The following is a 72,089-nucleotide window of genomic DNA, read 5'->3' as shown; positions in this document are numbered from 1 at the left end:
AAGAATCAACGGCTGTGCCTCTCAATGAGGAAAAAAGTGTTGGTCTCTATGATCCAAGTGCAATATTTTCTTGATCTGACTATGGGACTTACGGGTTTGGTCAGATCAGTTCAGCTAGTTAAGGCTCTTGATGACTACGTTAGAGTAAAAATACCGTGGAGGAATCGCCCGTATTTTCCGAGCGAGGGAAGTTTTTTTGGGTTCGATTTTGGAAGAACCGAGGGATTAGTCTCTTGTCTAGATATACGTGGGCGAGGCCCCGCGAGTGAGGGACCCTGCCCCGCGTAAGAAAGTGCTACTTCTGCTGCTAGCACCCCAGAATTAGTTGTGCGGTGGGGATAGGCATCTTTCACTTTGGGACATTGGTTAGCCGCATGTAAGGCTAGTCAAGTTGGGGGAGGTGGAGGGCATCTTAGATGAGGTCCATGCTCAAGTGCACTCTCTGCGTCTTCCCCTCATCCTTGAGCACCTCACTTGTGTGTAGGTTGTCATCATAGATTTTGGTAAAATAAAGGCAGTTATAAAGCTCTGTCTCCATGGCTCCATTGTCAGTAGACCTCCTAGCCCCAGCTACTCTAGTCGTGTTACCACTGCTGGGTCAGCAGCACAACGGCCCTGTAGCATGGCCCTGTGAAATAAAGTAGTTTATCCTCTATTTTATGGTTGTTCTTCATCAGGAAGTGCACGGTATGCCATTGACCTGCTTCATCAGCGGCTCCAATGTGAAAGCTGAGTGGGGTGGCAATCGTATTCCTTGAAGCGTCCCCCCGCTAGGCACTTCTTCCTGAGTGTAGGTTGGTGGAGTACTTCCATGGATGAATTTGAGGTGTCTGCCATGGGTGAGAGAGGATGGAATAAAGGGAAAGATTTAATGAAAAAATTTGCAAGAGTTTTGTTACACTGAAAGTTGAAAGTGAGGAAATGAGGGGGTGAGGCCCATATATATAGCTTTCCAGAAGGACACGACTATGGCAACTTGAATGGTGCAGGCGTGGCAGTTGGAATTGATCATGGAGCGGCCATGGAAACTTGAGCAAAAGTTGGAACGGCCATGGCGCATTTGGTCATGGCATCTTGAATGTTGAATAGGATGACCGTGGTAAATTTGCAGTTCTAAATGGCAAATCATGGCAAAAGGGAATTGTTAAGATATTGAGATCAACTACTACTACGGCGGACATTAATGACCTGCCTAGGTGATAGCTTCTGCATCTATAACACTGGCATGGTTGGTGAGATTATGGGTGATATGCGGCCAGTGGGATGGCAGCCTGTGTGACAGCCATTTTGGATTACTAGAGACTAGCATAGTTAAAGCGCCAGCTCATTTAGTCGGGTTCACATTATGGACCGATCCTTGTATGTTGTAGTAGTTGAGTACTAACCCATATAGTGTGTACTCTTATCTTTATGTTATGTTGGTGAGTAGAGAAGAAGAAGATAGAAGAAAATTCAGCTATCCATCTCTCTCTTGTGTCTTGCTCTCTCTTGTGTATGTGTGTGTTTGCTTGCTAGGGTTTGAAGCTCTCCCTCTCCCCTTCATTCTCTTTATGGTATCAGAGCCTCGTTTGTGTGAGAACTAAGGAGGCAAGCAAGAGGCAAGAACAAGCAAGGAAGGAAGCGGTACCACACGGATTAAGAGCACCATCATCTCTTTTCCCTTCTTGGTTTAGATACAACACCCCCTCAGTAGCTCTGGGAGCTACACATCTCCGATTGAGGAGCTGTCTTCGCAGGAGAGGAGCTACAAGGTAGGTATATTGTCCTATTAGACAGTTTTTTTAGCAAGATTCGTGTTTTCGAGCGCGTTATGAGCCTTGTTTTGTCACTGTAGTGTATTTTTGACAGTTTTCTAAAGTTCTGGTAGAGAACTGTTTCTGCTCGAAATCTGGTTATTGCAGTGTAGTAGTGCATTTTGGAAGTGCAGACAGGGTTTACACATGTATTGTTGATACTGGGTGTATGTACATGTACTCTGGTCACATTTGGTGACACACAGGCTGTGCTAAAGTACCGTTGGTTACAACAGTTATTACAGGAGATACTACTGTATTACAGGTTGCATACAGAAGTTTGTTTGCAGGTTATTTGAATGCTGGTCAAACGAAAATATTAGATTGTTAGTGAGAAGCTGGATAAGAATAACTTCCATGCTTGGAAGTTCAGAATGACCAATTTCCTAATGGGTAAAGGATTTTGGGAATATGTAGAAGGAGACAATGATTGAGGAGCCTCCAGAGTTATATGAGGAGAATGCCACTCCTGCTCATATAAAGGCATTCAAGGATTGGAATCAGGGTGCAAGAAAAGTCATGTATTGCCTTTCAATTAGTGTAACACACACTATGATAGGACACATACAGGATGTAAACACTCCAGCAAACTGCATGGAAGAATTTCCTAACACAAAGGCAAGGAAGTTGTAGTTAAAGCAAGAGTTGCATACTGTGGAAAAGAAAATCATGTCCATTAATGAATATGCCTTAAAGATCAAGGGCATTGTTGAATCCCTTGGGTCTATCAATGTATGAGTGGAGGATGATGATTTGGTGAGTGTTTGTCTGAATGGGCTTGGCAAAGAGTACAAGCCATGCAAGACCTCCATTGCAATTAGGGAGAATATTCCCAACTTTTGGGACTTGATATCTATGCTGATCATAGCAAAAAAGGCTTCAGGTGAGGATTCTTCTTCACAAAGCAAGAACACATTGGAACAAGCCTTCTACTCTAATTCAGGTAGAGGCAGAGGTAGAGGCCGTGGTCGAGGCCAAGGTGGTGGCCGACAAGGAAATCAGAATTCTAGACAACAACAATCTAATGATTCATAGCAGCAATCATACACAGGTGGAAGAGGCCAAGGTGGCTTGTAAAGAAATCAAAATGCAAATAGCATAGAGTGCTATTACTGTGGAAAACCAGGACATATGGCAAAGGACTACTATAAAGCAGAATGACATTAAAAGTGGGAAGTGGCAGCAGCAAGGCAACTATGCAACATATAGCAAACATGGAGGTGATGAGACAGAAGTGAGAAGCTGTCTATGATGCAGCACATTGTAAGATTCCTCCCTAGCCTCTCAAAATGTCCAGCATCTTCCCCTGTAATCAATCCCTCTTCAGAAATATAAAAGACTTGTTTCTAACTGTTTTAATCTAGAGAGAGAAAATATTCTAGAGAGAGAATATTCAAATTTTTAATATTTCTGGATAGAAAATTATCTCATCTTATTAAAATAAGTTCCCCTGAAATAGAAATTCAAAAAGAACTTTCCAATGTGCAATTGGAATCAATTGGAAATGGGTATAAAGGACCTTAGCCTAAGGGTCTAGATTTTCAGAAATTTTTGGATTATGGTCCAATTAAGGTTCCTATGGGCCAATAGCATCAATCCATGTGTAGGGAGGAGATAAATCCAATTTGTAAAAGAAGATACCCAAAAATGAGTAAATGCTCACATAAGATGAAGAGTTGAAAATGTACAAGGTTTATTAGTAAAAAACTATGAGCAATATTAAAAATATGAGATGTTTTGGGTATCCAAAAATGAGTAAATGCTCACATAAGATGAAGAGTTGAAAATGTACAAGGTTTATTAGTAAAAAAACTATGAGCAATATTAAAATGATTCCATTATGACACATATGTAAGGAAGGGGAGTTCTTTAAAGGAGGTGCATATTTCACATAAGATGAAGAGTTGAAAATGTACAAGGTTTATTAGTAAAAAACTATGAGCAATATTAAAATGATTCCATTATGACACATATGTAAGGAAGGGGAGTTCTTTAAAGGAGGTGCATATTTCACATAAGATGAAGAGTTGAAAATGTACAAGGTTTATTAGTAAAAAACTATGAGCAATATTAAAATGATTCCATTATGACACATATGTAAGGAAGGGGAGTTCTTTAAAGGAGGTGCATATTTCACATGCTTGAATGAGTTTTAAACTCATAAAAATTGAGATATTTCATCTCTCCTCTCTCCTAATTCAAGTCTAGTTCCAAAAAGTTAGCTTAACTGACCTAAAAATGGTCAAAAATTGACCAAACTGATTTGGAAAATTCTAGAATCAGTTTGTTTGGTTAGGAGCTCAATTTTTCCTATAAATAGAAGCCTCCCCCTTGTTGAAAAATATATAGTGTTTATGCATCGTTACTCTACTCTACCTAAGCCAAGAAGCCTCCCCCTTGTTGAAAAATATATAGTGTTTATGCATCGTTACTCTACTCCACCTAAGCCAAGAACTATGAATTCATTTAATAATTCACTAGTTTTTGGAGCTTCCCTCTTTCTTCAATCCCCATTAGTGGCTCCATCAACATACTTAACCAATTGATTGGTTGGGGGCCTCTACCGTGAACAAAGAATCAAGTAATTTGTAAGGTAAATGGTGAATATGTGGGTTGATCTTACTGATCTTCCACGGAGATTCCATTCTATTATATGAATATATTGCCGGTTACTATGAGCTAGGAACTATGGAAAAGGCCCCTGAGAGAACAGGTGGTGAGCGTTCTGGTTGCCAATGATGCCATAAGTACACCGATGAAAGAATGACTGGAAATAAGGATTCAACCAGAGACTTTGAGGATTGTCATCAGTGACATAATGATTTTATTAAAGGATTGTTTTAAGGCTAGTTGATGCTAAGAAAAAGGCAATTTCATATTGGGTGTGTAAGTGGTGTGACTAGTTTTATATTTGTATGAACTTCCGGCTAGGGGGCCTTGGAACTCTTTTCCTTGGTACCCGGGACAAAACCTAACCAAATTCTTAATTGGATCCCATCACTACAGTGGTTGGGCGGTTGGCTAACCCATGGGACTGGATGGGGTTAGGCTGGACTGATGGATCCGTAAATCGAGATTTAATTTCTATTATTACGATAGATGAAGTAAATCTCGGATAGAAATTGTTCTATGGATAGGAATCAACGGCTGTGCCTCTTGATGGGGAAAAAAGCGTTGATCCCAATGATCCAAGTGCAAGTTTCTTCCTTGATTTGACCAAGTACCGTTAAAGGTGCAGTCAGATCAGTTGATCCGTAATGATCTTGACTACGTTAGAGTAAAGAGTTATCCTGGTGGAATCGCCCATGCTTTCCGGGTAAAGGAAGTTTTTCCGGTTTCAAACCGATGGATTAGTCTCTTGTCCGGATATCCGTGGGCGAGGCCCCGAGTGTGAGACCCCTACCCACGCATGATGTGCTACTTCCGCTACTAGTACCGCGAATCCGTTGTGCGGTGGAGACCGGGATCTTACACACATGCTTAGTTCCATAACAGGGGATGTGTCAGGATCTCAAGATATATGGTATGTGGATTCTGGCACCTCTAACCATATGACAAGTCATGCTGAGTGGTTTAGAGAGATGTAGAAAATGGAAAAACCAGATTATGTAGAAACAAGTGATGATATTGTGCATCCCATTGTGCATGTTGGTAAAGTGCCATTGTCTATGCAGGATGGCAAAATGAAGTACTTGGCTGATGTACTTCATGTTCTGAATATTACAAAGAACCTGGTTTTTGTTGGACAGATAGTTGAGCAGGGTCTGCAAGTGAGGTTTAATCCTCAAGGATGTTTTCTGAAGAACTTTAAAAATAAGTGTCGCTTGGTTGCAAAGGGTAGCAGAAATGGTAGGATGTGTACTTTGGATGTGAACATGCCTGAGATAAAGGCAACCATGTTTGCGCATGGAACAGGTGTCATTGTATATTGACATATGGCACAAGTGCATTGCTCATGTGAATGTATAGTGAACTGAAGTCTATATAGGCCCAAAATATTGTTGCAGGTTTGCCAAAGTTTAAGGCTGACGGTATGCATAAAGGTATGTGAAGCATGCCAACTTGGTAAGCAAGCCAAACATGCTTTCCCCCATGAAAAGCATGTTAGTGCAAGGCCATTGGATGTCATACATTGTAAGATTCCTCCCTCCAGCTTTTGTGATGTAAAGGTGTAAGAACCTTCCCTTCTATTTCTCTAATTATCCCTTAATTTAGAATACAAGAAAACATTGTTTTTCCTTGTTTTGACCTAGAGAGAGAAAATGTTCTAGATAGACATAATACGAAATTGAGATATTTTTGGATATAAATTTTCTCCTAATATCTAAGATGAATTCCCCTAAAACGGAAGTTCAAAAAGAATTTTCCAATGTGCATTAGAAATTAATTGAATCTGTGTATTGGAGACCTTAGCCTAACAGTCCACATTTTCAGAAATTTTTGATTAAGGTCCAAATAAGGTTCCAAAGGGCCAATAGGATTAATCCAAGTGTTGGGATGACAAAAATACAAAGAATAAAAGAAAATCCCCAAAAATGAGTAAATGCTCACATAAGATGAAGAGTTGGCCAAGACAATTCTCCATCCTCTCTAGGAGATTACCCTTCCCAACTTGGTGGCCAAAGATTGCTTTGTGGGCTTCACATTTTTCTTTAAAGAATCAAGCCAAAATAAAAGGTAAGCCTTAATCTAATGGTTTTTCTATCTTTCTCAATGGTTATCTCCTTCTCAACCCCTCTAATGCTTGGGGAAGCTTTCAATTATATGGTTTTTTCTTGAAATCAAGCTTCCTAATGATTCATAATGTTTAAATGGTTTAATATTGATCTTTATGCTTAATTATAGTATTTTTATTAGTAAAACTCTCTTTTTGGAAAGATTAATCATCTTTATGGTTAGATCCTTATTAGAAGGATGGTTCTAATGATAAACTCGTTATCTTAAATAAAACTCTAGGCTTGACAAGATAGAGAAAAAGATTAGATTTTTTTATGATTTTAATCTAGTTAAAAATTATGCTTAATTTCTTTAAGCTTGTTCATGATTAAGAAAAATCATATTAATTCATTTTAAGTTCAAAGAGGGTTATGATAACATTTTTGGAAATGAGGAATGAATATTTAAGAATAATCAAGAGATTTAATCATAATTATGCTTATAATTATGATTATAATTATGTTATGTATGCATAAAAAAATTTAGTTTAAAAGAGGAGTTCTTATCATATTTTAATAATGAATATTCATTTAAAGTTAGAAAATTAAACATTCTCAGAAGTTGCAAAGCGAAGCTATGGCAAGATTTTTTAGAAAAAAGATCAATCTTATTTTTATGCATGAATTTAATAAAGCAAAAAGAGAAATTCCCATCATCTTCTAGATATAGATATTTTTATGCTAAAAGAATGATTTTTGTCATATTTATGGAAAATACTTTCATAGTATTTATGCATAATTGTTTAAATAGAGATAAGAGAAATTTTTGTTATATTTATCTTTATATATGTACATGCATAAATAAATTTTATGCTAAAAGTGGAGTTTTGAGCACTATTCAATAGTCAGAAAAATAAAGAAGGTTATGCACAAATATTATAGAATCATTCAATTTATGAGAATTATGGAAATAATGCATTCAGATAAATGGATTAGTGTTTATACTAAAAGAGTAAATATGGGTATAATTGATTTTTGTAAATCCCATGAATCTTTTATTCAAAAAGAAGAATATTGAGCATATTTTATCTTGAGAAATTTACGAATGAATGTGAATGGATGTAGGAATGATGCGAATGAATGTGAATGTATGCGAATGAATGTGAATGGATGTAGGAATGATGTGAATGGATGTAGGAATGATGTGAATGAATGTGAGTGAATATAGGAATGATGCGAATGAATGTGAATGGATGTGAATGAATGTGAATGGATGTAGGAATGATTTGAATGGATGTGAGTGGATATAGGAATGATGCGAATGAATGTGAATGGATGTAGGAATGATGTGAATGGATGTGAGTGGATGTAGAAATGATGCGAATAAATGTGAATGGATGCGAATGAATGTAAATGGATGTAGGAATGATGTGAATGGATGTGAATAGATATAGGAATGATAGGAATGAATGTGAATGGATAGAGGAATGTTGTGATGTGAATGATGTGAATGGATGTGAATAGATATAGGAATGATAGGAATGAATGTGAATGGATAGAGGAATGTTGTGAATGGATGTAGGATGATGTGAATGGATGTAGGAATGATGTGAATGGGTGTAGGAATGATGTGAATGGATGTAGGAATGATGTGAATTGATTGAATGGATGTAGGACGATGTGAATTGATGTAGGAATGATGTGAATGGATGTGAAAGGATATAGGAATGATATGAATGGATGTGAATGGAAGTAGCATAATGAGAATGGATGTGAATGGAAGTAGCATAATGAGAATGGATGCGAATGGATGTGGAATGATGCGATGTGAATTGATGTAGAAGAATGTGGAATGATGAGAAATGACATGGAATGATGTGGAAAGATGGGAGTTTGTTGGAAACTGTAATTGAGACCTATTTTTAAAGATTGTTTTATGTCAAGAATGCTGGGGCAGCTATTTGACTATCTTGTCGAAGGTCGTGAGTGAGGCCCCAAGTGAAAAGGTTACAACAGCTGACGGAGAGTCAATGAAGGACGTCTCGCATGGCAAGGTCGGCTGAGGTCTTGACTAGCCTCGGTTTGATTAAAATGGTGAGCTTCCGATACGGTGGATGAGGGACCAATGAAGCGACCTATGAGTGAAGCGCTAGGCGACCTGCGAAGGAGCCTAGAGGGTGCTAACCATACAGTGCTTGGGCTCTGGGTCGCCTAGGATACCCACACGTGCGTCAGGGAAGAAAATGAGTTGGAGCTATTTTCTGAACAGGGGCATGGATCTGGTTTATTGGCCTTGCTAGTCTTCAACGGATGAGTTCATGGCTCTTTTACATGGATCTTGTTGGTTGATCTTCTGATCCCCTGAGAGTCCATATGGTTTTTATGTGATTAAACTCCTAGGTACTATGGGCTAGGAACTATTGAAAAGGCCCCTGATGAGTGAGCAGGTGGTATGAGTGTTCTGTTTGCCGATAATGCCATAGGTACGATGAGGAAGGAATGACTGATATTGGATCTTAGGGTTGGAAAGTGGAAAAGTTGGAAATTGGATTTGGAAATGGAATACTGAGGATTAGGAAGGAAACACTGTGGTTTTATTGCAAATCTATTTTGGAAATAGTTGAATCTGAGAAAAGGCAATTTCATATTGGGTGTGTAAGTGGTTTGTCTATTTAATTTTTGTATGAGAGCCAGCTAGGGGTCCTGGGAACTCTTTTCCCTAGTATGCGGGACAAAACATAACCAAATTTTCATAATGGATCCTATCAATATAGTGGTTGGTGGCTAAACCATGGGACTATTAGGTTGAACTGATGGATTCCTATAATTAAAATTCAATTATGTTCAAGTTATGATAGTTGAAGTAAATCACGGATAATCCTTATTCTATGGAAAAGAATCAACAGCTGTGTCTCTTGACGAGGAAAAAAGCGTTGGTCTTTATGATCCAAGTGTAAGTTTCCCCTTGATCCGGCCATGTGATCCGCGAGTTCGGTCAGAATACAAAGGATAGTTAAGGCTGTTGACTACGTTAGAAGATTTTTTCCTGGAGGAATCGCCTATGCTTTCTAGGCGAGGGAAGTTTTTTCCAGGTTTTGTTTTGGAAGAGCCGCCGGATTAGTCTCTTGTCCGGACATTCGTGGGCGAGACCCTGAGTGGGAAACTCTGCCTTATGTGCAAGGTTGCTACTTCTGCTACCCCCAGCACTCTAGAGTTCTCGATGTGCAAAGGGGGCAAGGATCTCACAGCTGGTATCAAAGCGAATTGACTAAAGTTGATAAAACAAGAAGCAAGAAATGTCAAAAATTTATGAGTTACTAGTAAAAGATTGTAATTGCATGTTAAAACTCATATGAATAGATATTCAGAATGAAAATTCATAAATTGGGAATTGTGTTTTTTAATGGAAGTACCACATTTGTGTGGAATCCGTGACTTGCTTGAGGCCTAGATATGATGACATTTACTTTATAACACCAAGGACCGTGAGTGACCACCTGTATATACCATGGGTATAACTGCAGCTCTTTATTACTGACGATATATATGAGTGCATCTAAGAACTTGAAGTTATAAGAAAAAATGCTATCCTAGATGATGATTTCGAATGCTGGTTGATTTGATTTTAGAATTCTGGTTGAGAATTAATGAATTGATTTGGATTTTGATTGAAGGATGATGATTTTTGAATTCAGGATAATGAGCTGAATAAGTCATGGTGATGATGAATGGAGAGAATTCCAGTAATGATGTTGGTAGCTGGGAAGACGATCAAGTCTTTCAGCAGAGCAGATCACTATGAGATTAGTGGATTGTATTGACAGATTGTTCGCACCTTTACCTTTGGCCCAGTAGACCCAATTGGTTAAATGACAAAGTAAGAACTTGTATAACTGAAATTCCCATGGGAAATGTTTAGATGATAATTGGAAATTACTGGTCTGATGGACCATTTTTGTGTTAAGGATATGAATAAACTATTTTCTGCTGATGAGTTTTGTATGTTTCTTCTTGTGGAAGGGATCTTTATCCTAGGATTCTGAGAGGGTTGACCAAACTTTAAGGAACCCCAGAATCAGTTGGATCTAAAGTTTAACTCCTTTTAGATTTGAAGTGATCTTTTCACCTGAGCGTTTTGGTTAAGTTGGAAAAAGGGACTTAACAGGGAATTTTCGTATTGATAGGATCATGGATCGAGGTCGTCGTGGTAGGAATGTTAACCCCAAACTCGATGAGGAAGAGCTCCACCCAGATGTTCGCAAATCTCTTCATAGATCAAAGGTGAAGGGGAGCACTTGGGAGAAACAATAGAAAAGTGGATCGAAGCTATAGAGAAGAACTTCAATGTCACAAGGTAGAACGAAAAGAGTAAGGTGGCTCTTGCTAGGCTGAAGATCATAGAAACAGCCAGGGTAATGTGGAGGAACCACTTTGAGACAAACCGTTTGGATCGGAACACCTAAACATGGAATGCTCGCAAAGCTTACCTCGGGAAGAGATTTTGTCCTCCTTGGTTTCCTAGAAACTGAGATGAATAAATTCTTGGAACTAACCCAGGGAAGCCGAACCACAGAGGAATATCACTAGGCATTTATTCTCCTCCTCAAATACTCGCCACTGCTGGATGAAGAATAGTTGATGGCTAGGTTCATTCGGGGAATGAACGAACCCTTGGATACCCTCGTGAAGAATGCTAAGCCAGTTTCTATGGCTGAAGTAGTGTGGATGGCAAAGGATTTCGTGAAGTCCTTTGCTGTCAAGGTCCCGTCAAAGCCAACACCATCATCTTTCAAAACTTTCCTAGCTCTCTGAAAGGTGATTCCAACTTTCTACCTCCTAAGATACAACAAGGGCAAACTCAGGATACGGGAGGTTCTAGAATGGAAAAAAGGTCTTTTTCTCGGAACACAATCCCCTGGAATTCAACTTCACAAGTTCAACCCTTGAACAAAGAAGTTAAATGCTTTAACTACCAAGGATATGGTCATCGTAGTATGGATTGCTGAACTCCTTTTGTATCAAGGTTTTCAGGACAAGGAAGTCAAGGACTAAGATTCTAGATGCTAGCTCCTTCCTTCCAGAGTAATCAAGGTCCTTCCCGTCAAAATCAGGGAAACCCCAGAGGAAGATTCCCTAACCAACCCTCAACTTCAATGCAAATTAATGCAAGACATCAGCCTCAGAATAAGGGGAGTCAAAGGGAGATATTCCCAAATCGGCCATGTACTTCCAAGGCAGTAACACTGGAAGTAATAGAAGAAGAAAGAGAACTAAGAGATTATCCTCCAACTGCGAGATATTCCCAAATCGGCCATGTACTTCCAAGGCAGTAACACTAGAAGTAATAGAAGAAGAAAGAGAACTAAGAGATTATCCTCCACCAACTGCGAGATGAGGACATCTCACGTTTTTTAAGTGGGGTAGGATGTAAGATTCCTCCCTCCAGCTTTTGTGATGTAAATGTGTAAGAACCTCCCCTTCAGTTTTTGTAATCATCCCCTAATTCAGAATACAAGAAAACATTGTTTTCCCTTGTTTTGACCTAGAGAGAGAAAATATTCTAGAGAGAGATAATATAAATTTGGCCAATAGGAGTAATCTGAGTGTTGGGATCACAAAAATACAAAGAATAAAAGAAAATCCCCAAAAATGAGTAAATGCTCACATAAGATGAAGAGTTGACCAAGTACTGGGTTTATTAGTTAAAAATTAAGGTTTATTAGTAAAAAAAATCAAAATTTTGACCCTCAGTAAGGAGGGAAAGGGTTCATGAAGGAGGCGCATTTATTTCACCATTACCTTACATTTTTAATTCAAAAAAATGAGCTATTTTTATCTCTCCTCTCTCCTCTCTCCTCCTGCAAACTGGATCAAAAAGTGAGCTAAATTGGTCCAAAACTTGTCCAAAATGGATCAAACTGAAGCTGGAAGCCTCTAGATCCCACTTGGACTTGGTTAATGGCCTCCCTCACCTATAAATAGACCCTCATTCCTTTGTATTTTCATCTTTGAGTAATTACATGTCAATATTATCTTCATTTTAGTGTAATTCTATTATCCCTCTATTTTGCCTCTACTTTTGGAAGCTTTGGAGCTTCACAATTCTCCATCCTCTCTTGGAGATTACCCTCCCCAACTTGGTGGCCAAAGCTTGCTTTGTGGGCTTCACTTATTTCTTTAAAGAATCAAGCCAAAATCGAAGGTAAGCCTTAATCCAATGGTTTTTCTATCTTTCTCAATGGTTATCTCCTTCCCAATCCCTCTAATGCTTGGGAAGCTTTCAATTAAATCGTTTTTTCTTGAAATCAAGCTTCCTAATTATTCATAATGTTTAAATGGTTTAATACTAATCTTTATGCTTAATTATAGTGTTTTTATTAGTAAAACTCTCTTTTTGAAAATATTAATCATCTTTATCGTTAGATCCGTTAGATCCTTTGTGAGATCCCCGTCCCCACCGCGCAACAATATCAGGGGTACTAGCAGTGGAAGTAGCACTTCTTGCGCGGAGCATGGTTCCACACTCGGGGCCTCGCCCATAGATATCCGGACAAGAGACTAATCCATCGGTTTTTCCAAAACCAAACCCGGAAAAACTTCTTTTGCCCGGAAAGCACGGGCGATTCCACCAAGATAACTTTTCCCTGACATAGTCAAAAGCCTTAACTAACTGAGCTCATCTGACCAAACCCGTAAGTTCCATAGTCAGACCAAGGGACAAATTGCACTTGGATCATAGAGACCAATGCTTTTTTCCTACCCAATATGAAATTGCCTTTTTCTCAGCATCAGCTATCTTTAAAACAATCCTTTAATGAAACCATTGTGTCACTGATCACAATCCTCAAAATCTCTGGTTGAATCCTTATTTCCAATCATTCCTTCATGGAAGTATCTATGGCATCATTGGCAACTAGAACTCTCACCACCTGTCCACGCAGGGGTCTTTTCAATAGTTCCTAGCCCATAGTACCCGGTAATATAATCACTTATAAAAATCATTGGCAACTAGAACTCTCACCACCTGTCCACGCAGGGGTCTTTTCAATAGTTCCTAGCCCATAGTACCCGGTAATATAATCACTTATAAAAATCAAGATGGAATCTCCATTGAAGATCAGCAAGATCAACCAACAGATCCATATAAAAGAGCCATGGACTCATCCGTTGAGGACCAGCAAGGTCAATCAACCAGATCCATATCCGGTTTCAGAAAACAACTCTTACTCCTTGTTCCAATTTCTTCCACGATGCACGTGTGGGTATCTTTGGCGACCCAGAGCCCGAGCACCGTATGGTCAGCACCCTCTAGGATCCTTCGGTCGTTCGCAGGTCACCTAGCGCTTCACTCATAGGTCGCTTCCTTGGTCCCTCATCCACCGTATCGAAAGCTCACCATTTAAATCGACCTCGGCTGACCTTGCTACGCGAGACGTCCTCCATTGACTCTCCGTCAACAGTTGCAACTTTATCAGTTAGGTCTCCACGACCTTAATCACAAGGCAGTCAAAATGCTTCCCCAGCATTCTTGACATAAAACAGTCATTTACAAACAGTTTACAAATTCAGTTTCTATAAATTATGAACTCGCATCTTTCCACATTATCCCTCATCAATCCACATTACTTATTCCACATTCCATTCATATGTGTACTCATTCTTATCCAATCACATCATTTTCCATCTCATCACATCACATATCATTTATTTCTCAATTCACATGCCATCACAACTCATCCATTCACTAATATCGACGTCACATCATTTCACACACATTCGCATTCATTATTCCACATACACATCCACATTTTGTATGGCTGACCATTTTTCAATTTTTAACTTTCTAAAATCAACTAGAATTTCACCAAGAGTATTTAATTCATTCTAATGTAAACAATTTCTACTAATTTAAGAGAAACATTATGAAAAACTTGATTTTATCCATTAATCATTCATCTAGGATAAAGAATGGTTGGATTTACTAAAGAAGAGAGGGAATGCCTTTTTCAATGGCATAACATCATTTCCATTTTAGAGAAGACAAAAATCATAAAAATCATTAAAATTAAGCATAAATGGAAGTTTATGTATTTCCTTACTACCATTCATCAATTAACTTCAATAGCATTAAAAAGTCATTCCAATTAAGCTTCTCAAGCTTGAGAGGGGTTGAGAAGAGAGAAACATTGAGAAATTATGAAAAAAGATCAAAATTCATACTTTACCTAACAAATTGCTTGATTCTTTGATCACGGTAGAGGCTCCTAACCAATCAATTGGTTTGGTGTGTTGATGGAGCCACCAATGGAGATTGAAGAAGGAGGGAAGCTCCAATTTCTTCAATTTGGAGAGAATTTTAGAGAATAGTAAAAATTATCATTATTTCAGCATAATTCTGGCATAGTATAATTCTCCTATATTTTTACAAAGGACTCAGGTTCTATTTATAGGAGAGGGAGGCTCTAACCAAGACCAATTGATTTCTAGAATTTTCCAGATTCAGTTTGGTTGAATTTGGACTAGATTTGGACCTAGTTTGGTTCTTTTTTTATTCGGTTTCGATTCGGTTTGATCCAAGAGAGAGGAGAGATAAAAATATCACATTATTTTTTAGTTTAAAACTCATTCAAGCATGTGAAGTAGGCGCCTTCTTGAAGGGACTCCCCTTCCTTACACATGTGTCAAAATGGAATCATTATACCCAAAATATCTCATTTTTTAATTAATACTCATAGTTTTTTACTAATAACCCTTATACATAGTCAACTCTTCATCTTATGTGAGCATTTACTCATTTTTGGGTATTTTCTTTTAAAAATTGGATTTATCTCCTCCCCACACATGGATTGCTCTTATTGGCCCATAGGAACCTTAATTTAAAATTTCAAAAAAATCTTGACCCTCAGGAACAGATTATACTTGATTTCTAATGTACCTTCTGAAAATCTTTTTGAACTTCTGTTTCGGGGGAACTTATTTTAATAAGAAGAGATATTTTTCCATCTAAAAATATTTAAAAACTGAGTTACCACTCTTTAGAAGATTTTCTCTCTAGAAGTTAAAAATTGAAAAATGGTCAGCCATACAAAGGAGGTTATGGCGAAATTTTCTAAAATTATGTAAAAATCAGTTTTACTTTTTTATTCTAAAAGTGTAATTCCTAATAAATTGGATTTATGCATGGATAGATGCATAAAGAATTTAAATTAATCCCAAAAGTGTTATTTTCATCAATTTTTATTTTAGGCAGAGAAAGATGCATAAAGAGTTTTATTTTTAATTCAAAAGAGTGATTTTCATCATAAATAATTTTATGCATAAATTAGATGCATAAAAGAAATTCTTTTATATTAAAAGAGTGATTTTTATCATAAATGATTTGTATGCATAAACATATGCATAAAAGATATATTTTTTATATTAAAAGTGTGATTTTCATCATAAATGATTTTATGCATAAATTAGATGCATAAAAGAAATTCTTTTATATTAAAAGAGTGATTTTCATCATAAATGATTTGTATGCATAAACATATGCATAAAAGATATTTTTTTATTAAAAGTGTGATTTTCATCATAAATGATTTTATGCATAAATTAGATGCATAAAAGAAACTCTTTTATATTAAAAGAGTGATTTTCATCATAAATGATTTTATGCATAAACATATGCATAAATGATTTGTATGCATAAACATATGCATGAAAGATATTTTTTTATATTAAAAGTGTGATTTTCATCATAAATGATTTTATGTAAAAATTAGATGCATAAAAGAAATTCTTTTATAGTAAAAGAGTGATTTTTATGCATAAATGATTTGTATGCATAAACATATGCATGAAAGATATTTTTTTATATTAAAAGTGTGATTTTCATCATAAATGATTTTATGTAAAAATTAGATGCATAAAAGAAATTCTTTTATAGTAAAAGAGTGATTTTCATCATAAATGATTTGTATGCATAAACATATGCATAAAAGATATTTTTTTATATTAAAAGTGTGATTTTCATCATAAATGATTTTATGCATAAATTAGATGCATAAAAGAAATTCTTTTATATTAAAAGAGTGATTTTCATCATAAATGATTTGTATGCGTAAACATATGCATAAAAGATATATTTTTTAATATTAAAAGTGTGATTTTCATCATAAATGATTTTATGCATAAATTAGATACATAAGAGAAATTCTTTTATTCTAAAAGTGTAATTCCTACTAAATTGGATTTATGCATGGAAAGATTTATTTTAACCCAAAAGTGTTATTCTCATCAATTTTGATTTTATGCATAGAAAGATGCATAAAGAAATCTATTTTTAGTTCAAAAGAGTTATTTTCATCAATTTTGATTTTATGCATGAGAAGATGCATAAAAGATTGAATTTTAATTCAAAAGTGTCATTCTCATTTAAAATGAATTTATGCATAGGAAGATGCATAAAAGATTGATTTTTATTTCGAAAGTGTTATTCTCCTTAAAATGGAATTTATGCAGCATAAATAGATGCATAAAGAAATCTTATATCAAAAATAAGAATTCTCTTGTATTCTTATAAGCTCATGCTTGCTTAGGTTTACCTCTATGCGAGTTCTATGCATACATGCTTAATGCATCTAGATTTATGCATGCTTAATGCATCTAGATTTATGCATGCTTCTTGCATACATGCTTAATGCATCTAGCTCTATGCAGGCTCTTGCATCTAGCTCTATGCATTCGGCTCTTGCATACATGCTCAATGCATCTAGCTCTATACATAAGCCTATGCTTAAGGCTTATGCATAAGTCCTATGCTTAAGGCTTATGCATAAGCTTAAGCATTATGCTCAAGCTCTATGCATAATGCTTAAACTTAGTCAAAGAGATTGAACCTTATGCATAGAGCTTCAAGCTTATGGAAAAAGAGATTAAAGCTTCAAGCTTATGCAAATAGTTCATTCTTTTTTGATGTGGAGTGCTATATGAATGGAATGTGGAATAAGTAATGTGGATTGATGAGGGATAATGTGGAAAGATGTGAGTTCATTATAGAAATTATATTTGTAAATTGTTTGTAAATGACTGTTTTATGTCAAGAATGCTAAGGAAGCATTTTGACCGCCTTGTGAATAAGGTTGTGGAGACCTAACTGATAAAGTTGTAACTGTTGTGACGGAGAGTCAATGGAGGACGTCTCGCGTAGCAAGGTCGGCCATTCATACATCTGCACATCCACATTTACATTCATACATCCACATTTACATTCATACATCCACATCTACATTCATCCGCACATCCACATTTACATTCATACATCTACACTTCCATTTCCACATCCACACATCCACATTTACATTCATACATCCACATCTACATTCATACATCTACACTTCCATTTCCACATCCACACATCCACATTCACATTCATACATCCACATCCACATTCATACATCCACATCCACATCCACATTCACATTCATACATCCATTTCCACATCCGCATTCATACATCCACATCCACATCCACATCCATACATCCACATCCACATCCACACATCCACATCTATATATCCACATTCACATCTACATCCATACATCCATTTCCACATCCACTTTCACATCTACATCCATACATCCATTTCCACATCCACATTCACATCCATACATTCACATCCACACATCCACATTCACATCTACAAGTATACATCTATTTCCACATCCACATTCATACATTTACACTTCCATTTCCACATCCACACATCCACATTTACATTCATACATCCACATCTACATTCATACATCTACACTTCCATTTTCACATCCACACATCCACATTCACATTCATACATCCATTTCCACATCCGCATTCATACATCCATTTCCACATCCGCATCCATACATCCACATCCACATCCACATCCATACATCCACATCCACACATCCACATCCATACATCCACATGCACATCTACATCCATACATCCATTTTCACATCCATACTCACATCCATATATCCACATCCACACATCCACATCCATACATCCACATTCACATCCATACATCCATACATCCACATTCACATCCACATCCATACATCCACATTCACATCCACATCCATACATCCACATCCATACATCCACATTCACATCTACATCCATACATCCATTTTCACATCCACACTTCCATTTCCACATCCACACATCCACATTTACATTCATACATCCACATCTACATTCATACATCTGCACTTCCATTTCCACATCCACACATCCACATTCACATTCATACGTCCACATCCACATCCACATTCACATTCATACATCCATTTTCACATCCGCATTCATACATCCACATCCACATCCACATCCACATTCATACATCCATTTCCACATCCGCATTCATACATCCACATCCACATCCATACATCCACATCCACACATCCACATCCATACATCCACATTCACATCCACATCCATACATCCACATTCACATCTACATCCATACATCCATTTCCACATCCACACATCCACATTCACATTCATACATCCACATCCACATTCACATTCATACATCCATTTCCACATCCGCATTTTTACATCCACATCCACATCCACATCCATACATATCACATACATATACATCTTTCCTTTCCCGTACATCCTTCACATATCTATTTATAGAATACAAGAGAATTCTTATTTTTGATATAAGATTTCTTTACGCATCTATTTATGCATGAATTCCATTTTAAGGAGAATAACACTTTCGAAATAAAAATCAATCTTTTATGCATCTTCCTATGCATAAATTCATTTTAAATGAGAATGACACTTTTGAATTGAAATTCAATCTTTTATGCATCTTCTCATGCACAAAATCAAAATTGATGAAAATAACTCTTTTGAACTAAAAATAGATTTCTTTATGCATCTTTCTATGCATAAAATCAAAATTGATGAGAATAACACTTTTGGGTTAAAATAAATCTTTCCATGCATAAATCCAATTTAGTAGGAATTACACTTTTAGAATAAAAGAATTTCTCTTATGCATCTAATTTATGCATAAAATCATTTATGATGAAAATCACACTTTTAATCTAAAAATATATATCTTTTATGCATATGTTTATGCATACAAATCATTTATGATGAAAATCACTCTTTTAATATAAAAGAATTTTTTTATGCATCTAATTTTTGCATAAAATATTTTATGATGAAAATCACACTTTTACTATAAAAAAATATCTTTTATGCATACAAATCATTTATGATAAAAATCACTCTTTTACTATAAAAGAATTTGTTTTATGCATAATTTTTGTATAAAATCATTTATGATAAAAATCACACTTTTAATATATAAAATATATGTTTTATGCATATGTTTATGCATACAAATCATTTATGATGAAAATCACTCTTTTAATATAAAAGAATTTCTTTTATGCATCTAATTTATGCATAAAATTATTTATGATAAAAATCACACTTTTAATATTAAAAAATATCTTTTATGTATATGTTTATGCATACAAATCATTTATGATGAAAATCACTCTTTTAATATAAAAGAATTTCTTTTATGCATAAAATTATTTATGATAAAAATCACACTTTTAATATAAAAAATATATCTTTTATGCTTATGTTTATGCATACAAATCATTTATGATGAAAATCACTCTTTTAATATAAAAGAATTTCTTTTATGCATCTAATTTATGCATAAAATCATTTATGATAAAAATCACTCTTTTGAATTAAAAATAAAATTCTTTATGTATCTTTCTATGCATAAAATAAAAATTGATGAAAATAACACTTTTTGGATTAATTTTAATTCTTTATGCATCTATCCATGCATAAATCCAATTTAGTAGGAATTACACTTTCAGAATAAAAAAGTAAAACTTATTTTTACATAATTTTAGAAAATTTTGCCATAACCTCCTTTGTATGGCTGACCATTTTTCAATTTTTAACTTTCTAAAATCAACTAGAATTTTACCAAGAGTATTTAATTCATTCTAATGTAAATAATTTCTACTAATTTAAGAGAAACATTATAAAAAACTTGATTTTATCCATTAATCATTCATCTAGGATAAATAATGGTTGGATTTACTAAAGAAGAGAGGGGAATGCCTTTTTCAATGAGGCATAACATCATTTCCATTTTAGAGAAGACAAAAATCATAAAAATCATTAAAATTAAGCATAAATGGAAATTTATGTATTTCCTTACTATCATTCATCAATTAACTTCAATAGCATTAAAAAGTCATTCCAAGTAAGCTACTCAAGCTTGAGAGGGGTTGAGAAGAGAGAAACATTGAGAAATTATGAAAAAAGATCAAAATTCACACTTTACCTTACAAATTGCTTGATTCTTTGATCACGGTAGAGGCCCCCAACCAATCAATTGGTTTGGTGTGTTGATGGAGCCACTAATGGATATTGAAGAAGGAGGGAAGCTCCAATTTCTTCAATTTGGAGATAATTTTAGAGAATAGTAAAAATTATCATTATTTCAGCACAATTCTAGCATAGTATAATTCTCCTGTATTTGGAGCCATGGATCTAGCTAAGGATGAGAGAGTTGATAATGAGCTATAAAATCTTATTTCTTTTTTATTTGACAAGCAATACTTGGTTTTTGTTATAGTTTTCTTGTTTGGGACCATTGATGCAAGCTTTGACAATTATCATAATTTTTTGTAAATATTGCTACATATATTCTTGTATTGGGATCATTAGTGCAATATTTGGCACACAAATATTATCATATTAATTTCTTATAAATATTGTTATATATCTTTATATTTGTTTGAAAACTAACAGGACTTTGAGGACTAAAAACACTTGAACTTTTTTCAAAAATCACACCAAACAAAAAATTCAAAATATGTTTTCGACGCTTTTTTTGATGCTAGTATTTCAATGCAAACATAAACGGTTATTTTGATTGTGATTTCAATGCGTATTTCAATGATGCTAGTACTGTCAAAAGTGACCGTTCGAAGGCTAAAGATCTTGTAGTAGTGTGGATACCACATACCACTATGTATATATTGATATATATGCAAGAAATAGAGTACACGAACATAAGGAATAGATACCATATATCCAAATTTGATTCATTGTTTTTATAATTAAGGTAGGAAAAATAGAAAAAAATTATAAATTTAGCGAAAACAATGAGAATATCAAACGTGGAAGAAAACATGACAAAATATTCCACACACTTTTAATGCAGAGATACCCAATGCAATAAAATCATTATTTTCAAATGCAAAGTTATGATAGTGAGATGTACAAAGATGACAAAAGGATGGATTTACAAATGTAGGGAGGATCTTTTGTGACTAAAATGGGTAGAAGTAACAAAATAGGGGGGGGGGGGGGAAAGCAAATGAATGTGTATTAAATATAGAAAAATTATGTAAAGTTGAAACAGTGTGTATTTTGTAACAAAATTTGGATAGTGGTATTCATTTAGAGAAAAAACATACTTCTTTATCTTTAAAAAAAATATTGTAAACTTTGTTAGAGAAATTTTAGAATTTAATTTTTAAGTTTCATAAAAAGTAGACTTAATGATGGTATTAAAATCACGTATTTCAAGTTCATAAATATACCATACAAATAATGTATTGTCACATTTCAATTAGTAGAAATTTAATATACCATACAAATAATGTATTGCCATGTTTTGCTACATGTAGGGTGTACTGTCTGGCAGACTGGGGGCCTTCAGTAGCCCCAGAACCCTTGCACTAGGGGGTTTCTACGGGCCACTTGGACCTCCTGCCTATCGAGGGGATCGGAACCCCCTCGGTCAAGCACGTGATTTAGGTTGTCAAGTTTGGATATTTGGTGTCCACTTTACAAGCTACCTGGACCCCGTCTCCCCATTTTGGATATAGGTATCCATTTTGGATACCTCGTATCCACTTTACAAGTTTCATGGACCCCCACTTCCCATTTTGGATACTTGTTATTCAAAATGGATACTAGATATCCATTGTACCACAAAACTAACATGAATACAAGAACTTGACATGCCTAGGAGGAGATACCACAAAACTAACATGAATACAAGAACTTTACATGCCTAGCAAGAGATACCACAAAACCAAAATGAATACTTTGCATCTATTTTGAATGCAAGTATCTAATTCAGATGCTTTTATATCTAAGTTATAAACCAAGTTTCTAAATTGGATGCTAAGTATCTAAATTTGGATACCTAATATCATTTTTGATGCGTGGTAACTGGTTTGCATGCTTCCTATCTACATTGGATACTAAGTATCCGATTTGGATATTAAGTATCCAAATTTGGATACTTAGAATAACTTTTAGATGCTAAGTATCTAGCTTGGATGCTTTCTATCTAAGTTGGATATACTAAGTTTTTGATTTGGATGCTAAGGATCTAAGTCTGGATACTTAGAATCTCTTTTAGATGCAAAGTATCCAGCTTTGGATGCTTTCTATCTAATTTGGATATACTAAGTTTCTAATTTGGATGCTAAGTATCTAATTTAAATTATTAACATCTATTTTGGATGCCAAGTAATCAATTTGGATGCTTCCTATCTAGGTTAGATATCTGAATTGGATAATACTAAGATGCTAAGTCTAATTTTGGATACTTGGTAAATCTAGCTTGGATGCCAAGTATCGATTTAAGATGCTTCTTATCTAAGTTAAATATCCAAGCTAGATAATAAGTACCCACCAATTTGGATGCTAAATATCTAATTTTGGATACTTGGTATCTAGTTTGGATGCCAGGTATTGATTTAAGATGCTTCTTATATGAGATAAATATCTAAGTTAGATAATAAGCACCCACCAATTTGGATGCTCAATATGTAATTTTGGATACTTGATATCTATTTTTAATGCTAAGTATCCAATTTTGGATACTTGGTATATCTAGTTTGGATGCTAAGTATAGATTTAAGATGCTGCTTATCTAAGTTAGATAATAAGTACCCCATCGAATTGGATGCTAAATATGTAATTTTGGATACTTGATATCAATTTTAAATGCTAATGCTTCCAATGTAAGTGAAATATCTAAGATGGATACTTAGTATCTATTTTTAATGCTAAGTATCCAATTTGGATGCTTCCTATCTAAGTGAAGTATCTAAGTTGGATACTAAGTATCTAGTCTTATATACTTGGTATCTATTTTGAATGCTAAGTATTCAATTTAGATGTTTCCTTTTAAAATTTGGACACTACGTAAGAACTAACTTTGGATACTTGGTATCTATTTTGGATGTGAAGTATCCACTTGGGACGTTTCCTACCTAAATTGGATATCTAATTTGGATATACTAAGTAATAAAATTGGATATCTAATTTGGATACTTAGTAATCGAATTGGATTCAAAGTATATAATAGTGGATACTTGGTATCTATTTTGGATGCAAAGTATCTAATAATATTGGATACTTGGTATCTATTTCGGATGCCAATTTGAAATCTTCCTATATCTAAGTAAGATACCAAGTATCAATTTGAAATCTTCCTATCTAAGTAAGACACCAAGTATCTGATTTGGATGCTTGATATTTTTGAATACCAAGAATCTAATTTGGATGCTTGATATCCATTTTGGGTGCATGGCATGACGATTACATACCAAATATTTATCTACTACCTAATAAATAACATAGGAAAATGGATACTAAGTATCCATTTTCAATTCCAAGTACGTATTTAATTTACACTAGAGACATCTTTTATCAATATTACTATTTATGATAGATCACATACAAAATGTTAATCTACCTTTTCCTTTGCTTTGTGTGTACCTACATCTATCCTCAACTTGCCTAATGATGGACTAACATTGTATCCTCTGTTAGAGGACTCTCCATATCCACTAAGCACCTATGATTACTGCTCTACATGATGTGCATAAGCATCATTACTTCTTACATCTATATCTTTTATTGCCTTCACTAGTGATACCAACTACTCATCTCATCAAAGACAACATCTTTACTTACTTTCATCTCACAAATGGTAGGGTTATACCATCTATAACATTTCTGCTCCAAAGCATAACCAATGAACATGCATTTCTCTACCTTTGGATCTAACTTTATTCTCATTTCGTTGGGAACATGCACATATGCATGTAATGAAGCAACAACTTTAGATTAGGTCTAGGACCATGGTCATGGGCTCAAGTATAAAAGGGGACTCATGGACCACCATTGTATCTTTTGACATATTTTGATCATACGATGACTTTTGAATGCACATTGGAGCCTTGAGCTACCATACTTTGGCCTATGGAAGGTTATTTCCATCCTTTGGTTAAAGACTAAATCACTTAGGCATTATGTAAGATTCTTGATAATTGCATGTTAATCTACGTAATGATTTATCCCAAATCTCAGCTTATGGTCACTCCATTTCAATTGCTATCAAAGCTCCTGTTTTGATCCATGTTTCCATTGATTTTTTCACATTTTTGGTTAAGACTATGGTTCTTGGACCAAATATGATCACACAGGACCAAATCTTTTTAAAGCTGTGGACCAAATTTGAACTAATTGGGAGTGATTGGTGGTTAATTTTCTTTTAATCACATTTTTACTTTCTCTTTCCATGGCTAGGGTTCATAACATAGTAGGTGTTTGCAAACACAACCTTGGGGCTTTGGTCGAGGACATTTTTTCTCAATCTTTCCATGGCTAGGGTTCATAACATAGTAGGTGTTTGCAAACACAACCTTGGGGCTTTTGTCGAGGACATTCTTAGAAACCCATAGAGCACCATTTTGAGGTGTGGATTTTTTGATTTCCCCCCCCTTCCCATAAGATCAAGAAACCCTAGAAACCCCATTCCCAAGCTTCTAAATTGATCAAGAGTTATCATGCACACTGTCTACTAACCCTAGGGCACACTTGGGAGGAGCATCACATGTGTTTGCATCTCTTCCAAATCTCCCAAGAAGCTTGCAATGATTTCTAGTATGTAGGGGTTTTGTTTTACTTCAACCACTTGATATGGTACAAGATTTTTTGGCTTTTCTAGCTTAAAAATGATCTTAGGAGGCCAAATGGGACATTCTTAGTGCATTTCTTGAAGATCTTGGAGATTTTGGAGCTCTCTTGAAGTGGCCAAGACCAAAGAATAGTGCTTCACAAATCTACACAAAGAAAGGCCAAATCTCCATCAACTACAAGTAGTGGTGATGCCTTGCCATAACTCGATCCCTTGGTTGTTTTCTTGTGCAAGATTAAATGGAATTTAGAGATTTCTTTGAGAAACCCTAACTTCTCAGAAATTGACCATTCCCTCTTGTCATTGGGAACTCATGGAAGCATTATTAATGCCATAATTCTTGCATAGGATTTCATTTTGGACATTTGGCCAAGATTTGGCTTATTTTTGCATCATTGGATGGAATTTCAATCTTATGGATCGCCAATTGCATAACTGATGATGTGTTGAATGACAATACATGCTAAGGATGCACCATTGATTGGATTGCATATTAAAGCCATTTACATGCTTATGGAAATAGGTCATGGACATCTACATGCCATTGTGGTTTCATTGAGTTGAGAGAGAATTTGTCAAAGATTATACACTCATTTGATGCCTTGGAATGCTATTGGCCTTATATGCATGAAGAAATTAATGGTAATATGCTAATATTTGGCATGAGTTATGGTTTTGATGTTTAGAAGCTACTATGGACAATGGAAGAAAGCATGAATCCATGCTAAGTTGGTTAATGATATAAAATTGTGGCATGAGTTCATGCTAAACTCATTGTATGCATCTCTACTTCTACAATTGATATTCATCTACACCAACACTACACGTTACTTTTCCTAGTATACTAGTGATGTGTGAGGGTAACTTGCATATGATGTAGAGATGCATACAATGAGTTTAGCATGAGTTCATGCTAAACTCATTGTATGCATCTCTACTTCTACAATTGATATTCATCTACACCAACACTACACGTTACTTTTCCTAGTATACTAGTGATGTGTGAGGGTAACTTGCATATGATGGAGAGGCCAAGGGGAGCATGTCTTGAACTGACTGTGCCGTGAGTGCCTTGGTAAAGCGGTACGGGAGAGAATTAGGTACATTGGCTTGAATGTTGAGATATTGAGCTCAACTAATGCTACGGTGAACACTGATGACTTTCCTGGGTGATATATTCCACATGTATGCCACTGACATGGTTAGTGAGACTATTGTTGATATGCCGCCAAGAGTGGATGACAAGTTGTGTGACAGCCACTTTGGAGTACTAGAGTGTTAAGTGGAAAGTGTGCACCTCTCGGGTGTTTCACGTGGCAATGGAAGCCACAGAGAAGGCAACCAAGCCCCAAGTCATCAGTCCCACTCTAGCTCTCAGGGAGGATGAAGAAGAGGTTTGAGAATAGATGGGATTAAAGGGTAGGAACCTAATCTAGTAGCAATAGTAATGACAAAGGAAGTGATAAAGGAATAATGCACATAAAAGAAAAGTAAATGACAAAGGAACTGATAAAAGGAACAATGAACATAAAGCAAACTCAACTTAACTCAATTCACTTGCTCTCACCCCTTACAACTACAACAAACAACTCCCACACATCAAGTGATGAGGGTTGGCGCTACAACCCACTCATGGAAAAGTACCTTAACCATCAAGTGATGATAAGGGTTGGCACTATAACCCTTATCAAGTGATGATAAGGGTTGGCACTATAACCCACTCATGGAAAAGTACCTTAACCATAAACAAGGAATCCCTAGAATAAGAAGCAAGGCATGCCACTCCAAATAGTACACACACACCAACCTCTTGGTGGCTTTCCATACAAGGAGGTTAACTTGCTCTCACCCATTCCAAGTACACCAAACAACTCACACACATCAAGTGATGATAAGGGTCAAGACTACAACCCACTCATGGCAAAGTACCTTAACCATAAACAAGGAACCCCTAGAATAATAAGCAAGGCATGCCACTCCAAATAGTGCACACACACCAACCTCTTTTTAGTGGCTTTCCATACAAGGAGGAGCCTCAACCAAGACATGACTAGCCAGAATCTCAATAACGTGTCTCTCTTCACACACAAGAGCACTCTAACTAGCATGCCTTCTAGAAAGTAATAAAGTCGAAGAAGGCCCAACTATGTACACATCCAAGACACTCAAAGAGTACACAAGAGTGGATTCCAACTAGGGAATGCCTTGCCTCTCACCCTATGCTTCTTTATATAGGAAAATGAGGCTCATAACTTTGCCACATGATGGCAAGCATAGAGTGATCCCACATATTACAACTAATAGGGTGTGGGCATACCCATCACCCCCCTCAAACTATTCAAAATATGTACACAAAGTAATACAAATTGTGTGCAATGTCTACACACAATGTGGGCTATCCAAGGGGAAAATAGTGCAATGTGGGATATCCAAGGGAAAAAACCTCATGGGAAAAAGTGCCCTTGCATGAATACAAGAAGCTAAATGTGAGGTGAGGGATAAGAGAGAGAGATAAGTATAGGGGTTAACATAGAGCTATGGCATATTTATAGTGCAGCTCCTCATATAGTCGGGTTCACACTATAGATTGACCATTTGTATATTGTTGTAGAAGAATACTTTCCCTTTATGTATGTATCTTATCTTTTAGTTATATGGTTGTAGATAAAAGAAGAAGATAGAAGAAAATTCATCTATCCATATCTCTCTTGTGTCTTGCACTCTCTTGTGTGTGTGTGTGTGTGTGTGTGTGTGTGTGTGTGTGTGTGTGTGTGTGTGTGTGTGTGTTTTCTTGCAAGGAACTCACCTCTCCCCTATATTCTCTTTATAGTATCGGAGCTTTGGTTTGTGTGAGAGTTAAGGAGAAAGTAAGAGGTAAGAATAATCAAGCAAGGAAGCGGTACATGGGGAAGCGCATCATCATCTCTTTCCCTTTTTGGTTTAGGTACAACACTCGTCGGGAAGCTCTAGTAGAGAACTATCTCTCATCAAAATCTAGTTATTGTAGTCCAACAGTGCATTTAATGAGTGCAAACAGTGTTTGTACATATATTGTTGATATTGGGTATATGTACATGTACTCTGGTTAGATCTGGTGTGGCATACAGGTTGTGCTGAAGTATCACAGTAGTTACAGAAGATACGGTTGTGTTACAGGTTACATATAAAAATTGTATGTTTGTAGGTTTTTAATTGTTACAGGAAAAATTTTTGACATACTCAATTCAATTGTCACTGAGAAGCTGGGGACAAGAACAACTTCCATGCATGGAAGTTCAGAATGACCAATTTCCTAATGGGTAAAGAATTTTGGGATTATGTCAAAGAAGACAATGAGGAGCCTTCAGAGTTGTCTGAAGATAATGCCACTCCAACAGATATAAAGGCATTCAAGGACTCTAGAATCAAGGTTCAAGGAAAGTCATGTATTGGCTTTCGATCAGTGTCATAGACATAATGATAGGACACATATAGGATGCCAACACTGCAACAGTTACTTGTGTGGTACGCAATACTTTGTACTTTAATTTTATGTCTAGATTCGCATTTCGGTCTCCGTTTGGTCATTGCTAGGTATCTTCAAGAAGCTCTGGTAGAGAAATGTCTCTAGTTAAAAACTGGTATATGTACATGTACTCTGGCTAGATCTAGTGACATACAAGTTGTGCTGAAGTACCGCAACAATCACAAAAGATACTGCCATGTTACAGGTTACATACAAAAATTATCTGTTTGCAGGTTTCTAATTGTTGTAGGAAAAATATATGATATACTCAATTAGATTGTCAGTGAGAAGCTGGACAAGAAAAACTTCCATGCATGGAAGCTCAAAATGACCAATTTATTGATGGGTTAAGGATTTTAGGACTATAATGAAGGAGACAATGAGGAGCCTCTAGAGTTGTCCAAAGAGAATGCCACTCTAACGGATATAAAGGCATTCAAGGACTAGAATCAGGGTGCAAGGAAAGTCATGTGTTGGCTTTCAATCAGTGTCACATACACAATTATAGGGCACACATAGGATGCCAACACTCTAGCAGTTACATGGCAGAATTTGGTGTAGATGCTCCAAACCAATACAAAGGTAAAGACAAACCATTACAAAGGTAAAGAAACTGCAGCTAAAACAAGAGCTACATACTATAGAAAAGAAAATTATGTCTATCAATGAATATGCTTTAAAAATCAAGGAAATTGTTGAATCCCTTGGGTCTATCAATGTATCGATGAAAGATGATGATTGGGTGAGTGTCTGTTTCAATGGGCTTGGCAAAGAGTACAAGCCATTCAAGACCTCCATTGTAGTCAGGGAGAATATTCCTAGATTTTGGGAGTTAGTGTCTATGCTGATCATAAAAGAAAAGTCTCGTGGTGAGGTCTCTTCTTCACAAAGTAAGAACACTTCAAAACAAGGCTTCTACTCTAATTCAAGTAGAGGTAGAGGTAGAGGTCATGGTCAAGGCCAAGGTGGTGGCCGACAAGGAAACAAGAATTCTGGACATCAATAGTCTAATGATTCACAGAGCAGCAGCAATCATATACAAGTGGAAGAGGCTAGTCTAGAGGTAGGGGGAGCCAAATAGGCTGAGGTGATTGGTAAAGAAATTAGAGTGCAAATAGCATAGAGTGCTATTATTGTGGAAATAGCATAGAGTGCTATTATTGTGGAAATAGCATAGAGTGCTATTATTGTGGAAAACCAGAGCACATAGCAAAGGCATGTTATAAAAATTAAAATGACATTAAAAGTGGAATATTGCAGCAAGGCAACTATGCATCATCTAGTAAACAGGGTGGCGATGATAGAAGTAAGCAGTTGTTTGTGACGGAGAACATGCTCAGTTACATAATAGGAGATGTGTCAAGATCTCAAGATATATGGTATGTGGTTTCTAGCATATCTAACCACATGACTAGTTATGGTGAGTGGTTTAGAGACATGTAAAAAATGGCAAAACTAGGTTATGTAGAAATAGGTGATGATACTGCGCATCCCATTGCGCATGTTGGTAGGTGCCATTGTCTAGCAAGATGGAAAAATGAAGTACTTGGCAGATGTACTTCACGTTCCTAATATTATAAAGAACCTGGTTTCTGTTGGGAGGACAGATGGCTGAGAGCAGGGTCTACAACAAGTGAGGTTTAATCCTCAAGGATGTTTTGTGGAAGAATTCAAAAATTAGTGTCTCTTTGTTGCAAAGGGTAACAATATGGCAGGATATTTACTTTAGATGTGAACATGCCTGAGGTAGATTGGAAGACGTTTGAAGAAGAGCTTAAAGGTTTGCAAAGACTGGAGTAATGGTGGATGCGAATTTCAACTTTAGAATTAGTGTCGCAAGTCATCGAGGGGCTATTTGTCGTTTTTTTATATAATTAAGATGGTTTTGTATCAAACCTATTATAAAATGATGGTTCCTTGTGAATGACCACTTGTGTTATGTCTTGTCGATTTAATTTATATTTTTATATAAATTTGGGGTTATTTATTAGTCACTTATGTTATAGTATGAAATGCCCAATGTTTAATTTTGAGGTCTATAAATATAGGACCTCTCTCATTTTCTAACACTTTATTTTGAAGTTCCTCTCTCTCTCACCACTCATCTCTCCATTTCTAGCATTCGTCACTCCCTTCTAGCATGGACCCAAACATGGTGTGAGGTGAAAAAAAGAAAAAAGACCATGCCTCTATAGCCCTTCACCTCCCAAACTTTGAAAATACTAACACCACGGCCACCGGGGCTGGAACACTTCTCACTGTTCACCACCTACCCACACCATAAGGACAGCTCAAAACCACGATATATAATTGATCATCCAGCAAAACATACACAGTACCATCCACATTTCAAACAAACTCAACAATTTCACCAAAAACCAAGACTCTAGCTTGGATTTATATGCCAAGGGAATTCACCCTTGCGTCTTACAACCAAGCCTCTATCTCCCGGTCTCTGCTTCTCTTCAGAGGGCGCCCCACCAGCAACCCTCAACTTTCTTTGTAGCCCGGCTACTCTTTGTCCAGCTTCTGTCTGCCAAGTGTCGTAGGCGAGCCCCACCTGTCTCCAGCACACACATCAGCACCTCTACTGCAGCTAACACACAACACCCAAGGCTCTCTCTCTGGTCAGCATCCACTCTCTGCCTGCAGTCGCCACCCACACAAACCACGGCCAGTTCTCTCTTCAGAGGGCGCCCCACCAGCAACCCTCCCTCACTTCCAACTTTCCTCTTCAGCTATTCCCCGTCAGCTCTGCACATCCAGCTTCTCTCCACGGCAATCTCTGGTCTTCGCCCTGACCCATCCACCAGTGCGCCTGCAGCAGCTGCTTTATCCACTTCAAAGGCGGCCTCCAGTTGATGCCAGCCCCTTCTCTTCACTCTCCTTGATCACTCCAGAGCCCCCATGGTCGGCGCCTATAGCCAGCCTCTCTCAACGACGCTGACGACTAGCCCTTCTGCGCACCCAGAGGCCTGCAGCTTCTCTTCCTTTGCGTCTGCTTGCAGAACCACCAGAGCCACCTCTCACAACGAGGCAGCAACCCTTTTTACACAACCCCACTCGCTTCTTCTTCGCCAACCTTCCAGACATCTCCTTTCACGTGCTGGCGAAGGCGTTGGCTGCAACACAAGCCTCCACGTAGTATTCTACAAGCTGGCCATTGTTGTATCATTATTTTATTTTCCTCTAAAGCCTCAATAACGGCCACACTCTCCTAAATTTACCTTGCTTCATCTGAACATGCGGCGCCCACATGACTTTCCTTCCAGTGCAAGAGCTGCCCACATTCCTCCATCAGTCACATCATAATTACCAAACATGACCATTCCCCATGCTCTGCCAATCATCATCACATGCATGCTAAAAATAGAGTGCCATCTCTGTGTCCAGAATCAGCCCCAGATTGACCAACCATGATCACATTCGGGGTTCCCGCAATACTTTCACATGCAGGCATCACCAAGAGCTCGTAAAAAAAAACATAAAACCACCCACTCTGTACGTTTGCCAGGGCATTCAGGGCAAAGTTTATTTGCAAACCATGCATCCCATATGTACACAGACCTTAACACTGGCTACTCTGGATAAAGCCAGACGGTTGAGTTGGAGTTCTCTTGGGATTTCCCTGATTTGGGCGAGATGGACCTTGATTTTACTGATAGGAAGGGGTTGGTCTTTGCACTCTTGGTCCCTGACTTCCTTGTCCCCTTGACATGGCAATAGTTGGGCCATCTTTCAGCTGGTGACCAAAACCCTGGCATCCAAAACACCGGTTCTCGCTTCTGAGCTCATCCCTCTCAATCCTTGAAAGAGGTGGGGCTAAGTGTTCTGTGGGAAGGTTCTTCCTTCACTTTTGAATCTTCTAGTATCCTGATTTTCATTTGGGCCTTGTTGCCTCTTTGGGGGCGAAAAATTTGAAATACTTCTCGGGGTTTCGAATCTTTTAAAATTAGAGGGTGGAGGCTTTGGCGGGACCTTCACAACAAAGGCTTTGGCAAAGTCCTTTGCCACTCTTACTCTTTCGGCCATTGAGACAAGTTTGGCATTCTTTACTAAGGTGTCCAATGGCCCGTTCATTCCTCGAATGAACCTGGCCAGCTACTCTTCATCCAACTGAGGGGAATATTTGAGGAGAAGGGCAAAAGCTTGATGGTACTCTTCAATTGTCTGGCTATCCTACTTTAGTTCCAAGAACTCATTCATTTTAGTTTCAAGGAAGCCCGGAGGACAAAACCTCTTTCTGAGGTATGCTTTAAGATCGGTCCAGGTCTGGGTATTCTGGTCGAGACGGTTAGTTTTGCAGTGATTCCTCCAAGCGACCCTAGCCGTTTCCACAATCTTTAACCTGACGAGAGCCATCTTGCTTCTCTCATCGTAGCCAGTTACATTAAAGTATTCCTCCATTGCCTCAATCCACTTTTCCACTACTTCACCTAACTGCTCTCCTTCACCCTTGGAAGGGGCAGGTTGAGATCTGTGGCAGGGCTTTTGGAACATCCGGATCTAACTCTTCGTCTCATCGGTTAGAGGATCCGATTTCCTTCTTGCACGGGCCGCGTGCCTCATGATTCTGACAAAACGAGATTTTTGTCAACTTAACTTTAACAACAGTTTTATGATTATTTAATTTTTACGATTTATTCTTTAAACAGATAAGTATTTCATTATACTTCATGAAACAAGATTAACCATATTCACAATCATGAAAACAATTTGGAATTTTTTTAGAAAACATCTTTTATTATCAAAAGTTTTTGATATATACATAGAGCATCACGGCTCCCCAAAATCACTGTCTCAATCGTATACGCATAAAGAAGCAAAATTGCAAAGGAGACATGCCATGGTACACACGACTCATTACAGAAAGAGGTGATGTAATTCTATCTCTAGGGATAAAGCGGCTAAGAAGCTTAAAAACTTGGCATGAATATCTGAAGTTCCTGGGTGAATGATCAAAGAGTTGTACATGCTGAACAAGTCCTAGCCTTATCAGAATCATGGCTAAGGAAATATTTTGCCTGAGCCTCTGACGCTGACTGGTACTGACATTAATACATTGTCCTCAACAGAACCACATATACCGACGTTACTTAAGAGGATCAGGAAAGTAAAGACTCTCAAAATGATGTGCGAGTCTCACTCTGCTCACTCAGAGTTGATGAGGTGCTCAAATGCAAAGGCTATCATATCCTGACTTTGGGAGAGTTCAAGAATGCCAGATAGATTCAGGGTATCCATCTAAAAATTCCAATTCAATTTATGAGTTTTTAATTTTTGAAGTTTCTTCAACATAATATTAACAAGCAAAAACATTATTTCCCAGATTTACTTTAAAATTTTTAAGCAATTTCTGCTGCTGTTACGTAACAGCGCTTTGATACCGATTGTGAGATCCCACTGCCCCTTCTGCGCATCGGATTTTTGGATGGTAGCAACGAAAGTAACTTCCTCTTGTGCGGGGGAGGGTTTTTCACTCGGGGCCTCGCCCTCGAATGTCCAAGCACGAGACTAAGCTAGTGGTCATTCCGAAAACCAAAAGTGAGAAAATTTCCCACGCCCGAAAAATGGGGGCGATTCCACCATTTATATTTTCTTAACGAATTTTTCTAATGAGGTCAAGATACTGAACTAACCTTTATCCGAATAAACCAAATAGAAGGGAAATTATTACAGACTTAACTTGAAGGGATCAATGTTTTTTTCCTGATTGAATCAGGGACAACCGTTGATCTATTCATTTGAAGAGTCTTTAGGCTTTTAATTAACTACTCGAGTTCTAAGTGTAATCCTATTAATCAATTTTATTATTAAAACTCTACTGATTCCAGCCTATCCAGCCCATGGGTTAGCCACTGCCCAACCACTGGAATAGTAGAACCAGACAAGTACTCACCCACCCATAATTAAAAGCCTTTCTTAACTTTTGCTTTAGAATACAGATACTCACACACTCCTCTTTAAACTTTAATTTAAAAAACAATCCATTGACAAACAATTACTGGGTTACAGATGTCAGAACTCAAAATTTCCATGCAATCCTTGATTCTCATAAAACAGTATCACTCTAGACTCTTCGTTGAGACCAGCGGGTCAACACAATAAGATCCAGTAACAGATTACAATAATTTTCCCGTCATCATTCATATATACATCTTCCACGACATACGCCTGGGTGTCCTAAGCACCGCGAGCCCATGAATTGCCAGGTCAGAACCCTCCAGGATCCTCCTTAGGTGTCATGGCACTTCACTTTGGGAACGCTTCGTCGGCCCTTGCCCATCATACCAGAAGCACACCATTTTACACCATACCCAGGCTGGTCAAGACTTGGGCAGGTTTTTACCGCGTGAGCCGTCCTTTGAACACTCCCCGTCGCCAGCTGTTGTTGGAACGGAACTTCCCTTAGAAAAACACATATACCAAATGCTCCCTCCAGCATTCTGGCGTAAGACAATCCTTTAAGAAAACAAGGTTTCTATGCAAGTTTTCAGTTTTGAATTTCTTTTTTGAATACAATGGGTATTTCTTAAATCTGTATCCCAATACTTCTAGATCACGGGTTTGGATTCCCAAGTAGAATTCCTTGAATTCTGTAATCTTGATCCTCAGTCCATTCTTGATTGACGAAGGAGTTATATCTGGGTCATAGTCTGATTCAGGGGATTGAGTCTGAAAAGGTTCTCCCTGAACTATCTTTATTGAAGGGTAATATTTCAATTACTACTTTACTGAATTTCATTCATTGAGTATTTGCTTAACTGAATTCAAAACTAATTACGAATTCCTATGAGGGATAAATTAATCATTTAACTAAAATTCCGACTTTGATAGGTTTTTGAATTTTCTCATTACCATCCTAGAGAATATGAAACGGTAGAATTTTCTTTCACACAGTATTTACTTATTCATTTACCAATATTCATGGGATTTAAAAAAAGGATTAAAGAGAACTCTTGTTTTGATATAAAAATTGTGTATGCATCTATTTATGCATAAAATCCAACTTATAAAGAAATAACACTTTTATATAAAAGAAAAATCCTTTTATGCATCTATTTATGCATAAAAATCAATATTAGTGAAAGTAACACTTTTACAATAAAAATTTTCTTTTATGATGAAAGTAACACTTTTATCTCATAAAAAATATTCTTTTATGCATCTATTTATGCATAAAAATCAATATTGATGAAAGTAACACTTTTATGATAAAAATATTCTTTTATGCATCTATTTATGCATAAAAATCAATATTGATGAAAGTAACACTTTTATAATAAAAATTTATTCTTTTATGCATCTATTTATGCATAAAAATCCATGTTGATAAAAGTAACACTTTTATAATAAAAAATATTCTTTTATGCATCTATTTATGTATAAAAATCCATTTTGATGAAAGTAACACTTTTGTAATTAAAAACAACTAACCAATATGCATCTTTCTATGCATAGAACTTAAATCTAATGAAAATCACTCTTTTTAATAAAAAAAACCAATATGCATCTTTCTATGCATAGAATTTATATCTAATGAAAATCACTCTTTTATAATAATAAAAATAACCAATATGCATCTTTCTATGCTTATAATTTAAATCTAATGGAAATAACACTTTTAGAATAAATATATTTCTACTATGCATTTTTCTATGCATAGAATGAAAATGACACTTTTAGAATACACAAACAATAGGGATTATTCTTTTAGAATAATAAAAGATGAAACTTATTTCACAAAATTTTAGAGAATTTTACCATAACCTCCTTTGTATGGCTGACCATTTTTTAAATTTTCCTACTTTAATTTACTTAAAAAATAACCCCAATTGGTTTAAAGCATTCTAGACTAATCAAATTTCACTTTTAAAAGAGAACAATATGAAAAGTTTAATTCCAACAATTAGATTACTTAACTAGGATAGAGAAGGGCTGATTTTAAGAATGAGAGAGGGGGAAAGCCTTTCCAACAAGGCATAGCATCCATTTATCATTTCAAACAAAATAAAAATTAGAAAACCATTAAAAGAATAAAGAAAAATATAAGATTTCTAACTTACATGAATTCTGGGAGCTTTCCTTTGGCTTGATGGTTTGAGGGATCTACTCTTGTTTGCAACAAGAGTGGCCACCAAATTTGTAGAAGAGGGAATGGTCAAAAACTAGTAAATTATTAAGAAATTCACAGTTCTTGGCTGTTGGGAGGAGTAGAGTAACAGTGCATAAAACACTATTCAGCTTCAACAAAGGGGGAGGCTTCTATTTATAGGAAAAAGTGAGCTTCTAACTATCAGGCAAAATTTTGTAAAGGTGTTTTGGGCTTGTGTATATATGGGATGCATGGCATGCAAAAAAGCTTTGCCCTGAATGCCCTGGTAGGTTTACTACAGAGTGGATGGCTTTGTAGTAGGCTAGTACATGCATGTTTTTTTTTGGGAGCAGGTGCTTGAGGTTCTTGAGTGTTGTGGAAGGTTTGTTCCACAAAGAGAATACAGGGAGCCCTTGTTTTTGAGCCACGTGTTCTCTTGCAAGATGTAAAGAGGATCTCACAGTAAGCGTGGGAATGTGCCTTTGGAAATAATAAGTTGAGGACCCTTGTGTTAGGTGGGAACAAGGGCTAGGGCGCACTTAAATCAAATGTTTTGTTACTAAGGCTTGAGCCTTGGCTGAAGATTAATGCCTCCATGTGGAAGCACATGGGAATTATAATTGGCATGATGGCAGATTGATCTGGGGGGCTGATTCTGGATGCAAATCCATGATGCTCCATTTTTAGTAAGCACGTGATTGATGATGGTCGGCAATGCATGGCACCGTGACTGTAGTAATATATCTGATTTTTTTAATGATGTAACTGATCGAGAACCTGTAGCTGAAAAGAACGTGTGGCGGCTCTACAGGGAATGATAGTCATGGCCATTGCAGCTCAAATATGTGATCGCTACAGTAGTGGTGTGAAGATCAACTGAACCATCCAGCACCTTCTCTCTGACAAAGTGATAATGGACCTCTATGTGTTTGGTCCTCGCATGAAACACTGGATTCTTTGCCAACTGTATACTGCTCATGTTGTCACAATGAATGACAACTTTGCCACCAATGGGCTCACATAAATCTGCCAAGAGACTCTTTAACCATATAGCCTCACAAGTAGCAATGGCTGCACCTCTGTACTCAGCCTCTATACTGGATAAAGCAACTGTAGGTTGCTTTTTGCTACTCCAACTCACCACGGCACTTCCAAGTGTAAAAGCATATCCACTAGTGGACCTACTGTCATATGCGCTACCTGCCCAATCAGCATCTGTGTAGCCATGTATGTCCAAGCTTTTACCACTCTCATAGAATAAACCATAATGTGCTGTGGTTTTCACATATCTCATGATGCGTCTCACTGCATCCAAATGTGGTTTCCTGGGGCTCTGCATAAACTGGCTGACTAGCCCCACAGCATAACTCAAATCTGGGCGTGTGATAGTCATGTATATGAGACTACCAACCATCTTCCTGTACATAGAAGGATCATCCAATTCCTCGCCATAATCAGCCCGCAACTTCACATTTTGCTCCAATGGTGTACTCATAGGCTTACACCCTGTCATGCCATACTTTGCCAACATATCCAATGCATATTGGCACTGTACTAACCAAGTACCTGCATGATCTTTCACCACTTCGATTCCAAGGAAGTATCTCAACTCACCAAGATCTTTCATGTCAAATTGCCCACTCAAAGCTTTCTTGACATGCGTCACATCTGCACCATGATCACCTGTGATAATCAAGTCATCCACATAGATGACTAGTAAAACAATCCCATGCTGTGTCTTCTTCACATAGAGTAAAGAATCTGCTGTAGAAATCTGAAAACCAAGTGAGATAAGATATCTGCTCATCTTATCACTCCAAGCACGAGGTGCTTGCTTTAGACCATACAATGCCTTTTTCAACCTGCATACGTGAGTGGGATATCTAGGGTGTACATACCCTTCTGGCTGTGCCATGTATACTTCCTCTTGTAGATCTCCATTCAGAAATGCATTTTTGACATCCATCTGATGCATTTCCCAGCCATTAGCTACAGCCATAGCAATGACTGCTCTCACTGTGCCCATCTTAGCCACTGGACTAAACGTCTCATCATAATCCAATCCTTGGGTCTGTGCATAACCCTTTGCTACCAATCTTGCTTTATGTCTTTCAATAGAACCATCAGATTTGCACTTCACTTTGTAAACCCATTTACATCCAATAACATTCTTGTCTTTTGGTAGTGCAACCAAATCCCATGTATCATTATGGACCAATGCGTCCATCTCAACATCCATTGCTTTTTCCCATACATGCTCTCCAACAGCCTCTGTATAGCATGTAGGTTCCACATGCTTCACCATAGATGTCATGTATGCATAGTGCATAGCAAAATCTCTATATGTCAATCTGTCAACAGGATATCTGACTCTCTAGGATCTCCGCAATGCATGTGGGTCACTCTGAACACCTGTAACTCTAGCATGTGGTGGCACATATCTGTCCTACCTAGCACCAGATGTGGTGGCACATATCTGTCCTACCTAGCATGTGGTGGCACATATCTGTCCTACCTAGCACCAGGTGTGCATAAAACAGGTATGCCAAGCTCCTCATCCAAACTCTCAGAACTAGATGACTCATAACCTGTGATTCCAATTCCTTCGACTTTCTTTTTGCCTTTATCCATAGCACTACTCCCAGTGCTCACACTCTCATGCCTCAAACGTCCTGACCATGGACGTACACTGCTACTCTCAGCTTCTGCTTCTGCTGGCCCAGACATAGTAGTAGAACTAGAACTTGCTTGTGGTGGCAAGTTCACATGCACATCAGCCTCAAGTGACTCAATGACTCCCTCGTCTTTTGCTTTGTACCAACTAGCAAGCTCATCAAACACCACATCTCGTGAGATGACCACTTGTTTAGTTTGAGGGTTATAACATTTGTATGCCTTTCGATCCTGTGCATATCCAACAAATACGCATTTCTCTGCTTTAGGATCCAACTTCCTTCTTCTTTCATCAGGCACATGTACATAAGCTATGCATCCCCAAAAACTTTAAGATGTCCAATGTCTGGCCTGTAACCTGTGAGCCGCATCTCTGGCGTGCTTCCATGAATGGCTGCTGTAGGTGTTTTGTTCAATATATAGACTGCAGTAGCACATGCTTCTGCCCAATAGTAATCTGGCATGCTCTTTTCATTGAGCATTGCCCTTGCCACTTTACATATGACTCTATTCTTTCTCTCAGCCACACCATTCTGCTGAGGTGTATACCTGCAAGTCAACTGTCTTCTTATTCCATGCTTCCTCAAGAAATGCTCAAAAGCTTTTGAGGTGTATTCACCACCTCCATCTCTTCTCAAGCATTTAATCCAACAGCCATATTGCTTTTCTACAAAAGCTTTGAAATCCATGAACTTTTCCAATACTTCACATATGACTCTATTCTTTCTCTCAGCCACACCATTCTGCTGAAGTGTATACCTGCAAGTCAACTGTCTTCTTATTCCATGCTTCCTCAAGAAATGCTCAAAAGCTTTTGAGGTGTATTCACCACCTCCATCTGTTCTCAAACATTTAATCTAACAGCCATATTGCTTTTCTGCAAAAGCTTTGAAATCCATGAACTTTTCCAATACTTCACTCTTCTTTCTCAGAAAGTATATCCATGTCATCCTGCTAAAATCATCTATGAATGTAACATAGTATAAACTGCCTTTGATAGATGGGTTTCGTGCAGGACCCCATACATCACTGTGTACGATCTCAAGTGGCCTGTTACTCATATTTCCTTCTCTAGGAAACCTCAACCTTGCCTGCTTTCCAAACTGACAGGCTTCACAAACATGCATATGTCCATCATATTTGAACCTAGGCAATCCATTGACTATGCCTCTTGTTTGCATGTTCTTTAATCTCTGTATATTGACATGTCCAATTCTCTTGTGCCACATATCAATGTCCTGTACCACATTCCTGCTGTTTGAGAACATGGCTGATTTTAGCTCAGGAATTCCAGCATCTAGCTTAAACAATCTTCCTTCTTTCTTGCCTTTAGCAATCACTCTACATCCATGTTTGAAATCTTCAACGAAGCATCCATGCTCGTTGAAACAAACCTGTAATCCCTGTTCCACCATTTGACCAACTGAGGCCAAGCTTTTAGTGATCGAAGGCACATACAGCACATCTGACATAGACTTTGTCTGACCATTATGCATGACCAATGGTACGCTTCCAACATGTGTAATGACATGCTGGGTATCATCACCTGTTTCCACATAGCCTTTTACATCCATAGGCTTCATGTGCTCAAACCATTCACCATGACATATCATATGGTTTGATGCTCCTGAGTCCATATACCATGTATCATCATTCTCAGCATTTGTTGTCATAGAACCCACAACATGCTTCATGGCAAACAAATGATTTGCAGTTCCATCATTGCTACTTGATGCATAGTTACCACCATGTTGTGCATAGTTTCCACCATAATGATCACCACGTTGTGCTCTTCCCCCTCTCAAATCATTCTGTTTGCGGAAACAATCTCTCACCATATGACCATATTTGCCACAATAATGGCATTCCACATCTTGCATATAATTTTGTTGGCCTTGCCAACGTCCACGACCACGGGGGGTACCTCTGCCTCTTTGTGGTTCATATCCACGACCACCTCGAGCACCATATGAAGGCTGAATATTCTGTTGTGGAGGCCTATCCTGCCATCCACGACCATTACCACCACGTCCACGTGATGCAAATCTCCCCCTGCCTCTAAAGGCTCTCTGCGAGTAGAAAGCCTGATTTCTGCCATCATCATGGCTAGTAGATGCATCCAAAAATGAATCACTGAGCTTGATTTCCTCAACCAGCAAGAGAGAAACCAACTCATCGAAGTTGGGTAGACCTGTACTCCTCACTGAGATAGATGTATCAAAGGATTTGTATTCCTTGCCAAGACCACGCAAGGTAATATCCACCAAGGCATGGGGGCATTTATTGTGGCCAATGCATCTGCAAACTTCTTGATTTCTTGCACATAATCATGTATGCTCCTTTTATTCCTTTTCACATTGTGTATCTGCTGTCGCAATTGAGACTTGCGAGCACTCGTATCTGTGTCAAACATCTTGACCAAAGTATCCCATGCATCTTTGGGATTCTCAGCATCCTGAATGTGTACAGAAATGCATATAGACAAATAATGCAGCACTTTGAATGCTCTCTCGGACCATTGCTTATTATGAGCAATAAGCTGCTGCTGTGTAGGTTGCCGAGGTAGCTCTGGCTCTGGCTCAGCACCTGTAATGAGATTCCAAAATCCTTTTCCTTTCAAGAAACTCTTTATCTTGTACTTCCAAGCCTGGAAGTTCTTCCTATCCAACTTCTCACCAACAATTTGAACTGGATTATCCGACATGTTGCTCAATGCATACACCTTCCGCATACTTCAAATCTGTAAATGAGCCTTCCTCAGCTCAACCACACTCCAATGAATGTTCCAGATACTCCAAGATAGCCAACAAACTCCAAATTTGATGTAGAAAATCAACCTGTAATCATCCAAGATGAACTGACTCACTCAGTGCGGGATACCCTGAATTTACACGCCTTCCAAGGCTCCAAATCACAATGTAATGGTGCAATCAAGTATGGGCAACTTGTATTGACACCTAATGAACCTCAATGTTGAGTATTAACACCATCTGACATGTGTACATATCAATTTTTGAAAACCCCTTTTTCTGTTTTTGGAAAAACCAGAAAAACCAGTAATGATTTGGCTCTAATTTCTTCAATATTTCACCAAATTGAGAAACCAGGCATTCATTGGCTTAGCAATAGTGTCCATCAACTCCTTGTAAGAGGAATTTGTCCAATTGTAAAACACCAAAGATTAATTGCTCAATTAAAATGCTCTGTTTCTCTGCAACCAGTGGACAGCCTGTTTTAATCAGCTCATTCCCAGATCAATTAAGCATCATTGACCAAACAAATCACATAGCCCTCTTCTCCAAGGTGTAAAGCATCCAATTGCTAAGGAAGTTGTGGAAGATATCAAGTACCAAATGAGAAATCAATCTCCTCGTGGGCAAAATGATCAAAAACTGCTCTATTTTCACAGTTCTGGCTGCGCCGCCTGCAATTAGTGGATTTGGGAGTTGTTTAAGTGTCAATTGAAGATGGGTTTGAGTCCCCAACACACCTAGGCATATGTGTAATCCATCAATGGTTCAATTTTTGCCAAAATCTCACTCCAAATTCATCAATTTTGGGCTTCCTCTTCTCTGTTTTGTGAGAGCTCAAAAAACCAGTAATTTCACTCAATCAAATGCATGTAAATTGCTCCAAATTTTGTTCAAGGCTTGCACATCGGTTGCCAATACATCCCTCTTTGTCAAATACATATGTCTTTTGCCAGAATCACACGTATTTCCACCATACATCAATGCTTTCAAGCTTTAATGGAAAGCTTCAAAAAACAGAATTTTGCTTTGCTTTGATTTGCTCTGAAATGCTTTGTTTTTGCCTGTATCACCTGCAATCCGCTCAAGGATGTTTAGAAGACCTTACCCGGTAGGCCAAGCTTTCAGATCTAATAAGATTCGGTGTGCTCCAAGCTTCACAGCTCCAATGGCAAGCTTCACAGCTTCTTCTTCCCTCTTCACTCACTCATAAACCCTAATAAACAGCACAAGGCTCTGATACCATGTTGAAAGAACGGTAGAGGGGAAGGAGACACACACACAGGAGCAAACCCTAATGTATATTGCAAACCCTAACCATAGAGGGAAGCCATGTCCACTCTCACACAAAGCATAATGCACTAATCCATAATCCACACACCACACAATGAGTTGTGTCCACACTCTACTAACCCTAGCTAATGTCCACACACTATGACCAGCTGGACACGCGGTCATTTATGTCTCACACATGTTCCTACCTAATCTGCCACATCCTTCAAGCATTCCTCCACAAGTAATGACACATTTCCTTGACCAATCTTTGTTCCACTACAAGTGGAATTTGGATCAATTCTACACATGCAGCCAATACAAACAGAATCATTGTTCAACATCATGTTCCTACCTAATCTGCCAGCACATAGCATAGCTGGCTCACACTGACTCACACTGACATCGAGCTTGAATCTCAACAAGTTCCACATCCTTCAAGCATTCCTCCACAAGTAATGACACATTTCCTTGACCAATCTTTGTTCCACTACAAGTGGAATTTGGATCAATTCTACACACGCAGCCAATACCAACAGAATCATTGTTCAACATCATGTAGACCCTCCCTCCAGATTGGAAATCCATCATGCACATAATCATGTTGGACTTGTTAAACTAGTAATCAAATCTAGCAAGCAATTTTTTTTAGATTGAAACGTACATCAGACTCTACCATGAAGTATAGCTCTACCATGTGGTCGAGCTAGAACTAGAGCTAGAACTAGCTCTATCATATGGTAGAGATAGAACCCATTAAAGACTATCTCTACTATGTGGTGGAGTTAGACTTCAAAGCATTCTAGCGATACCATGGTGTCTAGATAGATTATTTTGATATAGCTCTACCACATGGTAGAGCTAGATCAATGAACTCTAGCTCTGTTACATGATATAGTTACATTGATGCATTCTAGCTCCACCACATGATATAGTTACCAGATAGTATAGCTAGTTCAATGTATTCTAGCTCCACCACATGGTAGAGCTAGACCTCTAGGCATTCTAGCTCTACAATGTGGTTTATGGTACAGCTAGATTGATGCATTCTAACTCCACCACATGGTAGAGCTAGACCTTAAAGTTCTACAATGTGGTCTAGGTAGAATACAGCTCTACCATGTGGTAGAGCTAGATCAAATACTTTGAGGTCTAGCTCTACCATGTGGTGGAGCTAGAATTGCATTTAAGGTCTAGCTCTACCATGTGGTGGAGCTAGAATGCATCGATCTAGCTCTACCATGTGGTGGAGCTAGAATGCATCGATCTAACTGTGTACTATGCAGATTAACAAAACCAATTACTCCAAGAGAGACCTACTTCACATGACAAGAACCAAGGAGCTAGAATTGCATTTGATCTTGCTCTACCACGTGGTAGAATTGCATTTGATCTTGCTCTACCACGTGGTAGAGCAAGAATTGCATTTGATCTTACTCTACCACGTGGTAGAGCTGTATTCTACCTAGACCACATCATAGAGCTGGAATTATTTGAGGTCTAGCTCTACCATGTGGTGGAGCTATGTGGTGGAGCTAATGCAGATCAATAAAACTAATTACTCCAAGAAGAGACCTACTTCACAAAATGAGAACCAAAGATCAGATTCTAGAAAAAAGGTCAGACTCCATTACTCCTAAAAATAGGTTATTTATAAACTTAAATTATATGGGTTTATATATAAATTATAGGTTTGATTTATATAGCTATATAAAGTCTATAAATAAGTAAAGTATAATTGTAAACTATAAACATGCTTTAAACTATAAGTAAAGTATAATTGTAAACTATAAACATGCTTTAAGTTACTATAGTTAACCTACATATTTAAATATAGCTTTAATCCTATTTAAATAAGCGCTTCACGGCCCATCGCTCGCCTCTCTCTCCCATCCGTCCAGTCAAGGGGCCATTCCCACACGTGCCACTTCTACAAACACTAGGGTCTTTTCACATTACAATTAAAAAAAGACCTAACGAGGCTTGAAAAAGGTACTAAGTTGAAGAAGTTATAAATATCTATGCCAAATAATGATCAAAACTAGGGCAATGTTCAGTCTCAATACCTGTTAACCTGAGGCTCTTGATCATCAATTAATACACACATAAGCATAAATTTGTTGGTGGTTCTAGATTTATAAGGTGAGATGGGGCCACGTATCAACTTGACCCATGCCCAACACATGACCTCAAAAACATCATATTCGACACAAGCCTCACCTTATTGTTATAATTATTCCTATGCTTTACAAGGATTATCACAACCCTTTTTTGCAACTCGTGAGTTGAAATAAGTGCCTATAGGCACGGTGAGTTGGAATAAGTGCCTACGAGCATAAATCCCAAAAAAAAATTAACCCTCGCCTTCTTAAACTTATCTAGTTTCAATCGGAGCTCCAGGTTCACTAAATCAATTATAGAAATCACCTTTTATAAAAAATTACCATTATGGTTTTTCCATAAGCCTATATGATGCATGCTTAACAAGGCTCAAATTGATAACTTGAGGTTCACCAAGTAGAAATCACTATAATATCTTGCTCTTTTTTCCAAGTTCTCTCAGTTCTCTCAATAACTGATAGAAATAGCTTTAATTTTTTGAAACTCATACAACATCTAGTCCCGAGCTATGTCGGTCCGCTATGCACGCACACGTGTGTATGGATCCATAAGGAGCATAGATGAGTCTAGTAGGAAACTATGGATTAGGCGTCAAGAGCCGGGGACCTCAATATTGATTTTGCACAGCCATTGCATGTTCAGAAGATAAAACAAGGTGATTTGTCAAGATAAATTCGTAATAATTGATCTTCATAATTTAAGTAAATCCAAGAGCAAAAAAAGAATTATATGAAATTATCTTTTCTCTTGATTTTTTATTTCAAAATTGTGTACATGATGGGATGGCCTAATCCCAAATGTATGGAGAAATGAAGAGATCTTTGGAAACTTTAAGATCTAGAAAATTACCAAAATTGTGTACATGATGGGATGGCCTAATCCCAAATTGTGTACATGATGGGATGGCCTAATCCCAAATGTATGGAGAAATGAAGAGATCTTTGGAAACTTTAAGATCTAGAAAATTACCAAAATTTTGTAACTTCAAATTTGGTATGTTACCAAATTGAATGCTAATTTTATGTACCAATGCTATTTTCATAAAAATCTCGAATTTAGACTTATCCTCAACCCTATTGTGGCGAATCGTATCCGAACGGCGCTCTCTCTCTGCGAACGGCTCTCTGTCTGCAGTTCTGAGCGGCTTTCTATCCTCTACGGGGCGCACGTTCGTGGGCGGCTCTCCCTCCATCAACACAAGCTACTAACACGGCTAAGGGGCTTTGTCTGTTTGCTGCTCCAACCTAGGGTGGCCTGCTTCTCTCTGGGCGGCTCTCTCTACAGCGTTAAACAGAGGTTTTAACCTGGCCTGCTTCTCTGCAGCGTTAGACCGTATTAGGTACCTAGCGTTAAACTTTGCTGCTCTTACTACCTAGCGTGGCCTGCTTTTCTCTGGGCGGCTCTCTCTCTGCAGCCACTCGCCCCTTCAGCAGCTCCACCTTGCTCTTACCTAGCAGCTACTCACAGATATTTACCTCCAAATCAAAGGATGCCTAGCATTATGTACACCTCTGCCAGTGGGGTTATAATTTATCTAAGCTTATCCGTCCCTCCACAGCCATGCAATCTGGATTCTAGCAGGTATATGGGCGTCTCTTAAACTTTAATTTTTTTATTTTCTCTTCTGAATCAGACGATAAAAAGATAGAGCATGTTACAGTAGTAGTTTCATTAGCAAGAGCATTGTAGGTCATAAAGGGAAATAAACAGGCCCTGGCCATAAACCTCTCATGCTTGGTTTTCTTTAGGCGTCTCTTATTGCTGTGAGCAGGCCCACTTTGCTACGCAGCATATACAAGACATTGCATAGTTGCAGGCCACATCTTCTACAGCAATAAGAGAGAGCAGCCAGCATATACCTCTTCTGAATCAGGTTTTTTCTCTTCAACCATAATTTCCTGAGTTTTTGAATTCTTGCATGCTTTTATTTTCTACTCTATGTCAATGTGTATGATCTGATTTTTAATTGACATGTTTAAAACTTTAAATCTAATCATAGATAATGATTTAATATGCATTGAGACAAAAATATGTGTACCTTGTTGTATCGTTGAATTTGATAATAGATGCGGTGATGTCCAAGTGCTAGTTGTCAATGACAAGATGGGAAAGTAGGTTTGTATCACATAAACGACATGGACGTCAAGGAAAACTTGAAAAATAGCAAGACCATTTTAAATTCTTTAAGGGCGGGATAATTTGAATTTAAAATTGGGCGGGATAATTTGAATTTAAAATTGGGCGGGATAATTTGAATGCTCTACCACATGGTAGAGCTGGAAAAATGCATTCTAGCTCTACCACATGGTAGAGCTTGAGTTGAAATGACTTAAACTAGTGCAAGATTACTTGAAATGAAAAACCATCCATCTAGTATCGTACCTCTATTCATAGCATAGCTTCTCCCCTCTCTCCTTGCTTGAAATTGTACTTTCCTGCTCTTACACTCTAAGCATGAGATCTATGCAAGAGAGCTCTCATAATAATGCAAGATGTAGCTCCTAATGCTCTTACTCTCTAAGCATGAGACTATGCATGAGAACTCTTTTACTTTTTACATGAGATCTATCCATGGGAGCTCTTATAATAATGCAAGATATAGCTCTATGTATGAGAGCTCTTATAATAATTAATGCAAGATCTAACTCTATGCATGCGATCTTGATGTATGAGAGCTCTTAATGCAAGACTTAGCTCTATGCATGAGAGCTCTTTCACTCTATACATGAGATCTATCCATGGGAGCTCTTATAATAATGCAAGATATTATAGCTCTATGCATGAGATGTATGTAAGAGAGCTCTCATAATAATGCAAGATCTAACTCTATGCATGTGAGATCAATGTATGAGAGATTTGAATGCAAGACCTAGCTCTATGCATGAGAGCTCTTTCACTCTATACATGAGATCTATCCATGGGAACTCTTATAATAATGCAAGATATAGCTCTATGCATGCGAGCTCTATGTATGAGAGATCTTAATGTAATACCTATCTCTATGAATGAACGCTCTAATGCAAGACCAAGCTCTATGCATGGGAGCTCTATGTATGAGAGCTCTTAATGTAAGACCTAGCTCTTTGCATAAGAGCTCTAGTGCAAGACCAAAATCTCTATAGCTCTCATGCATGATATGAGAGATCTATGCATATGAGAGCTATTAATGCATGAGAGATCTTACAATGCAAGAGGGATCTCATGCATGAGACCTCTTAGAATACAAGAGAGCTCGATGCATAAGATCTCATGTATGATAACTCTATATGCATGAGAGCTCATCGATATGCATAAGAGCTCTCATGCATGAGATATATATGCATGACAGCCCTCTATGCATGATAACCCTCTATGCATGAGATATATATGCACGTATGCATGAGATATATATGCACGACAGCCCTCTATGCATAAGAGCTCTCACAATGACTCGCACTTGATAATAGCTGATCTATATGCATTAGAGCTCTCTTTGCATGAGATTTGCGATCTATATATGGAGCTCTCACAATGAATCACACAATGTTAGCTCTATATTTATGAGATCTATATGCATGGATCTCTCATGGAAGAGATCCACGCTTGAGAGCTTTATGTAAGATCTCTCACAATGCATGAAAACTCTCTATGCATGAGAGCTCTCACACCTTGTGTAGATATATCCTAGATCTATATGCATGGGAGCTCTCACAATGAATCACACAATGTTAGCTCTATATTTATGAGATCTATATGCATGGATCTCTCATGGAAGAGATCCACGCTTGAGAGCTTTATGTAAGATCTCTCACAATGCATGAAAACTCTCTATGCATGAGAGCTCTCACACCTTGCGTAGATATATCCTAGATCTATATGCATGAGAGCCCTCTATGCATAATCGATAACACATGCATCACAGTAAATAAAAGTATGTAAATAATTCTCTATTGTGTTATTCTCTTGACCTCACGTCCTGACCATGCTTTGGTGTTAGGTCCTCACCACCTACCGATCGAGTTGTGGTAAGCTCTAAACCCAATGCTCTCTTTTTTATGTTGCAACCCATCAGGGTGCTATGGGAGTTTTTTATAAGAGCATTAGATATCTCATGGCTGCAAGAGATCTCTATGCATAAGATCTAATGAGATATCTCATTAGATATCTCATGGCTGCATAAGATCTCTTATTTTCATTTATTTGCATTGAGTGTACGAGCTCTCTTGCGCTGCATGATATCTCTATATACATGTGAGTTCCCTATCCATGAGAGCTCGCATTTATTAAGAGCTCTTTTTGCATGAGAGCTCTCATTTGCATCTTTTTCGAGAACCTTGATTCGGACAGTTAGAAGTTGAGGATCCGGGACCCCATCAGAGAACGGACCACACGGACTTGTGCTAGGGAAGTTGCTCTATGTCCACATCACTCCGTGCATGGATTTGGGTATAGCAATCACTTCTCCCAACGCGTCAAAGTTGGGTCCCAGCACCATTCAACACACTTGTTTATCTCCTTGGTTCTCATCATGGTCTCTTCTTGGAGTAATTGGTTTTGTTGATTTGCATGGTACACAGCTATTCTAGCTCTACCACATGGTAGAGCTAGACCTCAAATGCAATTCTAGCTCCACCACATGGTAGAGCTAGACCTCAAAGCAATCTACGATGTGGTCTAGGTTGGATACAGCTCTACCACGTGGTAGAGCTAGATCAAATGCAATTCTAGCTTTTTGGTTCTTGTCATGTGAAGTAGAGCTCATCTTGGAGTAGAATTTGGAATAAAGAGTACCCACAAGTGTCCTAGTTACCTAGTTACATTCAATCTCTACCTAGTTACATTTACCCTCAGCCGGTTACATTCATTGAAGTCTAGCTCTCCCACATGGTAGAGCTAGAAGAATGCATTCTAGCTCCACCACATGGTAGAGCTAGATTTCATAGCATTCTGGTCAATACATTCATTAATCTTGCTCTGCCACCTGGTAGAGATAATATCCATTGAAAAACCAGCACTAGAATACTTTAAGGTAGTCCAGCTAGAATGTATTTATCTAGCTTTACCATGTGGTAGAGCAAGACTAATAAATGTATTGAGTGCTCCAAGATGGAGTAATTGAGATAGAATGCTTTGAGTTCTAGCTCTACCATGTGGTGGAGCTAGAATTGCACTTGAGGTCTAGCTCTACCATGTGGTGGAGCTAGAATCGTAGAGGTAGAAAGCTTTATGGTCTAGCTCTACCACAGTTACATTCAACCTCAGCCGGTTACATTCTTTGAAGTCTAGCTCTACCACATGGTAGAGCTAGAAGAATGCATTCTAGCTCCACCACATGGTAGAGCTAGACCTCAAAGCATTCTAGCTCTACGATGTAGTCTAGATAGAATACAGTTATACCACATGGTAGAGCTAGACCTCAAATGCAATTCTAGAACCACCTTATGGTAGAGCTGGATCTCAAAGCATTCATTTCTACGAAGTGGTCTTGGTAGAATACAGCTCTACCACGTGGTAGAGCTAGATCAAATGCAATTCTAGCTCCTTGGTTATTGTCATGTGAAGTATGTCTCTTCTTGGAGTAATTGGTTTTGTTGATGTGTATGGAACACAACTAGATCGATGCACTCTTGTTCTACCACATGGTAGAGCTAGACCTCAAAGCTTTCTACCTCTACGATTCTAGCTCCACCACATGGTAGAGCTAGACCTCAGTTGCAATTCTAGCTCCACCACATGGTAGAGCTAGACCTCAAAGCATTCTATCTCTACAATGAGGTTTAAGTAGAATACAGCTCTACCAATGTCACATTCAACCTCAGCCGGTTACATTCATTGAAGTCTAGCTCTACCACATGGTAGAGCTAGAAGAATGCATTCTAGCTCCACCACATGGTAGAGTTAGATTCAAAGCATTCTGGTCAATACATTTATTAATCTTGCTCTGCCACCTGGTAGAGATAATATCCATTGAAAAACCAGCGCTAGAATACTTTGAAGTCCAGCTAGAATGCATTTATCTAGCTCTACCATGTGGTAGAGCAAGACTAATAAATGTATTGAGAGCTCCAAGATGGAGTAATTGAGATATAATGCTTTGAGGTCTAGCTTTACCATGTGGTGGAGCTAGAATTGCATTTGAGGTCTAGCTCTACCATGTGGTGGAGCTAGAATCGTAGAGGTAGAAAGCTTTGAGGTCTAGCTCTACCATAGTTACATTCAACCTCAGCCGGTTACATTCATTGAAGTCTAGCTCTACCACATGGTAGAGCTAGAAGAATGCATTCTAGCTCCACCACATGGTGGAGCTGGACCTCAAAGCATTCTAGCTCTACGATGTAGTCTAGATAGAATACAGTTCTACCACATGTAGAGCTATCTGACCTCAAATGCAATTCTAGAACAACCACATGATAGAGCTGGACCTCAAAGCATTCAGTTCTACGAAGTAGTCTAGGTAGAATACAGCTCTACCACGTGGTAGAGCTAGATCAAATGCAATTCTAGCTCCTTGGTTCTTGTCATGTGAAGTATGTCTCTTCTTGGATTAATTGGTTTTGTTGATGTGTATGGAACACAGCTAGATCGATGCATTTTTGCTCTACCACATGGTAGAGCTAGATCTCGAAGTTTTCTACCTCAACGATTCTAGCTCCACCACATGGTAGAGCTAGACCTCAATTGCAATTCTAGCTCCACCACATGGTAGAGCTAGATCTCAAATTACTCTATCTCTATAATGTGGTTTAGGTAGAATACAGCTCTACCAATGTCACATTCAACCTCAGCTGGTTACATTTATTAAAGTCTAGCTCTACCACATGGTAGAGGTAGAAGAATGCATTCTAGCTCCACCACATGGTGGAGCTGGACCTCAAAGCATTCTAGCTCTACGATGTGGTCTAGGTAGAATACAGCTCTACCACATGGTAGAGCTAGATCAAATGCAATTCTAGCTCCTTGGTTCTTGTCATGTGAAGTAGGTCTCTTTTTGGAGTAATTGGTTTTGTTGATGTGTATGGAACCCAGCTTGATCGATGCATTCTTGCTCTACCACATGGTAGAGCTAGACCTTAAAGCTTTAGACCTCAAGTGCAATTCTAGCTCCACCACATGGTAGAGATAGACCTTAGTTGCAATTCTAGCTCCACCACATGGTAGAGCTAGACCTCAAAGCATTCTATCTCTACAATGTGGTTTAGATAGAATATAGCTCTATCACAGTTACATTCAACCTCAGCCGGTTACATTCCTTGAAGTCTAGCTCTACCACATGGTAGAGCTAGAAGAATGCATTCTAGCTCCACGACATGGTGGAGCTTGACCTCAAAGCATTCTATCTCTACAATGTGGTTTAGATAGAATATAGCTCTATCACAGTTACATTCAACCTCAGCCGGTTACATTCCTTGAAGTCTAGCTCTACCACATGGTAGAGCTAGAAGAATGCATTCTAGCTCCACGACATGGTGGAGCTTGACCTCAAAGCATTCTAGCTCTACGATGTGGTCTAGTTAGAATACATTTCTACCACGTGGAAGAGCTAGATCAAATGCAATTCTAGCTCCTTGGTTCTTGTTGTGTGAAGTAGGGCTCTTCTTGGAGTAATTGGTTTTGTTGATGTTTATGGAACACAGCTAGATCGATGCATTCTTGCTCTACCACATGGTAGAGCTAGACCTCAAAGCTTTCTACCTCTACGACTCTTGCTCCACCTCATGGTAGAGCTAGACCTCAAAGCATTCTACCTCTACAATTTGGTTTAGGTAGAATACAGCTCTACCACAGTTACATTCAACCTCAGCAGGTTACATTCAACCTCAACCGGTTACATTCAACCTCAGCCGGTTACATTCATAGAAGTCTAGCTCTACCACATGGTAGAGCTAGAAGAATGAATTCTAGCTCCACCACATGGTAGAGTTAGATTTCATAGCATTCTGGTCAATACATTCATTAATCTTGCTCTGCCACCTGGTAGAGATAATATCCATTGAAAAACCAGCACTAGAATACTTTGAAGTAGTCCAGCTAGAATGCATTTATCTAGCTCTACCAGGTTGATGTGTATGGAGCATTGCTAGATTGATGCATTCTTGCTCTACCGCATGGTAGAGCTAGACCTCGAAGCTTTCTACCTCAACGATTCTAGCTCCACCACATGGTAGAGCTAGACCTCAATTGCAATTCTAGCTCCACCACATGGTAGAGCTAGATCTCAAATTACTCTATCTCTACAATGTGGTTTAGGTAGAGTACAGCTCTACCAATGTCACATTCAACCTCAGCCACATTCAACCTCAGCCACATTCAACCTTAGCCACATTCAACCTCAGCCATTTACATTCAACCTCAGCCACATTCAACCTCAGCCAGTTACATTCAACCTCAGCCAGCCACATTCAACCTCAGCCAGTTACATTCAACCTCAGCCAGTTACATTCAACCTCAGCCACATTCAACCTCAGCCAGTTACATTCATTAAAGTCTAGCTCTACCACATGGTAGAGGTAGAAGAATGCATTCTAGCTCCACCACATGGTGGAGCTGGACCTCAAAGCATTCTAGCTCTACGATGTGGTCTAGGTAGAATACAGCTCTACCACGTGGTAGAGCTAGATCAAATGCAATTCTAGCTCCTTGGTTCTTGTCATGTGAAGTAGGTCTCTTTTTGGAGTAATTGGTTTTGTTGATGTGTATGGAACACAGCTAGATCGATGCATTCTTGCTCTACCACATGGTAGAGCTCGACCTTAAAACTTTAGACCTCAAATGCAATTCTAGCTCCACCACATGGTAGAGCTAGACCTCAAATGCAATTCTAGCTCCACCACATGGTAGAGCTAGACCTCAAATGCAATTCTAGCTTTACCACATGGTAGAGCTAGACCTCAAAGCATTCTATCTCTACAATGTGGTTTAGATAGAATACAGCTCTATCACAGTTACATTCAACCTCAGCCGGTTACATTCCTTGAAGTCTAGCTCTACCACATGGTAGAGCTAGAAGAATGCATTCTAGCTCCACCACATGGTAGAGCTAGATTTCATAGCATTCTGGTCAATACATTCATTAATCTTGCTCTGCCATCTGGTAGAGATAATATCCATTGAAAAACCAGCACTAGAATACTTTGAAGTAGTCCAGCTAGAATGCATTTATCTAGCTCTACCATGTGGTATATCAAGACTAATAAATGTATTGAGAGCTCCAAGATGGAGTAATTGAGATAGAATGCTTTGAGTTCTAGCTTTACCATGTGGTGGAGCTAGAATTGCACTTGAGGTCTAGCTCTACCATGTGGTAGAGCTAGAATCGTAGAGGTAGAAAGCTTTATGGTCTAGCTCTACCACAGCTACATTCAACCGTAGCCGGTTACATTCATTGAAGTCTAGCTCTACCACAGTTACATTCAACCGTAGCCAGTTACATTCATTGAAGTCTAGCTCTACCACATGGTAGAGCTAGAAGAATGCATTCTAGCTCCACCACATGGTGGAGCTGGACCTCAAAGCATTCTAGCTCTACGATGTAGTCTAGATAGAATACAGTTCTACCACATGGTAGAGCTATCTGACCTCAAATGCAATTCTAGAACCACCACATGATAGAGCTGGACCTCAAAGCATTCAGTTCTACGAAGTGGTCTAGGTAGAATACAGCTCTACCACGTGGTAGAGCTAGATCAAATGCAATTCTAGCTCCTTGGTTCTTGTCATGTGAAGTATGTCTCTTCTTGGAGTAATTGGTTTTGGTGATGTGTATGGAACACAGCTAGATCGATGCATTCTTCTACCACATGGTAGAGCTAGACCTCGAAGCTTTCTACCTCAACGATTCTAGCTCCACCACATGGTAGAGCTAGACCTCAATTGCAATTCTAGCTCCACCACATGGTAGAGCTAGATCTCAAATTACTCTATCTCTACAATGTGGTTTAGGTAGAATACAGCTCTACCAATGTCACATTCAACCTCAGTCGGTTACATTCATTAAAGTCTAGCTCTACCACATGGTAGAGGTAGAAGAATGCATTCTAGCTCCACCACATGGTGGAGCTGGACCTCAAAGCATTCTAGCTCTACGATGTGGTCTAGGTAGAATACAGCTCTACCACGTGGTAGAGCTAGATCAAATGCAATTCTAGCTCCTTGGTTCTTGTCATGTGAAGTAGGTCTCTTTTTGGAGTAATTGGTTTTGTTGATGTGTATGGAACACAGCTAGATCGATGCATTCTTGCTCTACCACATGGTAGAGCTCGACCTTAAAGCTTTATACCTCAAATGCAATTCTAGCTCCAGCACATGGTAGAGCTAGACCTCAAATGCAATTCTAGCTTCACCACATGGTAGAGCTAGACCTCAAAGCATTCTATCTCTACAATGTGGTTTAGATAGAATACAGCTCTATCATAGTTACATTCAACCTCAGCCAGTTACATTCATTGAAGTCTAGCTCTACCACATGGTAGAGCTAGAAGAATGCATTCTAGCTCCACCACATGGTGGAGCTTGACCTCAAAGCATTCTAGCTCTACGATGTGCTCTAGGTAGAATACAGCTCTACCACGTGGTAGAGCTAGATCAAATGCAATTCTAGCTCCTTGGTTCTTGTTGTGTGAAGTAGGTCTCTTCTTGGAGTAATTGGTTTTGTTGATGTGTATGGAACACAGCTAGATCGATGCATTCTTGCTCTACCACATGGTAGAGCTAGACCTCAAACCTTTCTACCTCTATGATTCTAGCTCCACCACATGGTAGAGCTAGACCTCAAATGCAATTCTAACTCCACCACATTGTAGAGCTAGACCTCAAAGCATTCTATCTCTACAATGTGGTTTAGGTAGAATACAGCTCTACCAGAGTTACATTCAACCCTAACCGGTTACATTCTACCATGTGAAGTCTAGCTCTACCACATGGTAGAGCTAGACCTCAAATGCAATTCTAGCTCCACCACATGGTAGAGCTGGACCTTAAAGCATTCTAGCTCTACGATGTGGCCTAGGTAGAATACAGCTCTACCTCATGGTAGAGCTAGATCAAATGCAATTCTAGCTCCTTGGATCTTGTCATGTGAAGTAGGTCTCTTCTTGGAGTAATTGGTTTTGTGTATGTGTATGGAACACACGTAGATTGATGCATTCTGCTCTACCACATGGTAGAGCTAGACCTCAAAGCTTTCTACCTCTACGACTTTAGCTCCACCACCTAGTAGAGCTAGACCTCAAATGCAATTCTAGCTCCACCACATGGTAGAGCTAGACCTCAAATGCAATTCTAGCTCCACCACATGGTAGAGCTAGACCTCAAAGCATTCTATCTCTACAATGTGGTTTAGGTAGAATACAGCTCTACCACAGCTACATTCAACCTCAGCCGGTTACATTCGTTGAAGCTTAGCTCTACCACATGGTAGAGCTAGAAGAATGTAATTCTAGCTCCACCACATGGTAGAGCTAGACCTGAAAGCATTCTAACCCTACGATGTGGTCTAGGTAGAATACAGCAATACCACGTGGTAGAGCTAGATCAAATGCAATTCTAGCTCCTTGGTTCTTGTTGTGCGAAGTAGGTCTCTTCTTGGAGTAATTGGTTTTGTTGATGTGTATGGAACACAGCTAGATCGATGCATTCTTGCTCTACCACATGGTAGAGCTAGACCTCGAAGCTTTCTACCTCACCGATTCTAGCTCCACCACATGGTAGAGCTAGACCTCAATTGCATTTCTAAATCTACCACATGGTAGAGCTAGATCTCAAAATACTCTATCTCTACAATGTGGTTTAGATAGAATACAGCTCTACCAATGTCACATTCAACCTCAACCGGTTACATTAATTAAAGTCTACCTCTACCACATGGTAGAGGTAGAAGAATGCATTCTAGCTCCACCACATGGTGGAGCTAGACCTCAAAGCATTCTAGCTCTACGATGTGGTCTAGGTAGAATACAGCTCTACCACGTGGTAGAGCTAGATCAAATGCAATTCTAGCTCCTTGGTTCTTGTCATGTGAAGTAGGTCTCTTTTTGGAGTAATTGGTTTTGTTGATGTGTATAGAACACAGCTAGATCGATGCATTCTTGCTCTACCACATGGTAGAGCTAGACCTTAAAGCTTTATACCTTAAATGCAATTCTAGCTCCACCACATGGTAGAGCTAGACCTCAAATGCAATTCTAGCTTCACCACATGGTAGAGCTAGACCTCAAAGCATTCTATCTCTACAATGTGGTTTAGATAGAATACAGCTCTATCACAGTTACATTCAACCTCAGCCGGTTACATTCATTGAAGTCTAGCTCTACCACATGGTAGAGCTAGAAGAATGCATTCTAGCTCCACCACATGGTGGAGCTTGACCTCAAAGCATTCTAGCTCGTTGATGTGGTCTAGGTAGAATACATTTCTACCACGTGGTAGAGCTAGATCAAATGCATCTCTAGCTCCTTGGTTCTTGTTGTGTGAAGTAGGTCTCTTCTTGGAGTAATTGGTTTTGTTGATGTGTATAGAATATAGCTAGATCGATGCATTCTTGCTCTACCACATGGTAGAGCTAGACCTCAAAGCTTTCTACCTCTACGATTCTAGCTCCACCACATGGTAGAGCTAGACCTCAAATGCAATTCTAACTCCACCACATTGTAGAGCTAAACCTCAAAGCATTCTATCTCTACAATGTGGTTTAGGTAGAATACAGCTCTACCACAGTTACATTCAACCCTAGCCGGTTACATTCGTTGAAGTCTAGCTCTACCACATGGTAGAGCTAGACCTCAAATGCAATTCTAGCTCCACCACATGGTAGAGCTGGACCTTAAAGCATTCTAGCTCTACAATGTGGCCTAGGTAGAATACAGCTCTACCTCATGGTAGAGCTAGATCAAATGCAATTCTAGCTCCTTGGATCTTGTCATGTGAAGTAGGTCTCTTCTTGGAGTAATTGGTTTTGTGTATGTGTATGGAACACAGGTAGATTGATGCATTCTGCTCTACCACATGGTAGATTGATGCATTCTGCTCTACCACATGGTAGAGCTAGACCTCAAAGCTTTCTACCTCTACGACTTTAGTTCCACCACCTAGTAGAGCTAGACCTCAAATGCAATTCTAGCTCCACCACATGGTAGAGCTAGACCTCAAAGTATTCTATCTCTACAATGTGGTTTAGGTAGAATACAGCTCTACCACAGTTACATTGAACCTCAGCCGGTTACATTCGTTGAAGCTTAGCTCTACCACATGATAGAGCTAGAAGAATGCAATTCTAGCTCCACCACATGGTAGAGCTGGACCTCAAAGCATTCTAACCCTACGATGTGGTCTAGGTAGAATACAGCAATACCACGTGGTAGAGCTAGATCAAATGCAGTTCTAGCTCCTTGGTTATTGTCATGTGAAGTAGGTCTCTTCTTGGAGTAATTGGTTTTGTTGATGTGTATGGAACACAGCTAGATCGATGCATTCTTGCTCTACCACATGGTAGAGCTAGACCTCAAAGCTTTCTACCTCTACGACTCTAGCTCCACCACATGGTAAAGCTAGACCTCAAATGCAATTCTACCTCCACCACCGGGTAGAGCTAGACCTCAAAGCATTCTATCTCTACAATGTGGTTTAGGTAGAATACAGCTCTACCACAGTTACATTCAACATCAACTGGTTACATTCATTGAAGTCTAGCTCTACCACATGGTAGAGCTATAAGAATGCATTCTAGCTCCACCACATGGTAGAGCTAGATTTCAAAGCATTTTGGTCAATACATTTATTAATCTTGCTCTGCCACCTGGTAGAGATAATATCCATTGAAAAACTAGCACTAAAATACTATGAAGTCGAGCTAGAATGCATTTATCTAGCTCTACCATGTGGTAGAGCAAGACTAATAGATGTATAATTCAGAGCTCCAAGATGGAGCAATTAAGATAGAATTCCTTGAGGTCTAGCTCTACCATGTGGTGGAGCTAGAATTGCATTTGAGGTCTAGCTCTACCATGTGGTGGAGCTAGAATCGTACAGGTAGAAAGCTTTGAGATCTAGCTCTACCACAGTTACATTCAACCTCAGCCGGTTACATTCATTGAAGTCTAGATCTACCACATGGTAGAGCTAGAAGAATGCATTCTAGCTCCACCACATGGTAGAGCTGGACCTCAAAGCATTCTAGCTCTACGATGTAGTCTAAATAGAATACAGCTCTACCACAAGGTTGAGCTAGACCTCAAAGCTTTCTACCTCTACGATTCTAGCTCCACCACATGGTAGAGCTAGACCTCAAAGCTTTCTACATCTACGATTCTAGCTCCACCACATGGTAGAGCTAGACCTCAAATGCAATAATAGCTCCACCACATGGTAGAGCTAGACCTCAAAGCATTCTATCTCTATAATGTGGTGTAGGTAGAATACAGCTCTACCATAGTTACATTCAACCTCAGCCGGTACATTCATTGAAGTCTAGCTCTACCACATGGTAGAGCTAGAAGAATGCATTCTAGCTCCACCACATGGTGGAGTTGGACCTCAAGCATTCTAGCTCTACGATGTGGTCTAGGCAAAATACAGCTCTACCACGTGGTAGAGCTAGATCAAATGCAATTCTAGCTCCTTGATTCTTATCATGAGAAGTAGGTCTCTTCTTGGAGTAATTGGTTTTGTTGATGTGTATGGAAGAGAGCTAGATCGATGCATTCTTGCTCTACCACATGGTAGATCTAGCCCTCAAAGCTTTCTACCTCTACGATTCTAGCTCCTCCACATGGTAGAGCTAGACCTCAAATGCAATTCTAGAACCACCACATGATAGAGCTGGACCTCAAAGCATTTATCTCTACAGTAAGGTTTAGGTAGAATGCAGCTCTACCACAGTTACATTCAAGCTCAACCGGTTACATTCATTGAATTCTAGCTCTACCACATGGTAGAGCTAGAAGAATGCATTCTAGCTCCACCACATGGTAGAGCTACATTTCAAAGCATTCTGGTGAATACATTTATTAATCTTGCTCTGCCACCCGGTAGAGATAATATCCATTGAAAAACCAGCACTAGAATACTTTGAAGTACAGCTAGAATGCATTTATCTAGCTCTACCATGTGGTAGAGCAAGACTAACAAATGTATTGAGATCTCCAAGATGGAAATACTCTTCATCTCCTTCATATTGTTTTTATGGATATATATTGTGATTTTTGAATATGATATATTAAGTTTTTTTTAAGTGTAAGAATACAATAACTATAATTAACAATTGACAATGGTTTTTGTTGTAGGTGAAAGATGTCTCAGAAAAGAAAAGTGCTGGACGTTCCGGACAGTGTTAGCTTTGCCTCTGCTGATCAACGACGATAGTGGTACTTAGATATTTGGGGTCTTCAGGGTTCACAATTTAACAAAATTCATCTATTTGTTGCTAGTGATGTGGGCGTGGATACTTTTGAGGATCTAGGACCAATGACTCTATCTTATATTTCTGTAGTTGATTCTCATCCTGATATTGAATGCATAAATATTGGGGTACCTGGGATCCATGAGTATCAACTAGATCCCAAGGCATTCATTATTGAACAATTAGTAAGAGATAAACAAGATACTATGTTCTCTCGAGGGTGGAAGTTAGATTGTGCAAGTCAAGAAATAACTCTTGAAGAGTTGCAAGCTTCCATTGCTTATTGTGTGAAAGGCAAACAAAAAAAAGAGAAAACGCCCTCTAAAAATCCAGTTCAAAAAAAGGCAAAAAGCAGTACAAGTATTATGGATGTAGATGAAGCAGTTCTTAAATCTACAGTAGAGAAAACAGGATTGGAAAATTCAACAAAAATAAGATTTGTGGATCCCAAAGTTTTGGAAAATGAGGTGCAAAAGGCACAAAAGAGTGATACAGGGGGTATGGAAAAATACTCTAAGTATTTTCCATTCAAGTACAAAGAGTATGAGATCCCTGTAGATCAATGCTGGCTAGCTCCTGATCACTATAACTCCCGTCAAATAGAACCTCACCGTGTGGATGAATGCGTGTTATTTTTTGGTGCAAGTGCAAACAGGCCAGGAGCGTGTGCATACTTAATGCCTGTAAAGAATGCTGGCAAGAAGAAAGGAATTCCAATGAAACTAACTAAGGTAACAGAGGAGAAACTCACTGAGTATTCATATTGGATTATTGATGGCCAACATTCCATCTATGCTGCAAAATTCTTACGGTATCAAGAAATGGAGAAAGATGGTCGTGCTCAAGACCTGATACAAGTGTATGAAAAAAGGAAGGCTCGAATTGTTGTAGATCCAGAGCCACAAGTTGCGACGGCCATATCTGCTATAGCTAATGAAGAGGCCCAATCATTATATGTCAAACAACCATACTATGATGTCTTGCAGCACTTGAGGAGTCAGTGGATCTTCAATAATTCTCCGTCAAGGCCAGCATCTGGAGTAATAGAGGGCTCATCATCTCGTGTAGACTGGGATGTATGTCCATATCCCTTGCTCTCTTATAATTATATGTTTTGAAAAAAATACTTGATTTTGATCTTTTTTCTTTTATTTCTTTGCAGAAATTTTTACGAATGGCTAGAATTACGGTGGGAGCATCCTTCATTTCAAAGCAGTCTCACATGGTCATTTACTCTGATGAAGTTTTCAAAGGCTGGCTTGAAATCATGGAGAAGCAAAACAAGAAACCAACTGCCACAGTTTTCAGATGTCTTGCTGGGCTAGATGAACAAGAAGTCAAACAAATACAATCAGAAATCAGGTCTAGAAAAATTGTTCTTTCAAAGGGTACTAAGGATGTAGATGTGATTGACATGCCAGAGCGTATCAAGCAGCTCAAGCAAGATAAAATTATTCAAGATGCATTGCTTGTAGAGTTCAACACTCTGAACAAGGACAAACAATGTCAAGATTGGTCAGAATTGACTATCACCTATAGCATCAATGAGGTTGTATACTCAGTTCTTTTGAAGTTATGTGATGTGTATATAAAGTCAAAGCTACAGGTTGGATCAAAGAAGATTGATTTTCCAGTAGAAGCAAGGCAATATGTGGAGTGGAATATCAGCCTTAGCAAAGAAAGTTCAACCTTGTCCTTGGATCTTCTTTGGTGTATTTATGCTGTGAGTCTTCCATTCGACGGGAGTTACTACTTGAAGCGCCACCTCAACAATCCAATTTCCATTGGGTTATGTGTTCTGGATAACACTAAAGATTTGGGAAGAAATATAAATTGGGATGTGGAATCATTTTGCAATCTTTTGAACGGCATTATGATCATTACAGCAGATGGTAGATCTTTGCCATCCCAATATGTGTTGCTTACCTTTCTAAATATTACAGATTTTATTCACTTGCAAAATACTTTAAAAAATTCAAGTGGCATAGCAAAGGAACAGTATAATGGGGCATTGCATTTTTGACGTGACAATTGATGCATTGGTGCAATAGAGTTCTTCACATCCTTAGTGTTTTTCAGCAAGGGAGATGCCTTTCAAGGACTAGCAGATGTTCCTGATCCAGGTACACAAGCGACAATATTGGATACTGGACTTCTTGATATAGATAATGAAGATGTTAAAACTATCCCAGACATTGAGTTTCTAAGAATCAAGAAGAATCTTTTGATCAAGCAATGTATTCGAAAGTATTGCAGAGAAGGCTGCAAGCTTGTTGATCTTTTCAGTAATGGCTACATCATCGAGCTAGGGCTAGCACTAAATAAGGAAGTGATTTGTCTAGTGGAGAGTATTGAAGATCAAAGAAAGATGGGAACAAGGCTTCTTGACTTTGCAAAGTCAAGAAATGAGCAACCAGTACCGCCTATTACTAACAATCCAAGGAATACCACGGAAAGATTGAGCCATGGTGAGGTTCGTTCAGCTCGAGATTTTTTGGATTTTGAAGACAGTATGTAACTTCTTAATGGGCTTTCCTTGTATCTTCAATACTTTGATTTGGTGATGTTTTGACTTGTTACATCCTTGGTTCATTTTTTAGTAGTATTTTTGTAGCTCTCTCCAAATTGGACTTTGGAATCTAGAATCACCAAGTTATGGATCCTAACATGTTCATTGACAAATTCACTTTTTACATAACCAATTGGTGAATTTGGAAAGCCTACTTAGTGGTCGCACAATGGCCAGTTGGTGAATCTAAAAATCTTGCTTATAAATCTAAGATGATAGAGCTAGAGATCCTCTCATTTACTTCAATCCTACCCTGTGGTAGATCTAGATTTCAATAGGTCTACAATTTGGTGGAGCTAGCTACCTCTTCAAAGTGGTGGACCAAGAACCCATTAAAGTCTAGCTACCTCTTCAAAGTGGTGGAGCTAGGCCAATGCACCCCCCCAAAGACAGTTTTTAAAGAGCATCCATTTAAGTCTAGATCTACCATATGGTAGAGCTAGGCCAATGCATTTCTAGCTCCACCACATGGTAGAGCTAGTTCAAATGCAATTCTAGCTCCTTGGTCTTGTCACGTATGAGGAGCTAGAACCCATTGAAGTCTAGACCTAGAACCTATGGAAGTCTACTGGCTCCACCCATAAAGAAGCTATCTTGATCCCCAACTCAACCACGTGGTAAAGCAAGACTTATAAATCTTAGCTCTACCATATGGAAAATCTACAATATCTACAATTTTAGCTTTACCATATAGTTGAGTGGTTTTGTGTTTCTCACCTCCACCTACTCTTGGAGCTCAAGAGTGGATCTCAAGGCCTACTTCCAACAAGAGCTCCCTTGCAAACTGGCTCTACCAAACGGTAGAGCTAGAATAATGGGTGTATTTGGAAATCCATTTTAAACCCTCCAATTCTAGAGTGAGTAACTAGAATTGATAATTGGTATCCAAACATGATTTCCTTTTAGATTGCACCAATAAACATGTGTTAAGAGTGAGTGTTACAATTGTAAATTCTTTTAGTTTGAAAGATTGTTGAGTCAATGTTACTTTTTTTTCTTTTAGATCTCGAAATTGAGATAGTAGCACCAAGTGAAGTAGCTACGGAATGCCACAATCAAACTGTGGATGAGAGCTTCTCCCACACATTCAGTGATGTCCATCCAGAAGGTTTAAAGACAAATGCTGATAATGAAATTGGGGTACCTAAATCTCCAACAAATGAAGCAATGGGTGAGAGTTTCCAGCCCGAAGAAGAAGTACCAAGAAGTACCGACACTGCTATCTCCAAGAAATCAGTGTTGACAATTGTGTTGGACCTGAATGGTCTACTACTGAAACGTTGTCAACAACAACCATCTTCAATACATGAAACTATTCAAATGGATTCAAAACGATATATTGTACTAAGGCCAGGATGTATCCAATTCTTGAAGATTTTATTAAAAAATATTAATGTTGGGATCTGGTCAACACAGCGACAGAGAGTAATAGTCTTCAAATATTGAGAATATTACAAGACAGAGCAGGAGAGATATTGCCTTTTTTTGTAGTTTGGGCTCAAGAGGCTTGCGAGAAGGATAAAAGTGGTAAAATAGCTAGACCTGATAATCCAACAGTTCAGGCAATGTTCAAGCCATTGTCAAAAATTGCTTCATGTTTTGATTGTGATGCTCGTAGAACGGTTCTTATTGATGACTCTCCATACAAGGGATGTGCTTCTCTTGATAATAATTGTATATATCCTGCAAAGTTTGATGAAGAAAAGATGGTCGACAATATTCTCATTGATGAGCTGCTCCCTTACCTATTGCAGCTTGATGAGAGTGAAGATGTGCGTGAGATCATTGGCTCTAATCGCTACGGACAACCTCCAGTATCCAATGAAAATGAATACAGAGGTGTGGTAGATTTTTGGAGAAAGCGCAATTTAAATTGGTCACAGAAGACAATTAATCTACACTGATAGGCTACCACTATCAGAGATTATACAAAAGTATGTCGACAATCAAGAGGTATTAGCAAGATAATATGAAAACAAAAGAGAAGAGATAATTGAAATTATGGCAAAAGAACGAGTCAGTATTGCTAGCATGAGGGGATCACAATTGATTTCTCTAGCTAGAAAATTGGGTTCTACCACAACGCAGTTGAAGGCAGCCAATGCAAGGGCTTTCATAAACAAGGTGTTAAATGAGTACAATCTTCTCCAACGGGATAGAAATAACTAAGGTACTACCCAACATAAATAATAATTATAACTAAATGCATGATTTTATACAACAATTGTGTATTCACAATGAAAAAACTTAATTTATGATGGTTTCTTGCAGATTTATTTCAAGGATATTGTTCCAAGGAGTATTCACTTAAAGAAGCCATTTGTCACCAAGGATTGTATTTTTTTTGAAGGAATTTTATCTTTTTGTAATCATGAATTGACAAGAAATTTTGTCTTATTTTTAAAGTAGTGGCAAATGTATTACTCTTCAAATAATTTTATAAATGTTGGAGTGCACTCTACTATAAGGGGCCTCCTAATTTGAAAATGTATGGAAGCTTGATCTTTGTCTTATGATTTTAATTCCTACATATGGACTATGGTAGAGCTAGATCAATGCCTTCTAGCTCCACCTCATGGTAGAGCTAGACTTCAAAGCATTCTACCTCCACGACATGGTAGAGCTAGACTTGAAAGCGTTCTAGCTCTACCATATGGTAGAGCTAGATCAATGCATTCTAGCTCTTCCAAATCACCACACATGGTTGAGTTGGTGGACTTCAAACCATTCTAGTTCTACCATGGGGTTTATCTAAAATATTTTGATACAGCTCTACCACGTGCTAGAGCTGGACTTCAAATATTATTTCTAATTTTGCCATGGGATCGAGCTAGAATACTTTGATATAGCTCTATCACATGGTAGAACAAAATATTCTAGCCCTACCACATGGTTGAGCTAGAACAGTGCATTCTAGCTCTACCACGTGGTTGATCTAGATCAATGCATTCTAATTTCACCACATTCTGGTATTTGTTTAAAATCTATCTTTGCATAAAAGTAGTTGTAACATGCCTTCCCCCACATGCCCACCTTTATCATTAAGCATGCTCATTTTTTTCCAAGTCATGTGATTGATTCTAATTGGCAGAGGCGACTTCTTCGTCACACAGAGCATTAGTACGTCACATGTCCAAGAAAATCCAGAGTGTACGAAGACAGTTGGTCCAGCGCCGTCTTGACTGTCTACGGGAAATTAATGCAAGGTTGCGCTTTGTGCATCCCTCTGAGGGGGTTATCATACTGACATGGTATTCGTCAGACCCAGTATGCGTACCCCTACGCAAAGAGGATGATAGGAGGGCTATTATTCTAAACCTTAATGGTTTGTTGTGCCATGTTGTCGAAACCCAATATGAGGAGAAGGATCCTCCTTATAGCAACAACGAGTTGGTAAAATACCCAATTAACCAATATCGTTATGTCCTATGTCACAAGGATGCACATGAGTTCTTAGATTGGTGTATTCAATTCTTTTATGTTTTTATTTGGAGCGCATGTAGGAGAACTAAGCTCTCTGGAATAATTGACACAGTATTTCCACAACAAAAGCCCAAGTTTGCAGGTGTTCTCTCACAAGAGCATTGTTCAAAATCCACATGGGTTGTGCAGAATAGACAAGTTTTCTTTAAAAAGCTTGAGACCATTTGGGGTCTCCATCCTTTTTACAACAAGAAAAATACATTGATAATTGATGATAGCTACTATAAGGTGTTTAAGAATGAACGAGGAACCTGGTTAATAGTCCGAGAATTATACCAACAACCTTCCAAGGAAAGGTATAGTTTTTTGAAAGAAGATTTAAGAAATTGGTTGTTTTTATGGCTACAGAATGAAGATCGGCAAGAGTATACATGGGATAATGCCTTTGAAGAAAAACCTAACCAATTCTCAGATGATGTGATGAAGAAATGGCTTGAAGAAGAGAAATTGGAAGTAGAGAAATGGCTTGAAGAAGAGAAATGGCTTGAAGAAGAGAAATTGGAAGTAGAGAATAGGAAAAAGGCAGAGGTGTGGAAGCAACAGCAGGAGGCTGATGCTGAGGCAGAGAGGCAGGAACAACTTGAAATTCAAAGAAAGCAAAGAGAGGAGGCTGAAGCTGAGGCAGAGAGGCAAGCAGAGAGTGAAAATCAAGCAAGTGAAAGTAACAAGAGGAGGCATCATGAAAGTAATACACCACCATGAAGCTCATTTTGTTTGTCCATAATATAATCAAATGTAGAGGATGCAAGTATTTTGGCCTTTTTTTAATGTAATAAAAAGCCATATATTGAAATATGATATTGTAATCAGGCCTCTTATGGAGCATACTGTTCAAATGTTTGCCTTTGCAAAGCATTGAACAAATTCTAGCACAAGCAATAAATTCATGTTCATTTACAATGTCTTATTATAATTGAGTCATAAATGGAGTGCATCGTTCTCTAAGGGGACTCCTTTTATCCTTTTATCTTTTGGTCAAACTTTGCAAATTATTTTTTTTTTTTAGTAAGAGTAGGTGAAGACTTTTAACTATCATTTTGACAAAGGTCATCCTACTGCAAGGAGACTCTTTCTATCTTTAGTAATGTTAATTTGTAGTAGTTGTGTATATAAGGAAACTTTCTTGTTTCAAATTATTTAGTCTTTGTTCATTACAATGCAGTCTTAAAATTGGAGAGTGCATCCTAGTCTAAGGGGACTCTCAATATACAATCTCTTGTATCAATGTTTTTACCTGGGGGTCTAGATTGAACAAATGGTAGATCTTGGTTCTTTCAATGCGTTCTTGCTCCACGTGGTAGAGCTAGCATTCTATATCTATATCTACCATGTGGTGGATCCACCATCCATTGAAGTCTAGCTGTATAATTTCATGGAGCTAGCTAGCTCCACCATGTGGTATCTTATTGAGCTCTAGCTCCACCATGTGCTAGAGGTAGCAGCCATGGTCTCTTCATGGAATTTTGGCCTTACCACATGTGGAGCTAGTATCCATGTGTGGTAGACCTAAACCTTTGGAAGTCATAAAATACGACTAGAACTTTGAGTCTACATCTTGAGTCTACATCTACCGTTTGGTGGAGCTTGCATCCACTGAAGTCTCGCTCTTTAATGTCCTAGTGGTGGAACAAGATCTAGAATGGATAAGTCATGGATCAAGAAATCCTTTTCAGCTCTATAATAGACAAGTGCTAGATGTAAAGTGAAGAGATAAAGTGTTTGACATTGGACTGCTAGCCATGCTAGCTAGACACCTCAATATGAGCAACAAGGCAAATATCTCGCTACATTGTCCATTTCAGATAAATAACTACACGGGTTTTCTTCAAAAAAGTTCATTTCTTTTGGGGTCTCCATGTTTTGTACAACAACAAGAATAGATTGAAACTCGATTATAGCTACTACAATGTGTTCAACAATGAAGATGATAATCAAGATAATAATTGAGAGAATAATCTAAGTGTGTAATCTTGTGAGTACACAAAATGAACATGCTTAAAAAGAAGCTCAATACCTCATTCAACCAATACACCCCCATGACACTAGTACATTTTGTTACTCCCTTTTGTAATTGAATGTAAATGGTCTTTGTAAATGGTCTCTATTATAATAAAATATAAAAGGTCTTTGTAATCTGGCCATCTTCGCGAGCGTGCTGTTCAATTGTGTGCCTTTTGCAAGGCATTGAACATATTTTAACATAAAAAAATAAATTCATTTTCATTTACAATGTTTTATTATAATAGAGTCATAGATGGAGTGCATCCTACTCTAAGGAGTCTCCTTTTATCTATTGACAAAGTGCATCATACTTTAAGGGGACTCTTTAGTAGAATAAGCTTCATCAAAATGAAATCTTTTAACCGTAATTTTGACAAAGTGCATCCTACTCAAGGAGACTCTTTTTATCTTTAATAATGTTAATCTGCAACGATTGTATATATAGGTATAATACCTTCACCACCTCAATTTATAAAATCTTGTTCATTTTGTCTTGTTCATTACAATGAAGCTTTAAAATTGGAGAGTGCATCCTACTCTAAGGGGACTCTCAATATACAATCTCTTGTATCAATGTTTGTAATTGGGGGTCTAGATCAATCAAATGTTATATCTTGGTTTCTTATGGACTGTAGAATGGCCAAGTGGTGGATCTAAAAATCTTTAAATCCTCCTCAATGTGTTGTAGTTCCACATGGTAGAGCTAGCTCAAAATTCTAGCTCTACCATGTGGTGGAGCTAGAACCCCTTAAAATCAAAATTACACCCCCATGATACTAGCACATTTTGTTACTTCATTTTATAATTGAATGTAAATGGTCTTTGAATATGGTCTCTATTATAACAAAATATGGTCTCTATTATAACAAAATATAGAGGATCTTTGTAATTTGGCCAACTTTGGGAGCAGACTATTCAATTGTGTATCTTTGCAATGCATTGAACAATTTTTAACACAATAAATAAATTCATAGATGGAGTGCATCCTAGTCTAAGGAGACTCCTCTTATGCATCCACAATGTGCATCTTACTTTAAGGGGACTCCTTTTATCCAGCTATCTTTTGGTTGTTAATGCAAAAGTTTTATTATTTCTTTAGTAGAATTAGCTTCATCAAAATGAAAATTTATAATCATAATGTTCACAAAGTGCATCCTACTCCAAGGAGACTCTTTCTATCCTTAATAATGTTAATTTGTAGTGGTTGTGTATATAAGGATACCTTCAAGTGGTGGATCTAAAAAATCTTGAAACCTTTCTATTTCTAAGATCAAGCTACTAGGTTCGATCTAGCATCACTTGATAAAGCAAACCATTTTTAAATTTTTTATACTAGGTTGAAGAAGGTAGATTCTAGATTAAATGCATACAATTTTTCAATGTGGGAATGGGATTTTTCCCACTTTACCTAATACGGTCTTTGGATGTGGATGTGGATGTGGATGTGGATGTGGATGTATGGATGTGGATGTGGATGTATGAATGTGGATGTGGATGTGGATGTATGGATGTAGATGTGAATGTGGATGTACGTATGTGGATGTGTATGTGGAATAATGAATGCGAATATGTATGTGAATGGATATGAAGTCGATATGAACGAATGAGATGTAATGTAAATTAAGAAAGATAGGAATGGATGTGATGAGATGTAATGTAAATTAAGAAAGATAGGAATGGATGTTATGTGAAGTGAATGAATCTGATGTGATGGGATGGAAAATGATGTATCTGGTCAAGAATGGATACACATATGATTTGAATTTGGGTTAAGTAATATGGACTGATGTAGAATAATGTGGAAAGACATGAGTTCATTATAGAAACTGTATTTGTGAGCTGTTTGTAAATGACTATTTTATGTCAAGAATGTTGGGGAAGCATTTTGACTGTCTTGAGAATGTGGTCGTGGAGACCTACCTGATAAAGTTGCAACAGCTGGACGGAGAGTCAACGGAGGACGTCTCACATAGCAAGGTCGGCCGAGGTCTTGACCAGCCTCGGTTCAATTTAAATGGTGAGCGTTCGGTATGATGGATGAGGGACCAAGGAAGCGGCCTATGAGTGAAGCGCTAGGTGACCTGCGAAGGATCCTAGAGAGTGCTGACCATACGGTTTGCTCGGGCTCTGGGTCACCGAAGATACCCACACGTGCATTGTGGAAGATATTGGAACAAGGAGTAAGAGTTATTTTCTTAAACCGGGCATGGATCTGGTTGATTGACCTTGCTGGTCCTCAACGGATGAATCCATGGCTCTTTTATATGGATTTGTTGGTTGATCTTGCCGATCTTCAACAGAGATTCCATCTTGATTTTTATAAGTGATTATATTGCCGAGTACTATGAGCTAGGAACTATTGAAAAGGCCCCTGAGTGGACAATTGGTGAGCATTCTAGTTGCCAATAATGCCATAGATGAGTTCTGATGAAGGGATGGTTGGAAATAAGGATTCAACTAGAGATTTTGAGGATTGTGATTAGTGACACAATGGTTTCATTAAAGGATTGTTTTAAAGATAGTTGATGCTGAGAAAAAAGGCAATTTCATATTGGGTGTGTAAGTGGTGTGACTGGTTTTATGTTTGATGAATTTCCGGCTAGGGGACCTGGGAACTCTTTTCCCTGGTACCCGGGACAAAACCTAACCAAATTCCTAATTGGATCCCATCACTACAGTGGTTGGGCGGTTGGCTAACCCATGGGACTTGACTGATGGATCCGCAAATCGAGACTCAATTTTTGTTTAGTTCGATAGATAAAGTAAATT

This window comes from Cibotium barometz, chromosome 16, assembly GCF_041138505.1.
Source record: "Cibotium barometz isolate CiBa-2024 chromosome 16, ASM4113850v1, whole genome shotgun sequence".
In the NCBI taxonomy this organism is placed as follows: domain Eukaryota; kingdom Viridiplantae; phylum Streptophyta; class Polypodiopsida; order Cyatheales; family Cibotiaceae; genus Cibotium; species Cibotium barometz.
Note: the sequence above shows the minus strand (reverse complement) of the source record.